This window comes from Scyliorhinus torazame, chromosome 15 (genome assembly GCF_047496885.1).
Source record: "Scyliorhinus torazame isolate Kashiwa2021f chromosome 15, sScyTor2.1, whole genome shotgun sequence".
Classification (NCBI taxonomy): domain Eukaryota; kingdom Metazoa; phylum Chordata; class Chondrichthyes; order Carcharhiniformes; family Scyliorhinidae; genus Scyliorhinus; species Scyliorhinus torazame.
Genome location: NC_092721.1, coordinates 27,258,636 through 27,330,724, shown reverse-complemented (window position 1 = coordinate 27,330,724; position 72,089 = coordinate 27,258,636). Strand labels below are relative to the sequence as shown.

The 72,089-nt window shown below is 47.0% G+C and overlaps 1 protein-coding gene and 1 long non-coding RNA gene across 2 annotated transcripts; one reads left to right on the top strand and one right to left on the bottom strand.

Annotated features, from left to right (window-relative positions):
• Window positions 1-55,987: 55,987 nt before the first annotated feature.
• Window positions 55,988-62,262, top strand: spry2 (sprouty RTK signaling antagonist 2). The gene is made up of 2 exons (XM_072476216.1): window positions 55,988-56,677; window positions 60,241-62,262. The coding sequence occupies exon 2, from the start codon at window positions 60,292-60,294 to the stop codon at window positions 61,255-61,257; it is 966 nt and encodes a 321-aa protein (XP_072332317.1). The 5' UTR covers window positions 55,988-56,677; window positions 60,241-60,291; the 3' UTR covers window positions 61,258-62,262.
• A 2,406-nt stretch (window positions 62,263-64,668) lies between these two features.
• Window positions 64,669-69,887, bottom strand: LOC140391572 (uncharacterized). The gene is made up of 2 exons (XR_011935111.1): window positions 69,678-69,887; window positions 64,669-64,789 (listed from the first exon to the last, which is right to left on the bottom strand). It is a non-coding gene; the product is annotated as an uncharacterized lncRNA (long non-coding RNA).
• Window positions 69,888-72,089: the final 2,202 nt, after the last annotated feature.

The following is a 72,089-nucleotide window of genomic DNA, read 5'->3' as shown; positions in this document are numbered from 1 at the left end:
AACCCCCTTTGCCGACTGGCGAGACGGAGAATCCCGCTGCCGGCGGAGAGGGGGCACCGCACCAGAAAACTGGAGAATCCCGCCCCATGATTCAACCCCTTGGTCAAATATGTCTCGTTTCCCAGTGATAGACATTCCATTTAAATAATTCCGACTCCTGCTGGAGCGTCTCTACTTTCTCAACTATTCCTTCTCCCTTCAATTTATGGTGACTGTCAAAAACTTTTACCTTATCGCCAATGTGGTTGCCTCATGGACAGGGTTCACCACTGCACGACGCTGGTAGCGGAGTTCCCGGTGCGGGAGAGAATCCAGCATCAGGGGGGAAAACGAGATTGGCGCCGGGCACCAATCTGTTGCCAATGCTCTGGTCCCCTGTTGGCGGCAACTTCCAGGTTCACACTCCACACAAGCGGGAGAATGCAAATAGGTCAAAATGACCCATTTGCATCCGATTAAAGGGTTGGGCACTGGATGCTCCACACTTTCATGATTCTCCGGCCCTCTGGGCCAGGATTCATGTATGTGTGGATTGGTATAAATATGTCCCAACGAGGCCCTGATGTGGTGGACCTCGGCGTGGACCAAGGTGGTAAGTATTTAAAGTAGGTTCCCCCAAATTCCATCAGGGCCCCCCCCCCAACACAGTGCAAATCCTGCCGACCCCAGCCCACTGAACAGACCCCCCCCCCACCAGCCTGCTCCACCAGATACCCCCACCAGATCCCCTCATCAGAGACCCCCACCAGCTACACCCATCAGACCCACCACCAGAGACCCCCAGCAGTCACCCACCCACACCAGAGACCACATCAGAACCCCACCAGAGACCGCATCAGACCCTGCCACCAGAGACCCCAATCAGACCCCCACACCAGAAACTCGTATTAGACCCCCCCCTCCCCCCTACCAGAGACGCCCACCAGAAATCTAGGAGTTAAATGCTTTGGCTTCTTCTTTTACACAGCATAAAACACTTCAATGCATTTGATGTGGTTATAAGCTGTCAATCATAGCTGGATGTTTATAAACAATTGTGGTTAGTTTCACAGCAGGCTACTTGAGATCCATTCAAGCATGAAGGAAAATGAAAATAACCAATCCAGACATCTGGCTCTCTGGAAGCTGTCAACTACAGGCTACTAAAAGCTATTTATCTTTGAAGTGAATAGAAGCCTTGCACGTCAAAGAATCTGAGTTGGTTTCATAGAATCATAGAATCCCAGCAGTGCAGAAGGACGCCTTTCAGCCCATCGAATCTGCACAGACACTCTGAAAGAGCACCCTACCTAGGCCCACTCCCCAGCCACGCTGCCCTATGTCCATAACCAGTAACCTAACCTGCATATCCCTAGACATTAAGGAGCAATTTAGCCTGGCAAATCCACTTAACCTATACATCTTTGGACTATGGAGGAAACTGGAGCACCTGGAGGAAACCCAAGCAAATGAGCATTGTGATGTAGTTTTGGCTTTCTATTAAATTCCATCTGCTGCTTTCTAGACATCTGTCTGAGCTAGCAGGTGTAAGGCACGGTTGGACGAAAAGCAGTTTTTCATTGTTTCAGCCTGGATCGCTCTTTAGCTTCCAGACAGGGGTAACTAATGGGGGATTTCTCTGCTATTGGGGGTTCCCTGTTATTGGGGGGTTCCCAGTTATAGGGGATTATCTGATATGGGGGAGGTCCCTGCTATGGGGGGATTCTCTGATATAGGGGGTTCTCTGATATGGGGGGGTGGTTATGGGTGATTCCCTGTAATTCAGGGGATCTCTGGTTGGAGGTGTCTGGTGATCGTCTGTGGTGGGGGTCTCTGGTGGGCATATCTGATGGGGTCTCTGGTGGGGTCCCTGGTGGAAGTGTCTTATGGGGATCTCTGATGAGGGTCTCTGATGGGGGTCTCTGATGGGGATGTCCGATGGGGTCTCAGGTTAGGCTGTCTGATGGGGGTCTCTAATGCGGATGTCTGATGGGAGTCTCGGTGGGGATCTCTGTTAGGGGGGTCTGATGGGGATCTCTGGTGGAGTGTCTGAATCGGGTCTCTGGTGGCAGATATCTGAAAGGGTCTCTGGTGGTGGGTCTGATGGGGGTCGCTGGTGGGTGAATCTGATGAGGGTCTCTGATTGGGGTCTCTGATGGGGGTCTCTGATGGAAGTCTCTAGTGGGGATCTCTGATAGGAGTCTCTGGTGGGGGTCCCTGGTCGAGGTCTCTGATGGGGGTCTCTGATGAGGGTCTATGATGGGGGTGTCCGATGGGGTCCCTGGTTACGGTGTCTGATGGGGGTCTCTAGTGGGGATCTCTGATGGGTGTCTCTGGTGGAGATCTCTGTTAGGGGGGTCTGATGGGGGTCTCTGCTGGAGGATCTGATTGGGGTCTCTGGTGGGGGTCTCTGGTGGGTGAGCTTGATGGGGGTCTCTGCTGGGTGAGCTTGATGGGAGTCTCTGGTGGATGAGTTTTTGGGGGTCTCTGGTGGGTGAGTCTGATTAGGGTCTCTGGTGGGGGTGGCTGTTGCAGGTGTCTGAAAGGGTCTCTGGTGGGTGAGTCTGATGGAGGTCACTGGTGTCACCGGTGGGGGCCACTAGTGAGGGGTCGGTGGGGGGTGGTCGAGTCACCCTCATGCTGTGAGGAGGGTGGTGACCCAGCAATTTCTGTGTGGAAGGAGGTGTGTGGAGGATGCCTCTACCTGTCGGGCAGGATTTGCATTGCGGGGTGGAGGGAGGCTAGCTGTCACCATTTTAAGTGGGCAGCCCGATAGGGAGATTAACACAGAATCCCATGCGATCCCCGCCCTGGATAAATTTGCATGGCAGGAGACAATGAATACCTTCTGCGCACCATTCCCAGCACCAGTGCGAAACAGAAGCGATTCAGCTTCACCGGGAGAACATAGACTCCTGAGCGGAGAATCCAGACCCAGGGCATAGACGAGGGACTTCCAGTAGTTAATAAAGGGGTTTATTGATGAAAAGCAAAGGCAGTTAAGTAACAGACTCAGAACACTATACAACAGGTCTTAACACTTTGGCTCCCTGGTTCACACTGACCGGAGTTCTGCTCCCAGGGAACTCCCCACTGGCTCGGTTCATGCGATCCCATGCGATTGGGTCAGAGCTGGTTATGTGGTCTGTGGAGCTCACCCCCTTAAAACGGCACTACCGCATGCCTGAAGAGCAACAAGATACACACAGTCAAAGGAATATAATTATCTATTGGTGAAATCGATAAATGTGTCTCTCTTAGGTCCATTATCATTTCCACATTCCAATAACATCGCAGCAGCACTCCGTTAATGGGTTCATTAAACATGTAATGGAAGTTGAAATCCAGGAAGCGAGGAGCAGATTTTAGTTACAAATTCGAATGGCTGCTGTAAATATAACATTCCATGTAAAAGGAAAAAGTGGGATTAATCGTTTTGCATGATTCAGACAAATTGAAACCTTTGCATGTTGTGAAAACACCTGGAGGCGTGTGATTAGACGTAGACTCACCATGTGCTCCTGGCCTAGAAAATGTATTACAACTCTCATCAGAGCAATATCACTTTCACTTTAGTCATTCAAGTTTTCAGTGTGGCAATGAGGATTTAATGGCACTGGTACCATCTTCATGAAGATGCACTTGGCATTTTATTTTTGTGGTTTATTTCAGAAGGTGCGATTTGATGACTTGCCTGCAGCTGGACAACATCCCTGTTGAAGCTGTTAAGTAACATTCACATCATACATTTGCCAGGCAGGCAGCAAGGTGGCACAGTGGTTAACATTGCTGCCTCTCGGCCCCGAGGACCCAGGTTCGATCTCAGCTCCAGGTCACTGTCCGTGTGAAGTTTACACATTCTCCCCGTGCCTGCATGAGTCTCACCCCCACAACCAAAAAAGATGTGCAGGGTACGTGGATTGGCTATGCTAAATTGCCCCTCAATTGGAAAAAACGAATTGGGTACTCTAAATTTATTTTTTAAAATACATGGGGCAGGCAATGACAACTTCCAAGCGAGAAACTAACCACTTCCTTTTGATTCAAAGGCATTAGCACTGCCAAATCCCCCATGTCATGAAAGTCAGCATGATCCAAAAACTCAATTGGACCAGCCATATAAATGACATGGCTACTGCAGCAGGTTACAGGCTGGGTATTCTACAAGGAATGACTCATCTTGTGACTTGCCTAAAGCTTCTCCATCACCTGTAAGGCACAATTGGTGTGTGTTAGTCTACTTTCCATTTGATTGGATGAGTGCAGTTGCAACAAAACTCCAGAAGCTCAACACCATCCAAGACAGATGGGTAGCCCAATCAGCAATTCAGACGTCCATTCCCTCCACCATTGTGAGCCTCCATCATCCTCCAGGAATTGCTCACTGTGCCTGTAGTGTGTACTATCCCCTGCAGCAACTCACCAAATAGCTTCCAAACCTGTTATCTCCACTACCTAAAAGATTAAGACAGCAGGTCGACAGGCAAATCATCACCTTCAAGTCTCCCACCCACCGCCCAACCCCCCTCAAGTCACACACAATCCTAACTTAGACATCTATCGCTATTTCTTTATCATCAACGCTACAGCAGCACGGTGGCACAGCGGTTAGCACTGCTGCCTCACGCCTCACAGCGTCAAGGACCCGGGTTTGACTCCGGCCCTGAGTGACTGTAGGTGTGGAGTTTGCACATTCTCCCCATGTCTGCGTAGGTTTCCTCCGGGTGCTCTAGTTTCCGCCCACATCCTAAAAATGCGCAGGCCAGGTAGATTAGCCATGAACAATACGCGGGGTTATGGGGAAAGGATGGGTGAGTGGTCCAAGGTAGGGTGCTCTTTCGGAGGGTTTGTGCAGACCCGATGGGCCGAATGGCCTCCTTCTGCACTGTAGCAATTCTATGAACTCCCTACCTAACAAGATTGTGGGAATACCTTCATCTCATGAACCATAGCAGATAAAGCAGAAAGCTCATCACCATCTTTCCAAGGGCAATCGTGAATGCCCACATCCTATGAATGAAAGAAAAAACAGATATAAATAGATAGGACCATTTTCATCTTCATTTTCATCTGATGTTGGTTGAGCGACAGCACTGCCAAGTGTCTGGAACTCCAAAGCATGTTCAGGTGAATCTGAATATTGTCGGAGAGCTTCTGGCTTCAGCACCATTTGTAGGAAGGTTGGACCAGTTGCAGTTTGATGGGTTCAGAGGGGCAGTGTACATCAGTGAGCTGTATATGTTTATGGTGCCAGAAAGGAAGACTCTAGATCCAGGTGACTCCACATAGTGACTCTTTTTTTTGTAAATTTAGAGTACCCAATTAATTTTTTTCCAATTAAGGGGCAATTTAGCGTGGCCAATCCACCTACTCTGCATAACTTTGGGTTGTGGGGGCGAAACCCACGCAAACACAGGGAGAATGTGCAAACTCCACACGGACAGTGACCCAGAGTCGGGATCGAACCCGGGACCTTGGCGCCGTGAGGCAGAAATGCTAACCACTGCGCCACCATGCTGCCCCACAAAGTGACTCTTTGGTGGAATGACCTCCTTGGGTTCCTTTAAGGTCAGTTGGTTCAGCTACTCATTGCCTGGTATAAAAAGGCAGAGTGTGCATGATGTAGCAGTATTGGGTTTCAATAACTCCGTACCAAAGATAACAACAGTAAAGGTTAATTGATAATATTGAACAGCTCTTCATAGAATCCCTACAGTGCAGAAGATTGGCCCATCAAAGCACCGACTCTTCGAAAGACCACCCTACCTAGGCCCAATCCCCCACCCTATTCTTACAAACCCACCCTAAGGGGCAATATATCATGGCCAATCCACCTAACCTGCCTAGCTTTGGACTGTGGGAGGAAGCCGGAGCACCCGGAGGAAACCCAGGCAGACACAGAGAGAACGTGCAAACTCCACATGGCCACCCAAGGTCGGAATCGAACCCGGGTCCCTGGTGCTGTGGGGCAGCAGTGCTAACCAGCTTACATGCTGTGTGTCTGCCCGGCCCAGCGGAGAGCTCCTACGCTCCTCAATGGTGAGCCTTTTTGTAGCCCAAGTCCAGGTGACCACCCGGTCTTCCCCTGGTTCACACTTTGCTCACTTATTCTTCTAAAATTCCAATCAGGGTCTCACATCATTGTGAAGTCCATATTTACAAAACAGACAAGTATGTTGGGTGCTGACTTAAAAGTTAGTCTGAAAATTGCAGCCTGCAAACTTTGGGCTTCCAAGGGCCCCTTTCCCCTGATTTTCAAATGTTGGCTGTTTATAATTCAGGCAGGCAGCAATTGAAAACTCGCCACATTACGGTCCAACCTGTCTGTGATGTTATTGTGACATTTTGGTGCTGTTCTATTGCAGTTGCTCCATATCCTTTCACCCTTGGAAGAAAACAGCCTCTTTAACTGCAATTCATTGGGAAGCCATTTCCTCCTTTACATCCCAACTAAAATTTTGATGCATTGGAAACTAAAGTGTGCTGGAACTAGACGCAAATGGAAAATTTATATTGGTTTGGCACCACAAAGCAACATTTCCAGTAACCAAATAAAATTGGCAAAACAATGCCTCGAGACACGACTAGCATTTATGTGAATGTCAATGCACAATTAAATAGTTACATTTCGTGGTGCAGTTATGACATAAGTTCGGATGTTTTTTTCCCGCTGCTTTCATTGAAACCACAAAACCTGGTTACTTCAGTCTGACAGATTTATTATATGACAGGGATAAAAGGCCAAAGGTCACGCGTGCCTGGTTTGATTTTGAGAAGCCCTTCCAATAAGATGATCTTCACCGAAATATTTTTCATTTAATGATTTTAGTATTTAGAAAGGTAAATAGGACTTCATGGCCGGGATTCTCCGACCCCCTGCCAGGTCTGACCCCCTGCGAATCCGCCCCGCTACCCCGATGCCGGCTGCCCTATTCTCCGGTGCCGTTTTACAGGTGGCGGCGGCATCCCCCGGCGGTTCTCCGGGCCCCAATGGGCTGAGCGGCCGTGCCAGTTTTGGTCAGTCCCTCCGGCGTGAATTACTCACCTCCCGCACGGCGGGACCTGGCAGGTGAGTGTGTGGGGGCGGTCCTCGGGGGGGGGGGGGGGGGGGGGGGATACGACCCCGGGAGGACCCCCACGGTGGCCTGGCCCACGATCGGGGCCTACCGATCTGTGGGTGGGCTTGTTGCATGGGGGGACTTCTTTCCTCCGCGCCTGGTCCCTGTGGGGCTCCGCCATATTGCCCGGGGGCCGGAGCGGAGAGAACCCCCACGCATGCCCGGAAATACACCGGCCGGTCTGCGCATTGGCGAGATCAAGCTTGCCGCTCCGCACATGCGCAAACTCGCGCCGGCCCTTTGGCGCCGGCTGGAGCAGCGGGAACGACCCGGTGGCAATCTAGCCCCCCTAGAAAGGTGGGAATTCCTCACCTTGGGGGGCCGTTGATGCCGGAGTCATTGGCATCCGTTTTCCTGCCGGCTTGGGGACATAGCCCCATTTTCAGAGAATTCCGCTCCATGTTATTTGGTCCCAGTGCCATGAACTTCCAATCATTTCTAAACCTGAGAAACTTAGAACAGAACAATTAATAACGTCAACTTGGAGTTATATTGAACCTTGTACAAAGCAAAATGTCCCCAGAAGTTTTGTCAAACTGAATTTGACATCAAGGTAAATGCTTGGCCCGAGATTTTGATTTTAAGGAGAGCCATATTGCAGGAAAGCAAGGTGGAATGGTAGAGTGATGGAATGGTTTAGGGAGGGAATTAGAGAGCTTAGAGCCTCGTAAACGGAACACATAGCCATCAAAGGTACAGCAATTAGAAATGGGGCTGCTCAATACTCTAGATTTTTAAAAATAAATTTAATGTACCTAATTAATTTTTTGCCAATTAAGAGGCAATTAATTTAGCGTGTTCAATCCACCTATCTTGCACATCTTTGGGTTGGGGGAGCGAAACCCACGCAAACACGGGGAGAATGTGCAAACTCCACGCAGACAGTGACCCAGAGCCTGGATCGAACCTGGGACCTCGGCGCCGTGAGGCAGCAATGCTAACCCACTGCGCCACCGTGCACAATACTCTAGTTTTGAAGGAGCACGTGTATATTGAAGAAATCAAGGCCAGCACTCAGGAAAGTGCTGACATTTGCATGAGGCATAAAATAAGGACTATGTCTGCCTTCTTGAGCAGACGGAAAAGAACCCATGGCTGTATTTCGAAGAACAGGGTAATTAATCCGGTGCCCTACATTCGGCATCACAGAAAAAAGATTATCTGCTCATTATCCCTCCGCTGTCTGTGGGAGCTTGCAGTGCTCAATTTGGCTGCTGCGTTTCCCGCATTACAAAAGTGTCCACACTTTCAAAAAGTACTTTCTTGGTTGTCAAGCAACCAGTGGTCATGATGGTCACTAAATACGTGGAAGTTTTTCTTTGCTTTTTCACGTAGGCCTGAGGACGTTAAAGAGACAAGGTGAGCCAAGGCTGCGGAGCGCTTTGAAAACATGCAGGAGAACTTTAAGTCGAGGTATTGCTCAATCAGGAAGTAATGTAGGAAAGTGAGCCCAGGGGCAACGGGACTTGTTTCAAGTTAGGATAAGGGTGGCAGAGGGGACACTACATTTACGGGCGGGTGAAGGATTGGAGGCTGGCTGTAATAGATTGATTATCAGACTCACTGAGATGAATGCAAGTGCCAAACCCTATTTCACCAGAACATGGGAACTGCGCTCAAAGGAAATTCGAGCCTTGACACCAGAAAGTCCCCTTTGAAAAACCTGCAGTTAGGACGGAGCTGGGATGACTTGCAACGTGTTCACTCCCACCTGAGTCCGTTTCGAGCAGTTCCTGTCCATTCTCCCGGTATCATTCACACTCCCTGCTTCCTGTCTAACACCCCTTCAAAGACCTTGTTGGCAGCAGGAGTTTTTCGCTTGAAGCAACAAATTCCTGTTGACAAATGCTGCTGCACACAAGGTTCCTGGCTAATAACACACCCCATATAAAAAGAGGTGACAGGCCAAGATCAAGCGCAGCCCTCAGTTTACAGAAAACATGGTACACAGCTAGCAATAAAATCTTCACAACCTATGTTTAAAATGAACGCGGTGTTAGGTGACATATTATTCTCCATTCAAAATGTTTATTTCGAATGTAAGTGAGTAAAAAGGGGTGTGATATCATTAGGAACTGAGAACAAATGATTTATCAATGTTTAGCATTAATCTGAGGACCCCAACTCTCTCAAGTATTAACAAGAACAATCTGTGAGTTGAAAACAATTATTGTTCACATTTTTGAAGGACATCAATGATAAATTCATGCAGTTAGGGTACCCCGTAAAACGTTCTTTCAGTGGAAGTGAGGGGGAAAGTAGATGTGTGTGTAATCTGTGGTTTCTACAGCTCGTGGGTGTCTAGCATCCCATTGCCACAGATGTCTATGACTGGGGATTTGGCGCCTACCCCTGTGAAGGTTAGCAAGGCGTGCTGGACTGACACCAGGATGGTCACCCCTGTGGGTTTTCAGCCCCTTTTGCCATTGAGGTTATGGATGGTGAAGCATCGACACCTCAAGTTATGGGCAGCATGGCGGCACAGGGGTTAGCACTGCTGCCTCACAGCGGGTTCACTTCCGACCTTGGGTGACTGTGTGGAGTCTGCACGTTCTCCCCGTGTGTGCGTGGATTTCCTCCGGGTGCTCCAGTTTCGTCCCACAATCCAAAGATGTGCAGGTTAGGTGGATTAGGCCGTGCTAAATAGCCCCTTTGTGTCTAAAGATTGGGTGGGTTCACGGAGATGGGGGATGTGAGCTGTGGGGTGGTCTTTCGAAGTGTTGTGCAGATTTGATGGGTTGAATGGCCTCCTTCTGCTCCTTCATGAATTGTAAGGATTCTAAGATTGGCATTCTCATTTGCTTACGTTCAGCTTCGCCAACAGCATGAGATGAATATTCTCTCTGGTTACATCCCCACCGAACAGCCTGGATAGAATAGTTGCACAAGCTTTCCCATGCAACACCAGGCCGAAATGGTTACCTTATTCTGATGTGCTTGTATGAACTTGAAATTCAAGGAAAATACATATCTTTTTAAATATCCAAGGAAAATGAAAATCTACTTGTACATGAACAATGAAATAGTTCATGCATAAACCTCACCAGTAAAAGGGCCAGCCTTATAAATTTGGGATGGGGAGGAGGCTGTGGTGTGGTTGTCAAGTCACTGGACTAATCCAAAGGCCCAGATAAATGTTCTGGGGACACAGGTTCAAATCCCACCAAGGCAACTGATGGAATTTAATTCAATGAATAAATCTGGAAATTGAAAACTAATCTCAGAAATTAAAACCATGTCAATTGTCATAAAAGCCCCCTTCAGGGGAGGAAATCTGTCATCTTTACCTGGGGTCTGCCCCGCATGTGGCCACAGCAATATGACCAATCAAACTGCTACAAAGCCTCGAAGAAATTCAACAGGATGGACCAACCAACATCGGCCAAGGTACCGGAAATGACATTGGCAGACCCAGCTCTGTCGACCCTGCAAAGTCCTCCTCACCAACATCTGGGAGCGTGTGCAAAAGTTGGGAGAGCTGTCTGACACACTAGACAATCAGTGACTTAACATAGCCATTACACATGGAAAAATGCCTTACAGATAGTGGCCCAGACACCACCATTACCATCCCTGGGTTTGTCCTTTCTGTCCGGCAGAATAATGGCATACAGTCGGGAGGGAAATTCCCTGGGAGTCCTCAAAATTGACTCCAGACTCCAGGAAGTCTCATCCCATCACATCAAAGATGAATAAGGAATCCTCCTGCTGATTAGCACCAACCGTCCGCCCTCAGCTGAACCATCAGTTGGGCACTAAGTGGAAGAAGGCCTAAGGGTGACAAGGGCACAGAATGTACACTGGGTGGGGAACTTCAAAGATCATCACCAAGACTAGCTCGAGGGCACCATTACTGATCAAACTGGCTGACACTTAAAGGACATAACTGATAGACTGGGTCTGCGGCAGGTGCAAGGGAAACAACAAGAGGGAAAAGCTTACTTGACCTCATCCTCACTGATCTAGATTAATCTGTGCATTGAATATATTGGTAGGAGTAACAACTTCACAATCGTTGTGGAGACAAAATGCCGCCTTCACATTGATGATGCCCTACATCGTGTTGTGTCGCACCATGATAGATGGATTTTAACAGATCTAGTGACTCAAAACTGGGCATCCACGAGGTATTGTGGACAATCAACAGTAACTGAATTGTATTCATAACCAACATCTGCAAACTTATGACCAAGCATACCATTACTCTACCATTACCATCAAGCCAGGGGATCAACCCTGCTTCAATGAAGAGTGAAGGAGTCGCCCAGAATACCACTGCAAAAGATAAGGCTGAAGCAACAATCTTCAGTCAAAGTGCTGAGTAAATGATCCATCTCGGCCTCCTCCAGAGGCCCCCAGCATCAAAGAGGTCAGTTGTCAGCCAATTCCACGTGATAGCAAGAAATGTCAGAAGACATTGGATATTGCAAGGGCTAAAGGCCTTGATAACATTCCAGCAATAATACTGAAGACTTGCGCTCCAGAACTAGCCGTGCCCCTAGCCAAGCTTTTCCAGCACTGGCATCTATCTGACAATGTGGAGAGATGCCTACGTGAGTCCAGTACACAAGAAACAGGACAAATCCAACCCGTTCAATTACTGCCCCATCTGTCCACTCTTGATCATCAGCAAAGTGATGGAAGTTGTCAACAACAGTGCTGTCAAGTGGCACTTACTTAGCAATAACCTGCTCACTGTTGCTCAGTTTGGATTCAACCAGGATTACTCAGCTCCTGATCTTGAGGGCGGCATGCGACGCAGTGGTTAGCACTGGGGCTGAGGACCCGGGTTCGAATCCCGGCTCTGGGTCACTGTTCGTGTGGAGTTTGCACATTCTCCCCATGTCTGCGTGGGTCTCACCCTCCCTACAACCCAAAGATGTGCAGGCTCGGTGGATTGGCCACACTAAATTGCTCTTTAATTAGAAAAAATTAATTACATTTTAAAAAGGAAGCTCCTGACCTTGGTCCAAGAGTGGACAAAAGGGCTGATTTCCAGAGGTGAGGTGCGAGTGACTGCCTTTGACATCAAGACAGCGTTTGACCAAGTGTGACATCAAGGTGCTCTCGCAAAACTGAAGTCAATGGGCATTAGGGGTAAAAATCTCTTCTGGTTCTAGCACAAAGGAAGGTTGTCATGGTTGTTGAATGACCGTCATCTCAGCTCCAGGACATCGCTGAAGAGTTCATCAAGGTCCAGTCAGCGGCACATCCATCTTTAGCTGCTTGATCACTGACTTTCCTTCCATCATTTAAAAAATATATAAATTTAAGGTATCCAATTAATTTTGTTTCCTCTTAAGGGGCAATTTAGCATGGCCAATCCACCTATCCTGCACATCGTTTTGGATTGTGGGGGCGAAACCCACGCAAACACGGGGAGAATGTGCAAACTCCACACAGACAGTGACCCCCGGGATCGAACCTGGGACCTCGGGGCCACGAGGCAACCGAGCTAACCACTTGCGCCACCATGCTGCCCTCCTTTCCTTCTATCATAAGGTCAGAAGTGGGGATAATCACTGATCATTACACAATGTTCAACACCATTCGTGACTCATCAGTTACTAAGGCAGATTGTGTCCACATACAGCAATACCTGAACAATATTCACAATGGGCTGATATGCGTGGCATGGTGGCACAGTGGTTAGCACTGCTGCCTCACAGCACCAGGGATCCTGGTTCAATTCCGAGCTTGGGTGACAGTGTGGAGTTTGCACATTTTACCCGTGTCTGCGTGGGTTTCCTCCGGGTGTTCCGTTTTTCACCCACAGTTCAAAGATGAGCAGGTTAGGTGAATTGGCCGACCTAAATTGCCTCTTAGTGTCCAGGGATGTGCAGTTTAGATAGGGTTACGGAGTTAGGGCAGAGGAATGGGCCTCGGTAGGATGCTCTTTCAGAGGGTCAGTGTGGATTCGATGGGCTGAATGGCCTCCTTCTGCACTGTAGGGATTCTATGATTCTAAGTGGCACTTAATGTTCATCATACACAAGTCCAGGCAATGACCATCTCCAACAAGAGAAATTCTAACCATCTCCCCTTGACAGTTAATAACTTTACCATCGCTGAATCCACCACTATCAATTTTCTGGGATTATCATTGACCGGGAACTGAACTGGACCAGTCAAATAAATACTGAGGCTACATGTGCAGGTCAGAGGCTGAGAATTTTGCGGAGAGTCACTCACCTCCGCACTCCCCAAAGCCTGCCCATCACCTAAAAGGCACAAGTCAGGAGTGTGATGGAACATTCTCCACTTGCCTGGATGAGTGCAGATCCAACATCACTCTAAATGCTCCACAACATCCAGGACAAAGCAGCCCACTTGATTTGCACCCCATCCATCACCTTAAACATTCACTCTCCCCATCACTGATGCACAGTGGCCGCCGTGTGTAGCATCTGCAAGATGTATTGCAGCAACCCGAAGCTCCTTTGACAGCACCTTCCAAGCCCACAGCCTCTACCGCCTAGAAGGATAAGGGCAGCAGATGCATGGGCAAACAATTACTTGCAAGTTCCCTTCCAAGACACACGCCATGCTGACTTGGAAATATATCACCGTTCCTTCACTGTCCCTGGGCCAAGATCCTGCAACCTCCTTCCCTAACAGCACTGTGGGTGTACCTGCTCCAGCTGGAGTCCAGCGGTTCAAGAAGGCAGCTCAGCACCACTTTCGCAATGGCAAGTAAGAATGGGCAATAAATGCTGGCCTGGCCAAATATGCTCACACTCCATGAATGTATAGATAACAAAATTGAATACACCGAGTTTCTGCTTATAAACCTGATCTCTGCCATGTTCACATGGTTGGAAGGAAGGTGGGTTCTAAATTGTACATTCGTGGCTCATGAGGCCTGTATAAATCAATGGTCGCCTAACAATCATGTGTGATTTCGGAGAGGTAGGTGACTGAACCTCAATGCAAGTAGGTTAGACCTGCTAGGAGCAGATCTGAAACTTGTTCATTTGGTTGGATAGCCAGGATATCATTTTGGAAAGATAAGGCACCCCTTTGGTTATGGTCCGAGCACATCGGAGGGAGGATTAAAGTGCCTTGTGGGATAGGTAAGGCATCTTTTGAAGAGGTCGGTTACCCTTTTGGGATTTCCAAAAGTAGACGAGTGTGTGTAAAAATTTCATAAATTAATTGAAATCGTGAATGTTGTCAAAGAACTGTCAAATTCTCAAAGAACTGTCAGAATTAGTTGGAACTGGCAATGCAGTCAAAGGATTCATAGAATTATAGAATCATAGAATTTACAGTGCAGAAGGAGGCCATTCGGCCCATCGAGTCTGCACTGGCTCTTGGAAAGAGCACCCCACTTAAGCCCACATTTCCAACTTATCCCCGTAACCCAGTAACCCCAGCTAACCTTTTTTGGATGCGAAAGGCAATTTATCATGGCCAATCCACCTAACCTGCACATCTTTGGACTGTGGGAGGAAACCGGAGAACCTGGAGGAAACCCACGCAGCCACGGGGAGAACGTGCAGACTCCGCTGGGAATCGAACCTGGGACCCTGAAGATATGAAGCAACTGTGCTAACCACTGTGCTACCGTGCTGCCCCACGACAGCACAGATTGAACTCTGCTGAGGTTTTCTTTTAATGTGTTGAGTTAAAAAAAAATAGAATGAGCTATTTCACTCTGTCAATTATCATAAGCCTGAAGGCTACATCATAGGATTTGTGTTGCATGACAGATTTTACAACCTAACATTATCACAGTGGTGTACCAGCTCCAAGTGGTTATAGCGTAGAAATGTTTTTTTTCATGAGAGATTAGTTGAAAGAATTTCAATGTTTTTAATCACTCCCACGTTTTTAAAACAGTGATATCACTGATAGACACATAACTTTATTTTATATCAGCTTGGCTCCTGATATTTCCCTAGAGTGGAAACTACATGAGGTGGCACAGAAGGGCTAAGGGACAAGGTTGGAGGCATGGGTTGGCATAAGGCCAGAAGATGTAGGAACAGGAGTAGGCCACTCAGCCAATTGAGTCTGCTCCACCATTCAATGAGATCCTGGTTGATCTGCTATATTCCTCAAATACACGTACTCGCCTTATCCCCATAACCCTTGATTCTCTTACTGAGTAAAAATCTGTCTATTTCAGCCTTGAACATCATACTTAACAAAGCCTCCACAGCTCTATGCAGTAAAGAATTCCACAGATTCACTACCCTCTGAGAAAAAAAATCCTCCTCATCTCTGTCTTAATTGGTGACCCCTTACTCTTTCAATATGCCCTCCTACCCTAGCATTTCCCATAAGAGGAACCATCATCTCAGCATCTGCCCTGTCAAGCCACCTGAGAGTCCTATATGTCTCAATAAGGTCACCTCTCATTCATCTTGATTCCAATGAGTAAAGTCCTATTCTACTCAACCTCTCCTCATAAGAAAATCCCTTCAAACCCAGGATAAACCTAGTGGACCTTCGCTGGATTGCCTCCAATGCCAGTATGTCATTCTTGTCATGAGCCAAAACTGTTCACAGTATTCCAGGTGTAGTCGAACTCGTGCCTTGTATAGTTTTAGCAGGCTGCCCCTATCAAAAAGAGCAAAGTGCTTTCACTTCTTCTATTTCTCAGCTGAAAACAAAAAGCTCTTTTTGATGTGGTGAGAAGCTGCCAATCATAGCAAGAGTGTCTGTAAGCATTGTGGTTAACATCAAAGTAGGATAGTTGCAATGCATTCAAGCGTGAAGGGGAAGATAACCACAGAGCGTAGTTGAGGCCAAACCATTGTAATTTTTCAAAAAGGAGTCAGATATGACTCTTCGGGTGAAAGGCGTCAAAGGATATTGGGGGAGGCAGGAACAGGCTATTGAATTGGATGATCAACCATAATCATAATGAACGGCTCAACAGGCCGAATGACCTACTCCTGCTCCTACTTTCTATGTTTCCATGTTTTTGTGACAGAATAGGTGCTGAGATATTGTTTCCCCTTGTGAGACAGTCTTGGGACTAGAGGGCATAATTTCAGAGTGAGGGGTCACTGATTTTAGACGGAATGATGATGAATTTCTTCTCCCAGAGGGGACTGAATCTGTGGAGTTCTTTACTACAGAGGGCTGTAGCGGTTGGGTCGTTAAGTATGTTCAAGGCTGAGATATACAGATTTTTAATCAGTCAGGGAATCAAGGGTTATAAGGATAAGGCAGGAAAGCAAAGTTGAGGATTATCATATCAGATCAGTCATGATTGAATTGAATGTTGGAGCAGACTCATTGTGCCCAATGGCCTGGTCTTGCATCTATGTCTTATGGTCTTCCAAATGTTTCTGAAGATTCTCCTCCAAAAATGTTCTCTCTCTCTGTCCTGATCCTTCTCACAAATTTCTTTTCCTTTTCTTACACTGGTTAGTCGATGCCTTGTTATGCACCCCTGAGACACCTTTATTTTTTTTAAATATAAATTTAGAGTACCCAATTCATTTTTTTTTTCAATTAAGGGGCAATTTAGTGTTGCCAATCCACCTAGCCAGGACATCTTTGTGTTGTGGGGGCGAAACACACGCAAACACAGGGAAATGTGCAAACTCCACACCGACAGTGACCCAGAGCCGGGCTCGAACCTGGGACCTCGGCGCCGTGAGGCAGCAGGGCTAATGCACTGTGCCACCATGCCCCGGTAACTTAGACAAAAAGATCCTCCGAAGTCATGGAGGAATGGGGTAAACATATTGATGTTACAATGGACAACCCGGAACTGACTGAAGACCCCGTCCCGCCTTCTGGATATTCAACCCCGTATCATTTAAATGCAAGTCGAGTACAGACTGAAATAATCTCAGCAAGCGCGATCCAAAAAGGACTGACAGAAAAATTTATATTGATATGAAGTGAACAAAAAACCTCTACTGCAGAACGAAGGGCAAAGGGTTCATTGTAATAGCCATAAATAAGATAGGAGAAGGGAGGAGATAAGACAGAAGCAGGGAGGTTGTTTCACCTGGTGGGTGAAGCTAGAGCTAGGGGGCATAGCCTCAAAATAAGGGGGAGCAGATTTAGGACTGTGTTGAGGAGGAACTTCTTCACCCAAAGGGTTGTGAATCTATGGAATTCCCTTCCCATGTGAAGCAATTGAGGCTACCGCGTTGAATGTCTTTAAGGCAAAGATAGATAGATTTTTGAATGGTAAAGGAATTAAGGGTTGTGTTCAGCGGGTGGGTAAGTGGAGCTGAGTCCACAAAAAGATCAGCCATGATCTCATTGAATGGCGGAGCAGGCTTGAGGAGCCAGATGGCCTACTCCTGCTTCTACTTCTTATGTTCTTATATGTGGACCGGGCGATCACTGGGGTAAACTAAGACACTTATAAAAAGCAGAGCACCAGATGCTGAATATCGTAAAAAAAAGCTATCTCAGTTCGCGAAAGGTAAGAGGATAGAAGAGGAAAGATAATCATAGAATCCTTACCGTGCAGAAGGAGGCCATTCAGCCCATAATAAGTGCAAATGGAACCAAAGCTGAGGTGAAGCACAAGATAATCAAGATTCTAAAATATTACTCCCAGGCAGCACGGTGGCACAGTGATTAGCACTGCTGCCTCACAGCTCCGGGGACCCAGTTTTGATTCTGGTCTTGGGTGACTGTGCGGAGTTTGCACTTTCTTCTTGTTGGCTGCGTAGGTTTCTTCCGGGTGCTCCGGTTTCCCCCCCACAGTCCAAATATGTGCAGGTTAGGTGGATTGGCCATGCTAAATTCCCCCATAGTGTCTAAAACATTAAGTGGGGTTACTGGGTTACGGGGCTAGGGTGGAGGTGTGGGCTCAAGTAGAGTGCTCTTTCCAGGGCCGGTGCAGACTCGATGGGCTGAATGGCCTCCTTCTGCACGGTAAGGATTCCATGATTATTCTAAAAGATCCCATGACTCTGTCTGAAGAAGAGTAGCGCCGTTCTCCTGGTTTGAAAACCAATTTTTATCCCTCAACCATTCTCCCCGTGTTTGCATGGGTTTCGCCCACACAACCCAAAGATGTGCAGGGTAGGTGGATTGGCCACGCTAAATTGACCCTTAATTGGAAAAAATGAATTGGGTACTCTAAATTTTTTTTTTTAAAGATTACTCCCTCTAGAGGAAGACTTGAGCAGCATGACCTCTTCTCGCAGTGTTAACCAAAGTTGAATTAAACGATCTCAGTATAAATATGATGGAGGAACTAGACACACTAAAAGTGGTAGAGTTGTCGAGCACCCTGGTTAGGCCTCAACTTCAATCCTTCATTGGAGAAACTGGTTATCGGGAAATGATTACGATAATTGTAATGGGAAGATAAACATAGAATTATAGAAGCTCACAGCACCGAAAGAGACCATTCAGTCTATTGAAAGAGCTGTCTAATTTAGCCCCACACACCAGGGGCTGGATTCTCCATTTTTGGGACTATGTCCCCACCCAATCGTAAAGATTATGACCTTTCATGCCAGAATAACTGGTGTGAAAGGGCCACATATTCATAGCCCTGCAGGGGGCTAGCAGTGACCTGTTGGGAAGCTCGCAGCTTTTGCTGCTTGTGCGGGCCCCCGCAACTCAGGGTCAGAGGCCACGCATGCACATGGCGGTGGCATCCAGCGGCCGCGCCGTGCTCCATGGCGTACTCAGACCGCGGAACTGAACCTCCCAAATAGTGCCCCCGATCGGCCGCACGCCCGGCCTGGACCGCCCAGCCAAAATTAGCCCAGTGCCATATGAGGCCTCCCCTGCCCTCTGATCGGCCCGCACCCCCCCCCCCCCCCCCCCCCATCATGGAGGCCACGGACTGAGTCCGCAGCCGCTATGCTAGTATCCCGACTGGCAGGACCATGTTAGATCCACGCCGTCGGGAATTCGGCCGGTCGGAGGTGGAGCATGGTGGGGCGGGCCTCTAGCAATGGCTGCAGGTAGGGGATACGCGGCACGGCGTACTCGAGAGTATGGCATTTTTCGGGGCCCGGAGAATGGGGGCAGCACGGTAGCATGGTGGATAGCACAATTGCTTCACAGCTCCAGGGTCCCAGGTTCGATTCCAGCTTGGGTCACTGTCTGTGCGGAGTCTGCACATCCTCCCCGTGTGTGCGTGGGTTTCCTCCAGGTGTTCCGGTTTCCTCCCACAGTCCAAAGATGTGCAGGTTAGGTGGATTGGCCATGATAAATTGCCCTTAGTGTCCAAAATTGCCCTTAGTGTTGGGTGGGGTTACTGGGTTATGGGGATAGGGTGGAGGTGTTGACCTTGGGTAGGGTGCTCTTTCCAAGAGCCAGTGCAGACTCGATGGGCCAAATGGCCTCCTTCTGCACTGTAAATTCTATGATAATCTATGAATCGGGGAGCCGGCACCAGTCCCGATTCCATGCGGGAAACTGGATTCTCCGCCCCGGCGCCGGACGTCGGGATGCGGAGAATCCAGCCCCCAATTTTCCCCTTGAACCTGCAATTTAATCCTCTTCAAATACAATGGTTAAAATAAAATAAAATGGTTAGCACAGTTGCTTCACAGTGCCAAGGATCCGGGTTTGATTCCCGGCTTCGGTCACTGCCTGTGCGGAGTTCGCACGTTCTCCCCGTGTCTGTGTGGGTTTCCTCCGGGTATTCCGGTTTCCTCCCACAAGTCCTGAAAGACGTGATTGTTAGGTGAATTGGACATTCTGAATTCTCTCTCAGTGTACCCGAACAGGCGACGGAATGTGGCGACTAAGGGATTTTCACAGTAGCTTCATTGCAGTGTTAATATAAGCCTACTTGTGACACTAATAAAAATTATCATTATTATTATAAAGATTATTATAAACCCATGCAGACATGAGGAAGAAGTGCAGTCACCCAAGTTCAGAATTGATCCTAGGTTCCTGGCACTGTGAGACACCAGCGCTAACCACTGTGCCCCCGAGCCACCCATTCCTTTTACCCTAGGATTACTATGAAGGTATATACAACAGCAAATAGCATGGAAAAGGTGAAGCCGGAATATTACTTCAAGTAAGGTTGTGAAAGTAGAACAAGACAACATTGGGTAAAGCTGGAGAGTAAGCGACTGCTATCAAAAGGTTCTTCGGAGTGAAAGCTTATGGAATGGATTAATGGAAAGCAAGGTGGAAGTGAAATTCTTTTAAAGAGTTAACATTTTTCAACAAAGGATGGGAGGGGGCCTTTAGGGTCTCACCCACCCACACCATGCCAACAGGTCTAGGATGAACTGATATCGGCCGAATTCTATTTTTCCTTTGTCATTGTGGGATGGTCATGTAAAATATTATAACTGAATTTGTCATCGAGCTCAGATTATCGTTTCTCGCAAGAACTGTTTCTCTCACTCATGTGTTTACCTTCATTTCCAGGCATGTGATTCATCAGTGTTCCTTATCCTGGCACAGGCGATTGTCAGGGGCAGGTTGTGCTCCCTCCCATGGACAGATGTATAATAACAGCTGAATAACTCACAGTGAAAAGAAAGAGCTCGTCGCACAGCAATCAGTTCATTACATGTAACAATTCAAGAATTGACAGCAAGCACAGAGATGCATCCCAGCTGAAGTGAATCTGGCTTTTAAATTGTTCTGGTGATAAATCTTCTCACAAAGGTGACATGCTGTGACACTTCAGCATTTTGTAAACTTTTGGCCTGAACTACCTAAAGTGGATGCAGAATGAGAAAGAATAAAATCCAGGAAAAAAACGAATGAAAAACGTATTTTAAAGGAAGACTCCAATTTAGTTTTTAAAATGTTGCCAGTGACAACTTGCACAATGGTGTCCGCGAGACAATATGATGCATTCAACAATTGGCTTGAGGTTTTATTGGATAAAATGACAAGTGGGCTCCTTGTCAAGTACAAAGCTAGCCTCACGATGAATTATGTGCATATCCTTTTAAATCATTCTCTGTCACCTACAATCCAATCCCCATTTGTTATTTTAATACACATCAATTGGTGTTTTAATGCCGCACTGTCTCTCGAACAAGTCAAGTTGAAACTCCACTTTCCATGCAATGTTCTACATAATTCATTGTAAATGAAATCTCGATGACAGCGAGAACAAATTCCAGAACATGTGACCTTTGCGTGCTTTTTTTTTGTCCTGGGGCATGAAAAATTACTTTATTAAAAAACGTATTTTAAATACTGTTTGAAACTTGAAAGATTTATGTGCACAGGATGCAGGGTGCATTTCAGCTTTGGGGCCATGCTGGAAGGGATATTGCAGCTTTAAATTTTGTTTGAACCTTTTGTTCCTGCTGCATGGGTTTTCTTATCATTAAAAAAAAAGATCAGACACCTTGACGGCGCATAGAATCCAGTTGAGCAAGACTGGAGAATGCACTAGTTAAAAAGACCATATTTTGGTTCTCTGATGAACTGAGAGATCAAATGCTTTTAAGAGCAGCTAAAATGTACTTTACGTTGCTTCATTACTCCTGTCGATCAAAATATAAATATAAATACAAAAAAGCGAGGCTTGCTTTGCACTTGACAAGGAGCCCACTTGACAATTCAACCAATAAAACCTAGAGTCAATGTTGAATGACTAATTTGCGGAATCAATGTATCAAGCGAATTTTCTAAGATTAGGATGTTTTGGATCAGATTATTGTCAATCAAGATGGGTCTGGCATTGAGGATCGGTTCCTCATGTTCATGTAGATTACTGTTCATGTAGGTTGCTGGGAATTCACATTCGAGCAAGGGAATTGGGAATATTTCATTCCCAAGCTTGCTTCGGATTTAGAGGCTCAAACGGTGCACATCCCTCCCCCATCCACAACCCTACTCAGGATTTGATGGTAGCAGAATCACATCGTAAGGCCTGCATCGCCACGTCACAATGCGTGCGCACAAGTCGGATTTGGTCATTTTGAAGGCAATAAAACCGCAAATGCACCCTCAGAACCGAAAGGAGCATGATCTTACTGCACCTAAATATAAAATTTACATCTGAGCTCATGTTTTAATACAACAAACTTTGTAATAATTGTAGTAGCAGCTGATTTGTGAATGCTAAAGTTTCAAAGGAAATGGTTCCACCCATTATAATGCTTGGGTCCGATTCTATGGTTTAGCTTTTTTACTGTTGAAAACAATGGGACCCAGACTGCACATCTGGATGTCATCCTGCCTGAAGTGAGGTACATATATTTGCCTCTTGTACTTCATGATTTGCCAATAGAGATAAATGGTTTCTAGTAAAAACATAAAAAGACAGAAAAACCTTTAATAAATCAAATTAACGCAGCAGACACTACCTCCCTGGCCCTACATTCATTCCTGGAGCATCTCGACAACATTAACTGCTACACCAGACTCCTAATCATTGACTGCAACTCTGCCTTCAACACCATAATCCCTGCCAAGGTCGTATCCAAACTCCAAAACCTAGAACTAGGCTCTTCCCTCTACAAATGGATCCTGACTTTCTGACCCATAGACCGCAATCGGTGAGGATAAACAATGATACCTTCTCCACGATAGTCCTTAATACCGGGGCCCAGTAAGGTTGCCCGTAACCTAGCTATACTCCCTATACACACGAGTTGTGGCAAACTTTGGCTCTAACTCCATCTCCAAGTTTGTTGATGACATGACCGTAGTGGGTCGGATTTCAAAAAATATTGAGCCAGAGTACAGGAGCGAGATAAAGAACCTAGTGGAGTGGTGTAACTACAACAAACTCTCCCTGAACATCTGGAAATCTAAGGAGCTGGTAATCGATTTCAGGAAACAAAGTGTACACACCCCTGTCTGCATCACCGGGGCCAAGGTGGAGATGGTTGACAGCTTCAAATTCCTAGATGTACACATAATCAAAAATCTGTCCTGGTCCACCCACGTTGATGCTACAACCAAGAAAGCACAAAAACGCCCTCAGGAAATAAGGAAATTTGGCATGTCCCCAATGACTCTTGACAATGTTTACAGATGCACCATAGAAAGCATCCCATCTGGCTGCATCACAGCCTGGTATGGCAACTGCTCGGCCCAGGACCGCAAGAAACTACAGAGAGCCGCGAACACAGCCCAGTCGGTAACAGAAACCCGCCTCCCATCCATTGACAATATCTCCCTCTGCCTCGGGAAAACGGGCAGCATAATCAAAGACCCCTCGGAGTATTCTCTCTTCCAACCTCTTCCAGCAGGCAGAAGGTACAAATGTCTGTAAATACGCACTAGCAGATTCAAAAACAGCTTCTTCCCCACTGTTACCAGACTCCTGAATGGCCCTCTTATGGGCTGAACTGACCTCTCCACACATCTTCTCTACTGAGTAGTACTGTACTCCGTATGCTTCACCCGATGTCTGTGTCTATAACCACATTGTGGATCTATCGTATGTCCTATGTTTTTCACATATGGGACGATCTGCCTGGACTGTTCGCAGAACAATACTTTTCACTGTACCTCAGTACACGGAATACATCTAAATCTAAAATTTAAATCTAAATTACGCAGGGTGAAGTCTGCACAGACAACGTGTGCAAAATATTCAATATTTGAAAACGCTGCTGTCAAAGGAAGCTAACAAGGTTTTTCCCTCACTTCTAATTTAATTAACTATTTTATCATTACAGTAGAGATAGACAAAGTGATGGACAAAAGCATAGGTTGTAGAGAGCTTCACTGGGATTTGATTCCACACTCCTGTTTCTTCTGGCTCCACCATAAATTAAGTAAACGCTTTTCAAACTTACCTTGTGACGGGCACTTCCACTTTTCTCTTCAAGCACCACAGAGAGCCTGAAAAAAAACTGACTGCAGTCCTATCTGCATATCAATTTCACCAGGAAATCGAAGGAGGCTTAGGCCGCTGATTGACATTTGCAGAGACTAATGCCAATTACATGCAGGCACACTCGTCGTCCATTGCACAGCACATTCCAATATGACAGGCACAGAATGTCTTTGTGCACACCATCTACTACAGTGAACCCTTTGTAGTGATATGTACATATAGAGACATGTAAAGGGTTAATGATTACATCTTAGTGTAACCACAACCACGAGAGGGCAACACTAGATGCCACTATAAGTATGAGAACTCAAAGGATCTTGGGTATCTTCCAACCAGGAGTGACTAGACAGCAGAGTGTTAGAGAGATAGATCACAGCATAGTTAGCACATGTAGTTTAAATTAGTTGATACTTTATTATAGATTACTTGATTACTAGTTATATTTCTGTAGAGTGTGCAAACTCAATATTCTTTTTAATAGATTTAGAGTACCCAAATCGTTTTTTCCAATTAATGGGCAATTTAGCGCGGCCAATCCACCTAGCCTGCACATCTTTGGGTTGTGGGGGCGAAACCCACGCAGACACGGGGAGAATGTGCAAACTCCACACGGACAGTGACCCAGAGTCCGAATCGAACCTGGGACCTCAGCGCCGTGAGGCAGCAATGCTAACCACTGCGCTACCGTGTTGCCCCTTGATCTCAATATTAATCAATTTGTTATTCAATAAATCTGTTTGCTTTAAGTGGAAGATTGTTGGTTTCTTAAGAATCACACTATCAGACCATTCTGGATATATAAAGCAAAGAGGAACAATATATTACCAAAGAGTAATATAACACCCTTAGGTTTCCATTTCACGCTTGTTAAAAATGGGTGCATCGCCCTCCAATTTCTATTGCACATTGTTTGATTAACTTCTAATGATAACATAGAACATAGAATGATACAGCGCAGTACAGGCCCTTCGGCCCACGATGTTGCACCGAAACAAAAGCCATCTAACCTACACTATGCCATTATCATCCATATGTTTATCCAATAAACTTTTAAATGCCCTCAATGTTGGTGAGTTCACTACTGTAGCCGGTAGGGCATTCCACGGCCTCACCACTCTTTGCGTAAAGAACCTACCTCTGACCTCTGTCCTATATCTATTACCCCTCAGTTTAAAGCTATGTCCCCTCGTGCCAGCCATTTCCATCCGCGGGAGAAGGCTCTCACTGTCCACCCTATCTAACCCCCTGATCATTTTGTATGCCTCTATTAAGTCTCCTCTTAACCTTCTTCTCTCCAACGAAAACAACCTCAAGTCCATCAGCCTTTCCTCAAAAGATTTTCCCTCCATACCAGGCAACATCCTGGTAAATCTCCTCTGCACCCGCTCCAAAGCCTCCACGTCCTTCCTATAATGCGGTGACCAGAACTGTACGCAATACTCCAAATGCGGCCGTACCAGAGTTCTGTACAGCTGCAACATGACCTCCTGACTCCGGAACTCAATCCCTCTACCAATAAAGGCCAACACTCCATAGGCCTTCTTCACAACCCTATCAACCTGGGTGGCAACTTTCAGGGATCTATGTGCATGGACACCTAGATCCCTCTGCTCATCCACACTTCCAAGAACTTTACCATTAGCCAAATATTCCACATTCCTGTTATTCCTTCCAAAGTGAATCACCTCACACTTCTCTACATTAAACTCCATTTGCCACCTCTCAGCCCAGCTCTGCAGCTTATCTATATCCCTCTGTAACCTGCTACATCCTTCCACACTATCGACAACACCACCGACTTTAGTATCGTCTGCAAATTTACTCACCCACCCTTCTGCGCCTTCCTCTAGGTCATTATAAAAATGACAAACAGCAACGGCCCCAGAACAGATCCTTGTGGTACTCCACTTGTAACTGAACTCCATTCTGAACATTTCCCATCAACCACCACCCTCTGTCTTCTTTCAGCTAGCCAATTTCTGATCCACATCTCTAAATCACCCTCAATCCCCAGCCTCCGTATTTTCTGCAATAGCCTACCGTGGGGGCTTCTAGCTGTAAAAGGAGTAACCTTGGCAATGTTTGTGATGTTATTGATCACATGATCAACTATAATTCGAGAAACAGGGTTCCCTGAAAATCGCTGTAGTAATTGTGGATGGCTTAAACTTCTTCAGAACTGTTAATGTTGGGGAGGTGGTGGCGTAGTGGTATTGGTACTGGAATGGTGATCCAGAATCCCAGATTAATACTCTGGTGACCTGGGCAGCACGGTGGCACAGTGGGTTAGCACTGCTGCCTCATGGCACCGAGGTCCCAGGTTCGATCTCGGTTCTGGGTCACTGTCCATGTGGAGTTTGCACATTTTCCCCGTGTTTGCGTGGGTTTCGCCCCCACAACCCAAAGATGTGCAGGCGAGGTGGATTGGCCATGCTAAATTGCCCCTTAATTGGAAAAAATGAATTGGGTACTCTAAATTCATTTTTTTTTAAATACTCTGGGGACCTGGGTTTGAATCCTGTCACAGCAGATGGTGGAAATTGAATCCAATAAATATCGGAAATTAAAAATCTAGGATGACTATGAAAACATTGTCGATTGTTGTAAAAAATCCCAGCTGGTTCACTAATGCACTTTAGGGAAGGAAATCTGGTCTACATGCTACCAAAGCCATTACAAAGTCTCAAAGGAAAGAAACCGGATGGACCACCTTGCATCGACCTAGACACTGGAAACGACATTGGCAAATCTAGTCCTATTAACCCTGAAAGGACCTCCTTATTAACATCTTTGGGCATGTGTCAAAAATGGTAGAGCTGTCTCACAGACGAGTCAAACAACAGCCTGACATAGTCATGCTCACGGAATCATACCTTGCAGATAACATCCCAGACACCACGATCACCATCCCTGGGTATGTCCTGTCCCACCGGCAGGACAGTCCCAGCAGAGGTGATGGTACATTGTATATGGGAGGGAGGGAGTTGCACTGGGAGTCTGGGAGGGAGGGAGTTTCCCTGGGAGTCCACAATATTGAGGGGCGGCATGGTGGTGCAGTAGTTAGCACTGCTGCCTCACAGTGCCGAGGACCCGGGCTTGATCCCAGCCCCAGGTCACTGTCCGTGTGGAGTTTGCACATTCTCCCCGTGTCTGCGTGGGTCTCACCCCCACAACCCAAAGATGGGGAGGGTAGGTGGATTGGCCAGGCTACATTATCCCTTAATTAGAAAAAAAAGAATTGGGTACACTAAACTTATTTTAAAAAAAACATTGACTCTGGACCCCATGAAGTCTCATCGCTCCAGGTCACACCTGATTACCACCAGCTGATTACCACATACCGTTCACTGTCAGCTGATAAATCAGTACTCCACCATGTTGAACACCACTTGGAGGAAGCACTGAGAGTGGCAAGCACACGGAATGTACTCTGGGTGGGGGACTTTCCTGTTCATCACCAAGAGTGGCTCGGCGGCAACACTACTGACCGAGCTGGCAGAGTCCAAAAGGACATAACTGCTGGACTGGGTCTGCAATTCGTGGTGAGGGAACCAACAAGAGAGTAAAACATACTACACTTCATCCTCACAAACCTGCCTGCCACAGAATGCATCTGTCCATGACAGTATCGGTAGGCGTGGCCACCGCACAATCCTTGTGGAGACAAAGTCCTGTCTTCACGCTGAGGATACCCTCCATCTTGCAAAATGAGATAAATTCAGAACAGACCTAGCAACTCAAGAGTGGGCATCCATGAGACGCTGTGGGCCATCAGCAGCAGCAGAATTGTACTCACCCACAATCTGTAACCTCAGGACTGACATACTCCCCCACTCTACTATTACCAACATGCTAGGGGATCAACCCTAGTTCGGTGAAGAGTGCAGGAGGGCAGGCCAGGAGCAGCACCAGGCATATCAAAAAATTAGGTGTCAACCTGGTGAAGCTACAACACCTGCATGCCAAAAAACATAAGCAGCAAGTGATAGAACTTTTTTTAATATAAATTTAGAGTACCCAATTCTTTTTTTCCAATGAAGGGGTAATTTAGCCTGGCCAATCCACCTACACTGCACACCTTTGTGCTGTGGCGGTGAGATCCACGCAGACACGGGGAGAATGTGCAAACTCCACACGGACAATGACCTGGAACTGGGTGTGAACCCAGGCCCTCTGCTCCGTGAGCCAGCAGTGCTAACCACTGCACCATCGTGCTGCCCCCATGATAGACAGAGCTAAGCAATTCCACTACCAATGGATCAGATCTAAGCTCTTGCAGTCCTGTCACAGCCAGTCGTGAATGGTGGTGGACAATTAAGCAACTCACTGGAGGAGGAGGCACCACAAATATCCCCATCCTCAATGACGGAGGAGCGCAAAACATCTGTGCAAAAGACAAGTCTGAAGCATTCGCAATAATCTTCAGCCAAAAGTGCCGAGTGGATAATCCATCTCGGCCTCCTCCGGAGGTCCCCAGCATCACAGATGCCAGTCTTCAGACAATTTGATTCACCCCACGCGATATCAAGAAATGGTTGAAGGCACTGTATACTGCAAAGGCTACGGGCCCTGACAATATTCCAGCAATAGTACTGAAGACATCAGAAGAAAATAAATAGTACTGAAGACTTGTGCTCCAGAACTTGCTGCACCCCCGAGCCAAACTGTTCCAGTACAACTATAACACTGGCATCTACCCAATGTGGAAAATTTCCCAGATATGTCCTATACACAAAAAGCAGGACAAATCCAACCCAGCCAATTGCCGTCCTATCAGTCTACTCTCAATCATCAGCAAAATGATGGAAGGAGTCATCAACAGTGCTATGAGGTGGCACTTAGCAATAACCTGCTCACTGACGTTCAATTTGGGTTCCGCTAGGATCATTCAGCTACTGACCTCATTACAGCTTTGGTTCAAACATGGACAAAAGAGCTGAGCTCCATAGGTGAGGGGAGAGTGACTGCCCTTGACATCAAGGCAGCATTGGATCGAGTATGGCATCAAGATGCCCAGCAAAACTGGCAATCAAGGAGAAAACTCTCCACTGGTTGGAGTTATACCTATCATAAAGGAAGATGGTTATGGTTGTTGGAGGTCCGTCATCTAAGTCCTGGGACACCACAGCAGGTGTTCCTCAGGGTAGTGCCCTAGGCCCAGCCATCTTCAGCTGCTTCATCAATTACCTTCCTTCCAACAAAAGGTCAGATGCAGGGATGTTCGCTGCTGATACACAATGTTCAGCACCATTTGCGACTCCCCAGACACTGAAGCAGTCCATGTGCAAATGCAGCAAGACCTGGACAATATCCAGGAGCTTGGGCTGACAAATGACAAGTAATATTCATGCTGCACAAGTGCCAGGCATGACCACCTTCAATAAGAGAGAATCAAACCATTGCCCTTGGCATTCAATGGCATTATCATCACTGAATCCCCCACTATCAAGATCCTGGGGGTTACCAGCGACCAGAAACTGAACTGGTCTAGCCATATAAATACTGTGGTTACAAGAGCAGCTCAGAAACGAGGAATCTTGCAGTGAGTAACCCACCTCCGGACTCCCCAAAGCCTGTCCACCACAAGGCACAAATCAGGAGTGTGGTGGACTATTCTCCACTTGCCTGGATGAGTGCAGTTTCAACAACACTCGAGAGGTTTGACACCATTCAGGACAAAGCAGCCCACTTGATTGGCACCCCTTCCAGAAACATTCACTCCCACCACCACCAAGGCACAGTGGTAGCAGTGTGTACCATCTACAAGATGCACTGAAGGAACTCACCAAGGCTCCTTGGACAGCTCCTTCCAAACCCACGACCACTGCCATCTAAAGGACCAGGGCAAGCAGATACCTGGGAACAGCACCACCTGTAAGCTCCCCTCCTAGTCGCTCACCATCCTGACTTGGTAATATATCGCCGTTCCTTCACTGTCGCTTGGTCCAAATCGTGGAACTCCCTCCCGAATAGCGCAGTGGGTGTAACTATACCACATAGACTTTAGTGGTTCAAGAAGGGAGCTGTCTCAAGGGCAATTAGGGATGGGCAATAAATGTTGGCCTAGCCAATGATTTTTAAAAATATTCCCAAAGTTAGCATTCAAATGATGTGTGCTGAGAAATTCCCTTTGTAAATTAGTTTTCCACTGAAGCTACAGTGATAGAAAGGTAGGACGCTGATGAAATATTCCCACTTAAGTAACTACAGAAGAATCTGTTCAGTTGTGAATAAAGTTTGATTCTGAACAGGTAGGGTGGCGCGGTGGTGCAGTGGTTAGCACTACTTTCACACGGCGCCGAGGACCCAGGTTCGATCCTGGTCCGGGGTCACTGTCTGGGTGGAGATTGCACATTCTCCCCGTGTCTCACCCCAACAACCCAAAGATGTGCAGGTAGGTGATTGGCCACACTAAATTGCCCCTTAATTGGAAAAAAACATTTGAGTTAAAGATAAAAGCCTCTGCTCAGGTTGTCATCTACTGAGCGGCAAGGTGGCACAGTGGTTAGCACTGCTTCCTCACAACACCAGGAACCCGGGTTCAATTCCGACCTTGGGTCACTGTCTGTGCGGAGTCTGCACGTTCTCCCCGTGTCTGCGTGGGTTTTCTCCGGTGCTCCGGTTTCCTCCCACAGTCCAAAGATGTGCAGGTTAGGTTGGTTGACCACGCTAGAATTGTCCCCAGGTTAGGTGGGGTTACAGGAGAGTAAGTTTAGGTAGCGTGCTCTTTCAGAGGGTCGGTACAGACTCGATGGGCTGAATAGCTTCCTTCTGCACTGTAGAAATTCTATGATTCTACTCATCCACCACAAATTTCATGCAAGTTGTGCAGAAATTTTAGAAATTCGAAGTTGCTTCTTCCAAAAAACATATTGCAAAGAAGCAGGAAAACCTCAACAGAACCATCACCTCCCCCCCCCCTTCCACCACTCCACCCTACCTTAGGACTCATAAATTGCGAGGAAATCAGCAGGCATGTAAAAATGCATGAGTTAGTTAAGGTCTGGCAGCATGCATTTATTCAGGATAAGTTGCGTTTGCCAAATAGAACAATTTTTTGCAGAAGAAATTAATTGGATAGCTAAAGAAAACATAGGTATATGGATTAACAGATTCCGTAAGATATCCCACAAGAGGCCCACATTAGAAAACCTCAGGTACATGTTTTAAGAGGAAGTGGAGCAGCATGGATGGAAAGTTGGCTGACAGGCAGTAGACAAAGAGGTCATTTTAACTTTAGCTGCGAGTTTAAAAGGGTGATGTCAGGTTGTCTACTGCTTCTGACGTTTGTTTCTACAGAAGGTGAAATGGGCGAACTGACCAGATGTCACCTGTTCTGCACAGTTGCCCAAATTTAAATTCACTCCAAACTGTTTGGGTAAAATGGATGCTGCGGGCAATGAAAAAGAAGTAGGAAGTTTTGGAGCTCAAACATCATCCATTTTTGTTCTTGGTGTGTACACATGATTTAGAATTTAGGCTGCAGTATCAGAGGATATGATCTCAAAACTTGCTTGTGATACAAAAGAGTTTGGCAAACAACGAGAAAGACATTGACGGGATACCAGAATGGGCAGCCTGAGGCGGATACAGTTTAAAGTTGTCAATTATGATGCAATTCATTTTTGGAGGGTAAGCACACACTGGAGGATACTGAAAAGTGTAGATGAATAGCGAAACCAATGGGTTTAAGTCCATAATTCTCTGAAAGTGCAAGTGGACAAAGACATAAAGAATAGGACTTGGGTTTAAGATTCCGGCTATAGAATATAAAAGTGAGAAATTACGAATTTATTGTGACACGTCATTTCGACGGCATTTAAAGTATATTGCGTACAGTGTTCGGCACTCCATTATAGATCAAACCATAGGCAAACAACAGGACAACAGCAATTTTGGGTCCTGTATCTAAGGAAGGATGTGCTGGCCTTGGAAAGGGTCCAGAGGAGGTTCACAAGAATGATCCCTGGAAGGAAGAGCTTGTCGTATGAGGAACGGTTGAGGACTCTGGGTCTGTACTCAGTGGAGTTTAGAAAGATGAGGGGGGACCTTATTGAAACTTACAAAATACTGAGAGGCCTGGATAGAATGGATGTGGAGTGGATGTTTCCACGAGTAGGAAAAACTAGAACCAGCGGGCACAATCTCAGATTGAAGGGATGATTCTTTAAAACAGAGATGACGAAGAATTTCTTCAGCTAGAGGGCGGCGAATCTGTAGTACTCTTTGCTGCAGTAGGCTGTGGAGGTCAAATCACCGAGTGTGTTTCAGACAGAGATAGTTAGATTCTTCATTCATAAGGGGATCTGGCGTTGTGAGGAAAAGGCAGGAGAATGGGGATAAGAAAAATATCAGCCATGATTGAATGGCAGAGCGGGCCCGATGGGCCGAGTGGCCTAATTCTGCTCCTATGTCTTATGGTCTTATAGGACCATGCAAAGGAAAGAAAAGTGCTGTTATAAGGGGAGAACTGGGAGAGTAAGATTATTTCCATTTCCACAGAGAAGGCTAGGAGGAGATTTAATTGTGGTTTATTTTTAAATTGAGAAAGATATATTACATAGTGCCAAGCCTTCACAGTGCAAATTGTCACAAATTCAACTCACTTTCAGGCAGCTCGAAAAGCCTTACACATCGTTAGTGTCAGGACTAAAACTTGAGTCTGTTTATTGAGGTTTTTATTTAGTAATTCTATCCCACATTCATGGAATGTAATTTTTGCCTGTGTATGCACAGCATAAGCACATCAGGGAGGCATGTCAAGAGATGTCAGTTTTTGTAAGTTTTGTTTTATATTTTTGGAATAAGAGGAAAAGTTGTATCATTATGACCGGACAGATAATGTTCAAATTCATGTTTAACATTGAAATGATTTTCCTTGATGGACCCTACCGAGCCACATAAACATTGACTTAAATGAGGACTAATACTGTCCAACGTGGAGATTATAGTTCAGAATTTTCACTATTTGTTTCCTCTAAAGCAATTTTGTCTATTTCGATAAGCTGCTTGTGAAATCACTTGATAAAACTAACATACTTTTAGGGGGGAAAAAAGCATCTCTCGCATCAAAATGGATTACAACTTCACTGATGTATATTCTGGAACTTTTCATCCTGAGTGCCAGAATTCAGGCATATTAAAATTTGTATCACCTCTGTGTGGGTCACACCCCCATAACACAAAGATGTGCAGGGTAGGTGGAATGGCCACGCTAAATTGTCCCTTAATTGGAAAAATGTTTTTTAAAATTCATATCATTTTGGAAATGCAAATTAGAGCACAATTCTATCCAGTGAAGTACAAATATTTTTGATCTGCTGATTTCTTTATTGGAACAACCAATTGGTTTCTTCTTTTATTTCCCAAGTCTCTTTAAGTCAATGACTCCTGCTCATGTGTATATTCCTTCAAACGCCGCCATCTGAGTTGCCATATATTTTGCTATGTCGCATTGTCTGGTTATTTAGTCATCAGGAAGCACCTCAGCAAAGCTTGAAACATTCCTTACCTGACATTCTCACAGATATGGGGTGAAATCTAGCCAAATTGGAACAGAGTCCCATGTCGAGCGCATTTAACCGGGTGTTTCCTGCTTCCCCAACGCCAAGAAACACCGTGTTATCTATCGGAATTCTGTTTCAATTCGGGGCCTCAACGGGGAATTCCCCGCTGAGACCGCACTTAGTCCCATTTCCTGCACTGAGGAGCTCCGCTTGCCTCAATGCAGGAAGAGATTGGGACGCCTTTTTAAATGGTGTCCCGATCTCTCAACCTCCGCGCGACCCCCGAATGCCTCCAAACCCCAACTCACCCCACAAGTGCCGTTCCATCTGGTCTCCATTTGTGGGGACCAGCACTGAATGGCGCTCACCCAAGATCTCCAAGGCGAGGGGTTAGATCTCAGCTTCTCGGTAGATCAGACAGCGCATATTAAAGTGAGACTAGTTGTCTCACACTAATATGCAGATTTGCCAAATATTGATCCCACCCAAAATGGGTGGAATTCAGATTGCGATATCACACAAGATCGCATTATTTCTCGTGAGGTAAGGCGAGCCGGGTAGATCCCGGAAGAGGGATCTCCTGGCATCTACTGGTTGCACCCCGCCACCCTTCGGGTGCACCACAGCCGGTAGATCGCCTACATTCTTTCCATTGGTGTCACGGAATAGTAAGCATTTTGTCCATCACTTTACAGCAACACGCAAATCAGTTATATTATCCCCTCAGTAGCACCAAATGAAATCTATTGGGCAGGGTTCTCTGCCCCACCGCACCCGTTTTCTGGTGCGCCGCACCCCGTCGGCAGCGGGATTCTCCATTCCGGCAGTCGGCCGATGAGGATTCCCATTGTGGGCACCCCCACACCGTCAGGAAATCCGCGGGCCTGAGTGCGCTGCCGGCAAAACAGAAGATCCCGCCAACGGAGAATCCAGCCCATTGTCTCAGCTTAGGCCCAGGAGTGAGCTTGGTGTCTCCTAGCTCTGTCTTTCAGGTGATTTGTTAACTAACTCGGCGGCATGAGGCAGCAGTGCTAACCACTGCGCCACCGTGCCACCCAACTTCCACCTTCTTTACACTCTTTGGATAAAGATGTTCCTTCTGAATTAATTTCTTGGTGACTATCTTATATTAATGGCCTCTAGTCATGCTATTCCCCACATTCACTCTGAAGCCATTTTGTCAGAATCATTCATAATTTTCAGAATCGCTCCTAGTATTTTTGATCTTAATTGTGGACTACTGTATTCCCTGGTATGGTGTGAACTAGCTGAGAACGAATTGGTGACCTAACTTTCTAAATGCCATACTCTTCATTAATGTTTAATACATTTTTCTAATGCCTCTGACTTACATCTTACTTTTCCTATTCCTTGTTGCCCAGGAGTATTTTAAATTCTGCGTGTGTGTGCAAAGTCTAATGTACACACATCTGTAGCATACAAACAGAGATATATTATTTTTAATTTGCAAATATTTAACAGAACAGCTCATTGGAATAAATAACCAGCCCTACTAATTTAGTACACAGAGGTTCAGATCTCATCATAAATATGGAATTATCCAAATGCAGTGAATCTTATGGATATTAACTTCTGCCTTGATTAAAATGCATCATCTGATTTAATTGGGCAAATTCAAACAAACTAAGGGGAGGGGCTTGATTCAGCGGCCTCGCCAAGCCTGACATGGTTTCGGGGCAAGGCCTATGAATCTCGTTCGATTCGTCTTGCGGGATTCAGCGGAATCTTATGATTCACAGGATTCACCCAGTGTCCGGGACGCAAGAGCTGCACCTGGGATACCTCGCTAGGGTACCGTTTAGTATACAAACGTGGACCAGTCGTAGGCACCTTGGGTGTCTGCCAGGCATTTGGAGACCCCCAGGTGGTCAGGGATAGGGCAGGATGGCACCCTGGCTCACCCCCTGGCTCCCAGGGATGTTGACACTGCCAGCTTGGCACCCTGGCAGTGCTACCCAGGCACCTGGCAGCTGCCAAGCTGGCAGAAGCAATGCCAGTGTGCGAGATTTGAAGCACCAGGGTGCCCAGGTTGGCACTTCCAGGGATAGCGGCCCAGAGGGTCTTGTCGGTGGGGGGGAGGGGGGGGGGGGGGGTTCGGGGAGGACCTCAGGGCACCCTCAAAGTTGGGGGGACGTTCAAAAAAGGAGAGGTCCTGAAAGAGAGCGAGGAAAATCGGGGCAAAATTGCAAAATGGCACCCCCAGCAGGAAATGTAAGTGCGGCCTTGGCAGGGAGAAACTCCCCAAGACCAAAAGGAACGGCAAAGTGCTGTTGAATAGCAGATGTTTCTCAGCGGTTCTGATGCCGAGGAACAACACAATAAATGCGGCATTTAGTGGCCTTTAACTCAAGTCTGCTGGATCGTGCCCGAGACTGTGAAAAATAGGCAGATCCAAAAGCTGATTGACATAACCCAAGAATACATTGCATCAACTACCCATGGGACATCCAATAATATATATTGTGTAAATGGCATGACAAGAGAGCAAATTCATAGAATCCCTACAATGCAGAAGGAGTACATTCGGCCCATTGAATCTACACCGACCCTCTGAAAGAGCATCCTACCTCGATCCACTCCACCTCCCTGTCCCCACGAGCCTGCACATGGATCATGGTCAATCCACCTATACTGCACATCTTTAGACCCAAAGGGTTAACTTTGCCATGGCCAGTCCATCTAAACAGCACATTTTTGGACTGTGGGAGGAACCCAAAGCACTCGGAGGAAACCCACTTGTTGGGCAAATATTTTTTTAGTTTTTTAAATAAACATTTTATTGAGGTATTTTTTGGTATTATAACAACAACACAATAAACAATGTACATGCAACTATAAACATAGTGCAAAAGCCGTCTCCCTCCCTTACAGGTCCCACATTTATTAACCCCCTACTCTAAGCTAAACTAACCCCCTGTGGTGAAGGTATTGCTGCTACAATTCACCACTGTATTGTATTGTACTGTATTATGTTGATGCCCTTGTGGGCTCCGCCTATGGCTCCGCCCCCTCGGGGAGGTATATAGATCTGAAGCCTGTAGGCGGCACTCAGTACAGAGCAGTCGCAGGCAGGCACAGATCTAGCTTATTAAAACCACTGTTCATTTCTACTAATCGTCTTGTGTGAATTGATGGTCGCATCAATTTAATAAGCCACGATATCGCAATGGAAGCCGCCCTCAAACCTGATCGACTGGAACTCGACCCACAGGCAGCTGAAGCCAAAGGAATCTTTTCGCACTGGCTCCGCTGCTTTGAGGCCTACCTCGCCGCCTCCTCCTCGCCCGCCATCACCGAGCCACAGAAACTGAGTCTCCTCCACGCCCGGGTGAGCCACAGAATCTCTGTACTAATCGAAGACATGACCACGTACGCCGCCGCGGTCGCGATCCTGAAAAGACACTACGTGAGGCCGGTGAACGATGTGTTCGCGCGGCATCTCCTCACCACACATCATCAACGCCCTGGGGAATTGCTGGAGGAATATGTACGCGACCTGAGGGTACTCGCTTGAAACTGCAATTACAAGGACGTCACAGCCTCGCAGCACATGGAACTCGCCATCCAGGACATCTATGTGACTGGAGTCCGGTCCAACGATGTCAGACAGCGTCTGCTCTAAAAGGGCGCCCTCGACCTAGAAGAGACAGTAAAACTATCCACCTCATTAGAGGTAGCCTTCCAGAGTCTGCATGCTTTCCCCTACGACCACGCGACTTCCTCGTGGGCGCCGAAGGCGCAACCGTCACCCGACCCGAGGGTGTCCCAGGCCTGTGCCGTGCGGCTGACCGCCCAACCCGCCTTGTTATTTTTGCAGTCAGTACCAGCACCCCAGGCAGCGTTGCCAATCTCGGAACGTGACCTGCAGCGACTGCGGCAAGAAAGGACATTTTGCCAAAGTCTGCTTGGCCCGACCCAAAGTTGCAAAATCGCAGACCCGACTCACAGACTCACAGGCCTGCAGACCCCGCAGCATAGCTGCGTGCCTACCGGTACCGCACCCTTCTGACGGGTCATCCGCTTTGTGCTATCCATGGGGGCACCATCTTTAACCCTACCCGTCATGTGCGACTCATGGGGGCTGCCATCTTGGCCGCCATCTTCAACGTCACCCAACACATGCGACCGACGGGGGCCGCCATCTTGGCCACCATCTTCAACGCTGCCCAACACGTGCGACCGATGGGGGCCGCCATCTTGGGACCACCCCGCTACCACCGACCACGCCAATTACCCACAACTTGGCGCTGTCACCCTCGACCAGTCACGGCCCAAGCACCTCAAGAACTCCATGATGACCGTCCGGGTCAATGGGCACGAAACGCCCTGTCTGTTTGACTCTGGGAGCACGGAGAGCTTCATACATCCGGGCACGGTAAGGAACTGTTCCCTCCAGATTTCCCCCGCATCCCAAACAATCTCCCTTGCTTCCGGATCACATTCAGTGCAGATCCGGGGGTACTGTGTCACGAACCTCGCGATACAGGGCGCCGAGTACGCAGATTTTAAACTCTATGTCCTCTCCCATCTCTGTGCTCCTCTCTTGCTAGGACTGGATTTCCAGTGCAACCTCAGAAGCCTGACACCGAAGTTCAGCGGACCCCTACCCCCTCTCACCGTATGTAGCCTCGCGACCCTTAAGGTCACCCCTCCCTCGCTCTTCGCGAACCTCACCTCCAACTTCAGAAGTTCCTCCTAACCGCCCAAGCCCTCAATCTCACCTACAACAAGGAGAAATGCATTTTCCGCACAATCCGACTAGCCATCCTCGGCTATGTCGTGGAAAACGGAGTCCTAGGGCCCGACCCCGACCGCATGCGCCCCCTACTGAAACTCCCCCTTCCCCACTGCCCCAATGCCCTGAAGAGATGCCTGGGGTTCTTTTCATATTATGGCCAGTGGGTCCCCAGCTATGCGGACAAAGCCCGCCCACTTATCAAAGCCACCACCTTTCCCCCGACGACTGAGGCCCGCCTGGCCTTCAGCCGCATCAATGCAGATATTACCAAGGCCGCGATGCACGCGGTGGGCGAGTCCATCCCCTTCCAGGTGGAGAGCGATGCGTCGGATGTCACCCTGGCCTCTACCCTTAACCAGACAGGCAGGCCCGTGGCCTTCTTTTCCCGTACCCTCAACACCTCCGAGATTCGACACTCCTCTGTCGAAAAGGAAGCTCAAGCCATTGTGGAAGCTGTGTGGCTTTGGAGGCACTACCTGGTCGGTAGGAGGTTCACCCTTGTCACCGACCAACGGTCGGTAGCCTTCATGTTCAACAACACACAGCGGGGCAAGATCAAGAATGATAAAATCTTGAGGTGGAGAATCGAACTCTCCACCTACAATTACGATATCGTGTATCGTCCTGGGAAGCTCAATGAGCCCCCAGATGCCCTGTTCCACGGCACATGTGCCAGCGCGCAAGATGACCGACTTCGGGCCATCACAGTGACCTCTGTCACCCCGGGGTCACCCGGCTTTTCCACTTCATCAAGGCCCACAACCTGCCCTACTCCACCGAGGAGGTCAGGGCCATGACCAGGGACTGCCAAGTTTGCGAGGAGTGCAAGCCGCACTCCTATTGGCCAGACAAGGCCCACCTGGTGAAGGCATCCCGCCCCTTTGAGCGTCTCAGCATCGATTTCAAAGGGGCCCTCCCCTCCACTGACCGCAACGTGTATTTTCTCAACGTCGTTGACAAGTACTCCCGTTTCCTCTTTGCCATCCCATGGCCCGACATGACCGCGGCCACGATCATTAAGGCCCTGCACAGCATCTTCACCCTGTTCGGTTTCTCCACTTACATCCACAGTGATCAGGGCTCCTTGTTTATGAGTGATGAGCTGCGTCAGTACCTGCTCGGTAAGGACATTGCCTCGAACAGGACTACCAGCTACAACCCCCGGGAAATGGACAGGTGGAGAGGGAGAACGCGACAGTATGGAAGGCCGTCCTTCTGGCCCTACGGTCTAGGAGTCTCCCAGTTTCCCGCTGGCAGGAGGTCCTCCCCGACGCACTCCACTCTATTCGGTCGCTCCTCTGTACAGCCACGAACGAGACCCCTCACGACCGTCTGTTTGTCTTCCCCAGAGAATCCACCTCCGGGGTCTCGCTTCCGTCCTGGCTGATGACACCAGGGCCTGTCCTCCTCCGGAAGCACGTGAGGAGCCATAAGTCCGACCCCCTGGTCGAGAGGGTCCAGTTCCTACATGCCAACCCTCAGTATGCCTACGTGGCGCACCGTGGCGGCCGACAAGATATAGTCTCCCTCCGGGATCTGGCACCCGCCGGTGTCAGCGACCATCACCTACCGCCCCCACCCCCATACCGAACACCGCCCCCGCCCTGCCCCAACATCGCCTACACACTCCACCTCCCCCCATCATCGACCCACCATGATGAAGCTCCAGACGACACGCTCCGGGAGTCAACGAACCCAACGACGAGTTCAACACCCGTGCCCGCAGCGAAGCCGGAGCTGAGGCATTCACAGCGAACGATCAAGGCGCCGGACAGACTCGATCTGTGAGCCAGCTTCACCCCCGCTGGACTTCAATTTTTTAACAGGGGGTGAATGTGGTGAACGTATTGCTGCTATAATTCATCACTGTATTGCATTGTATTGTATTGTAGTGTGTTGATGCCCTTGTGGGCTCTGCCTATGGCTCCGCCTCCTTGGGGGAGGTATATAGATCTGCAGCCCGTAGGCGACACTCAGTACAGAGCAGTCGCAGGCAGGCACAGATCTAGCTTATTAAAACCACTGTTCACTTCCACTAATCGTCTCATTTGAATTGATGGTCACATCACCCCACCTCTTCTGCTGACGATTAATTTTCCGCGAAGAAGTCGACAAACTGTTGCCACCTCCGGGCGAACCCTAATAGTGACCCTCTCAAGGCGAACTTGATTTTCGCCAAACAGAGAAAGCTAGCCATGTCCAATAGCCAGGTCTCTGACTTCGGGGGCTTTGAATCCCTCCAAGCTAATAGTATCCGTCTCCGGGCTTCTAGGAAAGTAAAGACCAGAACGTCTGCCTCTTTCTCCTCCTGGATTCCCGGGTCTTCTGACACCCCAAAAATCGCCACCTCTGGATTCAGCACCACCCTTGTTTTTAACACCGTGGACATGACATCTGCAAACCCCTGCCAAAATCCCCGAAGCTTTGGACATGCCCAGAACATGTGGACATGGCTCGCTGGTCCTCCCGCACATTTTGCACACCTGTCTTCCATACTAAAGAATCTGCTCATCCGGGCCACTGTCATGTGAGCCCAGTGAACAACCTTAAATTGTATCTGGCTGAGCCTGGCACATGTTGAGGACTCGTTGACTCTACTCAATGCGTCCGCCCATAGACCATCCTCTATCTCTCCTCCCAGCTCCTCCTCCCACTTGCGCTTCAGCTCCACGGTCTGCGTCTCCTCTGACCCCATAAGTTCCTTGTAAATGTCCGAGATGCTCCCTTCTCCTGCCCACCCTCTGGAAACTACCCTTTCCTGAATCCCCCTTCGCGGTAGGAGCGGGAAGGTGACACCTGTTTACGTAGAAAGTCCCGCACCTGCAGATACCTGAATTTGTTTCCCCTCGCCAACCCAAACTTTTCCTCCAGCGCCCTCAAACTCGGAAAGCTCCCCTCTATAAACATATCCCCATCCTCTCAATCCCTACTGTCCGCTATATCCGGAAACCCCCATCCATACTTCCTGGTTCAAGCTGGTGATTATTGCAAATTGGGGACCAGACCGATGCTCCCTCTGCTCCCACATGTCTCCTCCATGGCCCCCAGACTCTCAGGGCCGCCACCACCACGGGGCTGGTGGAGTACCGTGCCGGCGGGAACGGCGGAGGCACCGTTATCAACGCCCCCAAACTGATGACCTTGCATGAAGCCGCCTCTATACGCTCCCATGCCGACCCCTCCCCCACTACCCACTTCCTGATCATGGCTATATTCGCCACCCAATAATAGGTACTAAAATTTGGCAGCGCCAGCCTGCCCTCTTCCTGACTCCGCTCAAGCATTACCTTCCTTACCCACAGGGTCTTGCCCGCCCAAACGAAGCCAGAGATCACTTTGTTGACCCGGTTAAAAAAGTACCGCGGAATAAAGATGGGGAGACATTGAAACACCAACAGGAATCTCGGGAGGACCGTCACCTTCACCGTCTGCACCCTCCCTGCTAACGACAACGGGAGCGTGTCCCATCTCCGAAAATCGTCCTTCATTTGGTCCACTAGCCGGGCCAGATTTAATTTATGCAGCCGGTCCCATTCATGCGCCACTTGAATGCCTAGGTACCTAAAGCTTCCCCCTACTAATCTATACGGCAGCTCCCCCAATCGCCTCTCCTGTCCCCTCACCTGGACCGTAAACATTTCACTTTTCCCCATGTTTAGCTTATACCCTGAAAAACGGCCAAAGTCCCCTTGAATCCTCATGATTTCTTCCATCCCTTCTAATGGGTCCAATACATACAGAAGCAGGTCGTCTGCATAGAGCGAGACTCTGTGCTCCACCCCCCCCCCCCCCCCCCCCCCGCCGGACCAGCTCCTTCCAGCCCCTTGAGGCTCTCAGAACAATTGCCAATGGCTCTATAGCTAGCGCGAACAACATAGAACATAGAAAATACAGCACAGAACAGGCCCTTCGGCCCACGATGTTGTGCCGAACATCTGTCCTACATTAATCATAGACTATCATCGAATCCACAGTGCAGAAGGAGGCCACTCGACCCCCCGAGTCCGCACCGGCTCTTGGAAAGAGCACCCCACCCAAACCCAACACCTCCACCCAACACCAAGGGCAATCCTGGACACCAAAGGCAATCCACCATGGCCAATCCACCCACCCTGCACATCCCCGGACCGCGGGAGGAAACCGGAGCACCCGGAGGAAACCCACGCAGACACGGGGAGGACGTGCAGACTCCGCACAGACAGCGACCCAAGCCGGAATCGAACCCGGGACCCTGGAGCTGCGAAGCAACTGCGCCATCCACAATGCCACCGTGCTGTCCTTAGGAACAAATAAATCTACACTATATCATTTTACCGTAATCCATGTACCTATCCAATAGCTGCTTGAAGGTCCCTAATGTTTCCCACTCAACTACTTCCACAGGCAGTGCATTCCATGCCCCCACGACTCTCTGGGTAAAGAACCTACCTCTGATATCCCTCCTATATCTTCCACCTTTCACCTTAAATGTATGTCCCCTTGTAATGGTTTGTTCCACCTGGGGAAAATGTCTCTGACTGTCTACTCTATCTATTCCCCTGATCATCTTATAAACCTCTATTAAGTCGCCCCTCATCCTTCTCCGTTCTAATGAGAAAAGGCCTAGCACCCTCAACCTTAGTGGGGAGAGGGGGTATCATTGTATCGTCCCCCGGTGCAGTTTAAAATAGTCCGATGTTGTCCTATTCATCCGTACACTTGCCACAGGAGCCTGATACAGCAACCTGACCCAGTCAATAAAGCCCCGCCCAAATCCGAACCGTCCCAGTACCTCCCACAGATATTCCCATTCTACCTGGTCAAAAGCCTTTTCTGCATCCATTGCGACCACTACCTCCACCTCCCCACCTTCCGGGGGCATCATGATCACATTTAATAACCTTCTTACATTGGCCACCAACTGCCTACCCTTAACAAACCCCGTCTGGTCCTCCCCAGTAACGTCCGGAACACAATCCTCAATCCTGGAGGACAACATTTTGGCCAGCAGTTTGGCGTCCACGTTCAACAGGGATATCGGCCTGTAGGACCCACACAGCTCCGGGTTCTTGTCCCGCTTCAGAATCAGCGAAATTGTGGTCTGTGACATCGTCGGGGCAGCACCCCACTTTCCCTTGCCTCATTGAACATCCTCATCAACACCGGCCCCAATATCCCAGAGAACATTTTATAAAACTCCACTGGGTACCCGTCTGGCCCCGGGGCTATACCCGCCTGCATGGCCTTCAGACCCTCCACTATCTCTTCCTTCAGCCCAATCGGGACCCTCAGTCCTTCTACCAGCTCCCCGTCCACCTTTGGGAAATTCAACCCCCCCATCCAAGAAGTGCCTCATCCCCCCCCCCCCTTCCACCCCGGCCTCGTAGGGGGTTCCGACCTGTACGGCCTACTGCAGAAATCCCTAAACGCCTTATTCACCCCTGCTGAATTTCCAACCAGGTTCCCATCTCCGTCATTTACTTTCCCTATCTCCCTGGCTGCCTCCCTCTTTCTAAGCTGCAGTGCAAGAATTCTGCTGGCCTTCTCTCCATACTCATAGATCGCCCCCCCCCCTCGCCTTTCTCAGCTGCTCCACTGCCCTCCCTGTGGTTAACAAGCTGAACTCTTGCTGTGCAAATATTAATGCATCAAAAATATTAGTGAACAAGACTTTTCAAATTATGAACAACCTGTGAGAATAAGCAACCAAGTGCAACCCTTCCTGCAACAATGAATGAAATGTTTCTCATTCCAATCATTTCCAATCTTTGAAATGTTTCTCATTCCAATCCACATACAGTACGTGTAACCAATGTGATGATGGACAGCTGAAGTGGCATTCTATCACAAAAAAATTCAATGTACAAACATTTTTTTAAATGCTCACAACCTATTGAGCAATACTTACAGCGTGTTCTACAGCAGAAGTAACAATCGTTATTTGATTTCAGCAACTACATCAGACAATCCTCAAACACTCGAAGAGGACAGCACTTCAGGGGATTAAGATAACTAACCAGTTACATTTAATACTGACGTAAATACATTTGTGATGGCCAACAGTGCAGTCCCCTGGTGAGGCTCACTCAGGATTGATGAAGTAATTAGTGGGCTGTGGTCAGCCTCTTATGTAGAAATGTCCATCACCTTTCTTTATCGGCTTTGAGTTGTTCAGTTTCTAACAAGTGACCTTGATTTAAGTTTTTTTTTTACATGATATATATATGGCTACATATTTTATTTTTTCTTCAATTATAATTAGCCATATATTTTAGGAATTCAGCTTTTTGAATTACTTCCTTAATTAAATTAATGTATAAGTTCATAATAATTTGATATTTGTTTCATATTAACACATATATGGGTATTACACCAATAACCTCAAGATTTATTATGTAATAATCAATATTAAGATTGTTGAGAACAAAATGCCAATGGGCATTCTGGTAATGCAACTTATTCTAGGATAAATAGTGCATGAACTATTAACATGTGGTGATCCATCCCATGCAGAGAACTGGCCTAACTGGTTTGCCATGTTAAGGATGTCCTGAATTGAGTATTGATAATCCTGGCTGAAGGAAGCACCATTTTGTTAAGTGCTTACGGCTAAATAGGGAAGTTCCTTGGCAAAACCTGAACAAATGGTTTACAGCCATATGTTTATTCCCTTAGCCAAAACAAAAGTGAAAGCAGCTCTCTTTTTTAATTAAGTGTGTCTACGGTTACGTATGTGATAATTAGCATCCAATGATTTATTAGTAATTCAGTTATGCATTTCTGCCGTGTGGAGTTTGCATACATTCTCCCCATGTCTGTGTGGGTTTCACCCCCACAACCAAAGATGTGCTGGTTAGGTGGATCAGTCATGCTAAATTGCCCCTTAATTGGAAAAGAAAAATAATTGCCTACTCTAAAAAAATTTTTTAAAGTTATGCATTTCTGATTACATAAGCTGTAAAATGGAAGCGTTGGTTTTTTTCACTCGTAAAATCACAAATGACATCCTACCTGACTGTGACAAAGCTAAACTATCCCTCTTGATCTTTCTCGTCAATAGCTTTTGCCATGGTTGACCACACCATCCTCCTTCAATGCTGCTCCAAGGTTACCCAGCTGGTTGGGACTGCACTCACCTGGTTTCATTCATATCTATCGAACTGTAGCCAGAAGAACACTTGTAATGGCTTCCCTCGCTGCTTCTGCTCTTTTCTCACTGGTGTCCCCAAAGAGCCATCGTTGGTTCCTTCCCATTTCTTATTTACATGCTGTCCCTTGGTGGCATCATTTTAAAACATAGAACAAAGAACAAAGAAAGGGACAGCACAAGAACAGGCCCTTCGACCCTCCAACCTGCACCGACCATGCTGCCTGTCTAAACTAAAATCTTCTACACTTCCAGGATTCGTATCCCTCTATTCCCATCCTATTCATGTATTTGTCAAGATGCCCCTTAAAAGTCACTATCGTGCCTGCTTCCACCACCTCCTCTGGCAGCGAGTTCCAGGCACCCAATACCCACTGTGTAAAAAACTTGCCTCGTACATCTCCTCTAAACCTTGCCCCTCGCACCTTAAACCTATGCCCCCTAGTAATTGACCCCTCTACCCTGGGGAAAAGCCTCTGACTATCCACTCTGTCTAGGTCGCCCCTCAATCTCCTTCGTTCCAGTGAGAACAAACCCAGTTAATTCAGCCTCGCCTCATAGCTAATGCCCTCCATACCAGGCAACATCCTGGTAAATCTCTTCTGCACCCTCTCAAAAGCCTCCACATCCTTCTGGTAGTGTGGTGACCAGAATTGAACACTATACTCCAAGTGTGTCCTAACTAAGGTTCTATACAGCTGAAACATGACTTGCCAATTTTTATGCTCAATGCCCCAGCCAATGAAGGCAAGCATGCCTTATGCCTTCTTGACTACCTTCTCCACCTGTGTTTCCCCTTTCAGTGACCTGTGGACCTGTTCACCTAAATCTCTCTGACTGTCAATACTCTTGAGGGTTCTACATTCACTGTACATTCCCTACCTGTATTAGACCTTCCAAAATGCAATACCTCACATTTGACCAGATTAAACTCCATCTGCCACCTCTCCGCCCAAGTCTCCAAACAATCTAAATCCTGCTGTATCCTCTGACAGTCCCCATCGCTATCCGCAATTCTACCAACCTTTGTGTCATCCACAAACTTACTAATCAGACCAGTTATATTTTCCTCCAAATCATTTATATATACTACGAACAGCAAAGGAACACCACTGGTCACATTCCTCCAATCAGAAAAGCACCCTTCCATTGCTACTCTCTGCCTTCTATGACCGAGCAAGTTCTGTATCCATCTTGCCAGCTCACCTCTGACCCCGTGTGACTTCACATTTTGTACCAGTCTGCTATGAAGGACCTTGTTAAAGGCCTTACTGAAGTCCATATAGACAACATCCACTGCCCTACCTGCATCAATCAACACCCTTGCCTTTGCCTCACTGATCGCCCGTCGTAGAATCCTACTCAGCTGACGGTCAGCAGGACCACCTAAAGCTGCAGACTGGCTGTCCGCCCGATTGGAATTTCTCCAAATGGAGAAAATCAAATTCGCCACCGGTGGGTCGGGGATAGCTTTAGTTTTCACATGTTCGTTGACAACATACAGCTGTCTCACCATAATAATAATCTAATAATCTTTATTAGTGTCACAAGTAGGCTTATATTAACATGACAGTGAAAGTACTGAGAAAATCCCCTAGTCGCCACACTCCGGCGCCTGTTCGGGTACACTGAGGGAGAATTAAGAATGTCCAATTCACCAAACAAGCATGTCTTTCGAGACTAGTGGGAGGAAACCGGAGCACTAACTCACTCCAACATTTCCTCCACTGTTGCTAAATTATCAGACTGCTTGTCCAACACCCAATACTACATGAGCAGACATTTATCTCAATAAAATATTGGGAAGGCCAAAGACATTGGGTGGAACTTTCCCAATTTGAAACTAATTGCCATGGCAAAGGCGGGAACGTGGAATGTTTCCCACTGCAGCGGCTGGCAAGAAAACGCACCAAGGCGTCCGCCCTTGACTTCACTAATTATGCAGCCGGGTATTTTACGGTGTGTTCAGTGGTGGGGCAGGCTTGGATGGCACATGGTCCACCGTTGTGTCTGCGTGCCATTGAGAAGAATAGCACCAACCCACTATTGATGAAAGAAGGTGGACCACCTGAAAATGAAGCTAGCTTGCTGGGAGCACTCTGAGACCGGAAGATGGACCTCCTGAGAACAAAGATAGATCTTGAGGAACATTCTGAGGCTGGAAGATGGACGGCCTTCAGGACAGCTGGTCTGGAAGGTCCGCCTGCAGATACTCCCCTGTGCCGTGGTGTTCCAGATACAAGGATCACGGGCAGCCTCCATCCCGAACTCCGGGGGCAGCCCCAGGCATTGTTACGGTGAGTCCCAATTTCTGGCATGCCACGTTGTATGAACATGTTTCACGCCAACGTGCTTTCACGGGGGTGTTGGGCCTTCATCTGAATCCCATTAACGGGATGCAAATTAGTCACATGACGGCCTCCGGTGGGTTTTCTGACCTGCTATGTTGGGAACTAATGGGATATATCCCTCTGTAAATTTCCAACAGCGTGAAACTGATTTCTGGCTCTGCTGCCCGCCATCGAACCCGCTGGTGGCGGCTTGGGAGAATTCCATCCTTTGCCTTTGCTTCCTGGCTCAAACTCTATTCCCTCTCCCTGGCTACTGCCTGAGGCAGACCAGACCGTTCACACCCTTCGTGTCATATTTGACCTCAGGATGAGCTTCCAGATATCTCTCATCACTAAAACCATCTGTTTTGACTTCCGGGTGCGGCGATGACCAGCTGAGTCGCACGTTTCGGCAGCTCCCTGTGAAACGGACTTTTGGGCTCTTGATAGGAGCCCCAACGGCAATTTTGACGGCTAAAAACACTGTGCGGTAAACCAGAAGGGAATCCCCCCTGGATACGGATGGAAAAAGGAGGAGAGAGTGGCCAGATTGCAGTGGATCCTTTAGAACAGCGGCAAGGAAGGCAAGCAAAAACCAAGATGGCGTCGGAAGGTGGCAGTTTAACATGGGGCCCTGAACAACAAGAGTTCTTGAAATGCTGTGTGGAAGAGATCAAAAAGGAAATGAAGAAAGAGCTGTTGGCCCCGATACTACAGGCGATCGAAGGGCTAAAGGAGGAACAAAAGACCCAGGAGCGGGAGCTTCGGGTCGTGAAGGCAAAGGCAGCCGAGAATGAGGACGATATACAGGGCCTGGTGGTGAAGACGGAGACGCAGGAGGCACATCAGAAACGATGTGTGGAAAGGTTGGAGGCACTGGAAAACAACGCAAGGAGGAACAACCTGAGGATTCTTGGTCTTCCTGAAGGTGTGGAGGGAGCGGACATCGGGGCATATGTGAGCACGATGCTGCACTCGTTAATGGGAGCGGAGGCCCCGGCGGGTCCGTTGGAGGTGGAGGGAGCATACCGAGTGATGGCGCAAGGACCGAGAGCAGGAGAAGTTCCCAGAGCCATAGTGGTGAGATTCCTCCGTTTTAAGGATAGAGAAATGGTCCTTAGATGGGCAAAGAAAACTCGGAGCAGTAAATGGGAGAACGCGGTGATCCGCGTTTATCAAGACTGGAGTGCGGAGGTGGCGAGAAGGAGGGCGAGCTTTAATCGGGCCAAGGCGGTGCTTCATAAAAAGAAGATAAAATTTGGAATGCTGCAACCGGCAAGACTGTGGGTCACATATCGAGGGAGGCACCACTACTTTGAGACGGCGGATGAAGCGTGGACTTTTATTGTGGAAGAAAAACTGGAATGAGCGGGTTATTAAAAAGAACGTTCGAACAAAGTGGTGGGGCGAATGTGGGGGGCAAAGAGGGGTTTTATGTACTAATCCTGCGATGTGGTAACTTTTCTCTCTCCCACAGGTGGTGATGGGGGGAGGAGGGGAGGTGGAGGAGATGGGGCGTTGGCCATTGGGGGCGGGGCCAAGGGAGAAGCGCGGGCTTGGTTCCCGCGCTATGATAATCATGGCAGGAATAGAGAAGCAGGAAGGAGGGGGCGTCGCACGGTGCGAGCCGAGGTCACGGGGGAAGCCGAGGTCAGCCAGAGTTTGCTGACTTCTGGGAGCAACATGGGGGGAGTAATTACGCTAGCGGGGGATCTAGCGGGGGGGGTGGGAGGGGGGAATTACTGGGTTGCTGCTGCTGGGGAGAGGGGGGAGCTGGTATGGGAGAGGATGGGCGGGGGGGCACCGCCTGGGGGAGATACAGCTGCGTGGGAACCGGGTGAGGAGCTGGAAAAAGGTGATGGCTAATCGACAAGGGGGGGGGTAGGAAGCCCCCCAACTCGGCTGATCACGTGGAACGTGAGAGGGCTGAACGGGCCGATAAAGAGGGCACGGGTACTCGCACACCTTAAGAAACTTAAGGCAGATGTGGTTATGTTACAGGAAACGCACCTGAAACTGATAGACCAGGTTAGGCTACGCAAAGGATGGGTGGGGCAGGTGTTCCATTCGGGGCCAGATGCGAAAAACAGGGGGGTGGCTATATTAGTGGGGAAGCGGGTAATGTTCGAGGCAAAGACTATAGTGGCGGATAACGGGGGAAGATACGTGATGGTGAGTGGCAAACTACAGGGGGAGACGGTGGTTTTGGTAAACGTATATGCCCCGAACTAAGATGATGCCAATTTTATGAGGCGGATGCTAGGACGCATTCCGGACCTAGAGATGGGAAAGCTGATAATGGGGGGGGATTTTAATACGGTGTTGGAACCAGGGCTGGATAGGTCGAAGTCCAGGACTGGAAGGAGGCCGGCAGCAGCCAAGGTACTTAAAGATTTTATGGAGCAGATGGGAGGTGTAGACCCGTGGAGATTTAGCAGACCTAGGAGTAAAGAGTTCTCGTTTTTCTCCTATGTCCATAAAGTCTACTCGCGAATAGACTTTTTTGTGCTGGGTAGGGCATTGATCCCGAAGGTGAGGGGAACGGAGTATACGGCTATAGCCATTTCGGATCACGCTCCACACTGGGTAGACTTGGAGATAGGGGAGGAAACAGGAGGGCGCCCACCCTGGAGAATGGACATGGGACTAATGGCAGATGAGGGGGTGTGTCTAAGGGTGAGGGGGTGCATTGAAAAGTACTTGGAACTCAATGATAATGGGGAGGTCCAGGTGGGAGTGGTCTGGGAGGCGCTGAAGGTGGTGGTTAGAGGGGAGCTGATATCAATAAGGGCACATAAAGGGAAGCAGGAGAGTAAGGAACGGGAGCGGTTGCTGCAAGAACTTTTGAGGGTGGACAGACAATATGCGGAAGCACCGGAGGAGGGACTGTACAGGGAAAGGCAAAGGCTACATGTAGAATTTGACTTGCTGACTACAGGCTCTGCAGAGGCACAATGGAGGAAGGCACAGGGTGTACAGTACGAATATGGGGAGAAGGCGAGCAGGTTGCTGGCACACCAATTGAGGAAAAGGGGAGCAGCGAGGGAAATAGGGGGAGTGAGGGATGAGGAAGGAGAGATGGAGCGGGGAGCGGAGAGAGTGAATGGAGTGTTCAAGACATTTTATAAAAAATTATATGAAGCTCAACCCCCGGATGGGAGGGAGAGAATGATGGGCTTCTTGGATCGGCTGGAATTTCCCAAGGTGGAAGAGCAGGAAAGGGTGGGACTGGGAGCACAGATCGAGGTAGAAGAAGTGGTGAAAGGAATTAGGAGCATGCAGGCGGGAAAGGCCCCGGGACCGGATGGATTCCCAGTCGAATTCTATAGAAAATATGTGGACTTGCTCGCCCCGGTACTGACGAGGACCTTTAATGAGGCAAAGGAAAGGGGACAACTGCCCCCGACTATGTCTGAAGCAACGATATCGCTTCTCTTAAAGAAGGAAAAGGACCCGCTACAATGCGGGTCCTATAGACCTATTTCCCTCCTAAATGTAGATGCCAAGATCCTGGCCAAGGTAATGGCAATGAGAATAGAGGAATGTGTCCCGGGGGTGGTCCACGAGGACCAAACTGGGTTTGTGAAGGGGAGACAGCTGAACACGAATATACGGAGGTTGTTAGGGGTAATGATGATGGCCCCACCAGAGGGAGAAACGGAGATAGTAGTGGCGATGGATGCCGAGAAAGCATTTGATAGAGTGGAGTGGGATTATTTGTGGGAGGTGTTGAGGAGATTTGGTTTTGGAGAGGGGTATGTTAGATGGGTGCAGCTGTTGTATAGGGCCCCAGTGGCGAGCGTGGTCACGAATGGACGGGGATCTGCATATTTTCGGCTCCATAGAGGGACAAGGCAGGGATGCCCTCTGTCCCCATTATTGTTTGCACTGGCGATTGAGCCCCTGGCGATAGCGTTGAGGGGTTCCAAGAAGTGGAGGGGAGTACTTAGGGGAGGAGAAGAGCACCGGGTATCTTTGTATGCGGACGATTTGCTACTATACGTGGCGGACCCGGCGGAGGGGATGCCAGAAATAATGCGGATACTTGGGGAGTTTGGGGATTTTTCAGGGTATAAATTGAACATGGGGAAAAGTGAGTTGTTTGTGGTGCATCCAGGGAGCAGAGTAGAGAAATAGAGGACCTACCGTTGAGGAAGGTAACAAGGGACTCTCGTTACCTGGGGATCCAGATAGCTAAGAATTGGGGCACATTGCATAGGTTAAATTTAACGCGGTTGGTGGAACAGATGGAGGAGGATTTCAAGAGATGGGATATGGTATCCCTGTCAATGGCAGGGAGGGTGCAGGCGGTTAAGATGGTGGTCCTCCCGAGATTCCTCTTTGTGTTTCAGTGCCTCCCGGTGGTGATCACGAAGGCTTTTTTTAAAAGGATTGAAAAGAGCATCATGGGTTTTGTGTGGGCCGGGAAGACCCCGAGAGTGAGGAAGGGATTCTTACAGCGTAGCAGGGATAGGGGGGGGGCTGGCACTACCGAGCCTAAGTGAGTATTATTGGGCCGCTAATATTTCAATGGTGAGTAAGTGGATGGGAGAGGAGGAGGGAGCGGCGTGGAAGAGATTAGAGAGGGCGTCCTGTAGGGGGACTAGCCTACAGGCTATGGTGACAGCCCCATTGTCGTTCTCACCGAGGAACTACACCACAAGCCCGGTGGTGGTGGCTACACTGAAGATTTGGGGACAGTGGAGACGGCATAGGGGAAAGACTGGAGCCTTGGGGGGGTCCCCGATAAGAAACAACCATAGGTTTGCCCCGGGGGGAATGGATGGGGGATATGGAATGTGGCAAAGAGCAGGAATAACGCAACTGAAAGATCTGTTTGTGGATGGGAAGTTCGCGAGTCTGGGAGCGCTGACCGAGAAATATGGGTTGCCCCAAGGGAATGCATTCAGGTATATGCAACTGAGGGCTTTTGCGAGGCAACAGGTGAGGGAATTCCCGCAGCTCCCGACACAAGAGGTGCAGGACAGAGTGATCTCAAAGACATGGGTGGGGGATGGTAAGGTGTCAGATATATATAGGGAAATGAGGGGCGAAGGGGAGACTATGGTAGATGAACTAAAAGGGAAATGGGAAGAAGAGCTGGGGGAGGAGATCGAGGAGGGGCTGTGGGCAGATGCCCTAAGCAGGGTAAACTCGTCGTCCTCGTGTGCCAGGCTAATCCTGATTCAGTTTAAGGTATTACACAGGGCACATATGACTGGAGCACGGCTCAGTAAATTTTTTGGGGTGGAGGATAGGTGTGCGAGGTGCTCGAGAAGCCCAGCGAATCATACCCATATGTTTTGGTCATGCCCGGCACTACAGGGGTTTTGGATGGGGGTGACAAAGGTGCTTTCAAAAGTAGTAGGAGTCCGGGTCGAACCAAGCTGGGGGTTGGCTATATTTGGGGTTGCACAAGAGCCGGGAGTGCAGGAGGCGAGAGAGGCCGATGTTTTGGCCTTTGCGTCCCTAGTAGCCCGGCGCAGGATATTGCTAATGTGGAAAGAAGCCAAGCCCCCGGGGGTGGAGACCTGGATAAATGACATGGCGGGGTTTATAAAGCTAGAGCGGATTAAGTTCGTCCTAAGGGGGTCGGCTCAAGGGTTCACCAGGCGGTGGCAACCGTTCGTCGAATACCTCGCAGAAAGATAGACGGAATGGGAAAAAGAAGGCAGCAGCAGCAGCCCAGGATCGGGGGGGGGGGGGGAGGAACCAGAAGGACTCTCAGGGTTGTTAATATATACTGTATAGTATGTATAGGTCGTTGCTACAGATAATTATATATTGGACTGTTAAATTATATTTTTGGAGAGTGTTACTTGTGACAAGGCAGCTGCCAATTAGGGCTAGTTTTCATTTTTGTTATTTATTATTTATTCATTTTTTTTTTTTGTTTATAAAATAGGTCATTGTTATTTGTGTTGTTCTAATATTGTGTAAAGGATGCACAATGTACTGTGTTGGTTGACCAAAAATTTTCAATACAATATTTAATTTTAAAAAAACCATCTGTTTTCAACTCGGATCAGCGCTCAACTTTTCCCCATCACTGTCTGCTGTTGAAATCTTCATCGATGGTTTTATTATTTCTAGACTTGACTATTCCAATGCACTCCTGGCAGGTCTACCACATTCTGACCTCTGTAAACTTAATATCTGCTAAAATTCTGTTACCCATGTTGTTACTTGCACCAAGTCCCATTCACCCATCATCCTTGTGTTCACTGGCCAAGACTAGATCCTGGTCAAGCCATGCCTTGTTTTTAAAATCCTCGTCTTTGTTTTCAAATCTCCTCCATGGTTTTGCCCCTCACCATCTCTGTAATCTCTCAGAGCCCCTCAACCCTGACAGCTCTCGTAAGCATCCCTGATTTTAATTTCTCCCCCATTAGTGGCCGACTTTCAGCTGACAGGGTATTATCCCATGAAAACTCTCCCTAAATCTCTCTGGCTCTCTACTCCTCGTTCGTCCTTTGAGACACTCCTTAAAACTTAATTTTTTGACCAAGCTTTTGACGGTTTATCTCATATCACTTTATGTGGCTCGGTATCACATTTTGCTTCATAAAGGTCCAAAGAAACACCTTGCGATGTTTTATTATGTTAAAAGATGGCTATATAAGATGTTCCAGTTGCTGTCTTTGTTGAACACGGGATAAGGTTAAGGATGCCAGGTGGATGTTGAATTGAAGATGAAAATCTTACTATAATATGAGAATTTCGAGTCAATTTCACTGGAAATCAATGCCTGAAAATCCTTTTCAGCTACTGAAAGCCTCTGGTCCCACCCACGCCAATCTTCTCATTCGCGCTTTTCGACTGAATCTGCAAGTTTCTTTTATTTGTTCATGGGATGTGGGCGTCGCTGGCTAGGCCAGCATTTATTGCCCATCCCTAATTGCCCTTCTTCAACTCAATTTTGTGTTTGAGTCTGAGATGGCCATACCATGCATTTAGTTTAATGCCTGCTTATGCCATGAGATCTCCTCCATACATTCATCTTCCTATGCACTGGCTTGTCCGACATTGTGATTTTTTTGTCACCCGACATAAACTTCATCTTATTTAAAACTCTATGACCAAAAGTCATTATCTATTTCCTTGCTGGATTGCACTGGTTCCTGAGCCCGAGTGAATCCACATCAAGTACTTCACCTTCACCAATGACCTCTGACCTCGCTCCACCTTATCTGCTTGATGTTTTTCAAACATATATCAATTTATGTAACCTTTTAGAATCCAGACTTGTGACTCCAGGTTGCTGTTTATCCTCCATGTGTGCTGTCTTTTAGTCACTGTGCACCTGTCCTTCGGAATTCCCTCACAAAACTATTTTCCTGGTGCAGTCCACCCTCCTTTCAACTACCAACCCCTCCAACACATCTTCCCTTTGACCATCTCTTTGGTCCCCCCAACCCTGACATGCCTTTTGTTGAATCAGCCCTTTTCTCTATTTAGAACATACAGTGCAGAAGGAGGCCATTCAGCCCATCGAATCTGCACCGACCCACTTAAGCCCTCACTTCCACCCTATCCCCGTAACCCAATAACCCTTCCTAACCTTTTTGGACACCTAGGGCAATTTATCCTGGCCAATCCACCTAACCTGCAGATCTTTGGACTGTGGGAGGAAACCAGAGCACTCGGAGGAAACCCACGCAGACACGGGGAGAACGTGCAGACCCCGCACAGACAATGACCCAGCGGGGAATCGAACCTGGGACCCTGGCGCTGTGAAGCCACAGTGCTAATCACGGTGCTACCCTGCTGCCCTTCTTCTGAGTCAAGCAAATTAATGCACGTGGTTGTTTTTTTTTAACCAAAGCGAACACTCATGGGTTCCACACAAAAGTGGTTTAAAACAAGGGTGTCAAATCTGAGTTTAGAAATCTGGGCTTGAAAACGGATTGATGTCAATTGACCTCCACAAGAGTTTGCCCAGTTCATCGCCATGTGTGTGATGAGTGTGTGGGCATGGACTGGCAGAGCTGTTGCGTGGAATTGCATCCAGGCTAAAAGGTTAAACCCGTTGCAAGAAAGGGCACCAAAGAACAATTTATGGTCGGTGACTGGAAAATTCTACCCCTGCACGTATAAAATTCAGATCTGGTCTAGATTCCAGAGCAAGTTAGTGACATTCAGGCACAGTGAGCCTTTTAAACAAAAAAAAATCGAAAGCTCCACATAACCAGAGTGGTGGGTTTTTTAAAAAAAACTGGAGTCTGATGTGCAGATTGCAGTTTTAAAGAGGTCTGTTCTGTGCCTGCATGTTGAAGCAGTGCCGGGCTCTGGGATTCCTGGCACATATTGAATATTCTCTCCTCCCCTCCTCCCGCCCCATTTCTCACTACACTCACTCTAATGAATTTGAGCCCAGGACCAATCAGCACAGACCGGATGCAATATATCCTCTGGGACAACAAATGCTCTATTCGATCCCATGCAGATGACGCCATTTACCCATCAGCTACCTCTGGAAAACTTTTTAATAGCAGCTCGGGCAAATCTGGCTTCTTTTAAAAAGCACTCTGCAAACTTCACATGTGTGTGCGTGCGTGTGTGTGTGGGGTGGGGGAAGGATCGGAGGAGCCAGGACGCTGTTAAACCTTGTGCAAGGGGAAAAAGGAGCCACTTGTGAATGAAGAGCAAAGCGGGCGAACTGGCTGCTCCTGCTGCAAACAAAAAGTTGCAACCTTGACAATTTTCTCCCCCCGTTGCTGAGCGGAGTGGAGAGGGAGGGAGAGAGTGAGCGTCCGCCCTCGTGTCTTTTCCTAGCTGCCTTTTCATTCAAGAAAAAAAAAGGATTTTTCTACCCTCCCTCCCTCCCTTTTTAACAGAACAACCGGTGATCGATCGGCTGCTGCTGGGACCAGGCGATCGGACAGATCCTGTTGCTTCTCTCCCCCCCCCCCCCCCCCTCTCTTTCCCTTCCCCAAACCCACCCCCTCGACCCCCGCCTCTTGTTGGATGCTTTTACAGATAGTCGGAGCAGATCTTCGCTGGAATTTGGATCGGTGGCTCTTTCTTTCCCTCCCTCTCTCTCTCCCTCTCTCTCTCTCACACTCACTCACTCTCTGGTGCAGCTCTTCGCAGACATAAACCGAGCTCGAGGAGTTGGGGGAGCGCCGCGACCACGGTAAGTTCTTACAGAGGAACTTTTCACTGGTAAGAAGCAAAGGCATGTTTGGGGTAGACTGGAATTGGGGGCACTCTCTTTATTAGAGAGGCAGCCTTTTTCTTTTGAAAAGGCATTTCTAGATTGTGTTTAAATGTATTGGGATTTGTTTTTAAATGTATTGGAGCAATCTTTTCAAAGGCATTGGGGGACTTTAGATGCATACATTGTGTATATAATATCAGGCAAATGCACATTTGTGACACTATTGGTGATCGGGCGCGTTAACTTGTTTTATTCTGAGGGCTGATATAAAATGATCAACACAATCTTGACTCGAGCTCTGTGGTGCTGGTGAATGGGGGCAGCAGTGGGAATATGGTCAGAAGGGGGTTTTCTTTTCAATATTTTCCCCTCCGAGGCAAACATTGTTGTACTTTTCTTCACTCTTATTTTTGCTTTGCAATATGACTGAACTGGGAGGCAGATTGCTGGAGGAAATGCACCGGGGATCTCGACAAGATGGCATATTGAGATTTTGATCCAGATTTGTTTCTCTCAATAACATTTTGAAAGGTCTGTGTGTGTAGATATATATATATAGAGAGAGAGAGAGGGGGGGGGGGTCGGGAGGGGGGCGTTAAGGAAGGCACTGAGAGTTAAAAGTCAGGAGTGATACTGCTGCATTGTAACAGGATTTGGTTATGATGGAAAAGGATGGAAAATATCCGAGTTTGTGTTCTGTTCTAACAAGGGGGGGGGGGGGGGGGGCGTTATGGAGCGGTTTGGAACTTGCGATGGATGCTCCGCCCGATGGTGATGATATTTGGGGGGTTGGATTTTGCACCGACCCCTCAATCCTGTCACTGTCTCCACCCGTCCCTTTGGCCCTCCCTTCTGCCTTGCACTGTGCCCCCCTTGCCCTTTCTGCCTCCCCCTTGCGCTTACCCATGCCCCTTCTGCCCTTCCTTGTGGCCCCTTCTACCCTTCCTTGTGCCTCCCCCTTGCCCTCGTTGCCTTCCCCTTGCCCTCTTTGCTCCCTGTGCCCCCCCTTGCCCTCTTTGCTCCCTCTGCCTCCCCCTTGCCCTCTTTGCTCCCTGTGCCCCCACCTTGCCCCATCTGCCTGCCCCTGTGCTTTCCCTTCGCCTCCTGTGCCCCCTCGTGCCTGTCCCTGTGCTTTCCCTTTGCCTCCTTGTGCCCCCTGTGCCCACTCCTTGCCCCCCTCCCCCTCCCACCAGCCGATGGCGATGAGGGGGCAGGGGCTCCTTCCAGCAGTTCCGCCCGGATTGGAGCTAGACTCCCGCTTCCCCGCCACAGCCTTTCCCTCCCCCTCGAGCCAGACCCTTATCCGGTTGCTTGTTTGCGAAAGGAGCGGGTCCTGCTCCAACTTTCCACGTGTTTGATGTTATTTATTATGAAGAGCGGGCAAGTCGGGCAGAAGCAAAACAAAAATTCGTGTTTCAAGAGATTTTTTTTGCATCGTTCACCTCAAGTCAAAGGAAGTGAATGAGTTGGCGCAAGTGGCGGATTGCAATCCCATTTGCAGCCTCCTCTCTGCAGTAGTTGCATATGGAAGTTGTCACGTTTTCTTTTCACGGTGAATGATCCGTGCATAAAACCTCACCCACAATATACATATTGTTCCCAGTTTGATGTTGCTGACAGATTTTGATGAAGATGAGTGATAAGAATGCATTGCTTGTGGATGCACTCGCAGGTTAAACCTGGAGACATTAAACTTTCTCTCCCTCTCTCTTCCCCACTGCAAATCTTTAAAATGAGGGTATTAAGTAAGACAGCACTGGGATATTTTCACCAAACGCGCCGCCTTTAGAAAATATCCCACTTCTGAATGTAATCATTTTGGAATCTTAACTTCCTGCAAAGGTCAGGCCAGTGTGATTTCCACCCATTGCAGTCCAGCTTTTATAGTCAGTGGCCAAATACTTGAACCCCAAACCCCCCTGCCCAGATTTATGACAATCCCCATTATAATTTGCAGTTCTGGCTTACTAGGCTGTTTCACCCCTTTCAGTTCATGTTCTCTCCCAACTCTCACTGAATTTTGTTTGTCCCTCTTAGCACGTCTTATTCCCTCCCCCAAGTTTCAGGGCTCCTACTTCAAGCTACTCACTTGTGGAGAAGACAAAACCAAACATGTAGTTTTAATGGATCTTTGGCTGCAAACTTTTGCAAGAACCTCACCAGTGAGAAAATGCAGCACTTTCCATGAAAATAACTGTTGTGGCAACAGTGACTGGAGCAGCAGAATTTTGGGCAGTCATACTTAGCTTGCAAGTTGTACTTGACCCCCCCCTCCCGCCCTTGGTTTAACTTGATGGCTGTGTGTGAAGGAACAGGAAACATTGTTTCCTCTTTTTGGCATTTTCCTGTGTCTGTTATGGGGACAAATCCTTCACCTCTTCGTTTCCCTCTATTATCATGAACTGGAAGCTGTACCTGAACTAAAGTGCATCATCCAAATGACACTTTCTCAATGGATGGAAATGACTTCTCACAGTCGAGGCCTGTAGGGAAATTTTTGAAATCAGCAGTGGGGCAAAGGGACAGTAAGGCCACAACTGAGGTTAGAACCCCAGCTGCTTGAGGCAACTATTTTGGCAGTTCACAGGAGGAGGCGCTAGAGAGAAAATTGATATCTATTTTTTTTAATATTACTAAAATTTACAAAGTAAAATCCCAGTGTCTCCTGTCAATGATCTATGATTTCCAAGGAAAAAAAACTTTGTGTACTTGCCTCAGCTTAACTGTGCATTGTAGGCTAGATTGTATCGTCTTGACTTTTTACTTTCTAAAAAATTCCACAAACTATTAAACAGATATATGTTGTGCTGGGTCTTGTGCTTGCTGTGGGTCCTTTTCTACGGGAGTTGTGTTTTTAATTAGCTCTGGTAGTGTTCCAAATTCTGCACACTGGCATTGCATTAAGCATGAACAATCATTGTGGTCAATTCCTTTCTAAGTGGAAGAGCCAAACTGCTATCTCATTGCAAAACGTCAGACTGAGAATAACGCGTTATCCCATTTATTACTGCCTCTGATGTCCCAACTATCAAAATTTTAAAAAGGCGCAAGGCACCTGAAGTTTGGTGGTCTTCATAGAAGCACTTCATTCTTGATCCCAAAATACATGCCTCAAAAAACAACCAGTTCACATTTCTGCAGATTGAAAAGTATGTAATAACCTTTTGAGTTTGAAGTCCGTTCATTTTTTTGCCATTCGTTGCCTGGGCTAGTTTTGGCTTTTTCTTGCTCTCATACTGAGTGTCAATGATTTTAAGAAACAAAAATCTAGCAAATCAATAGCGCTTGTTATTCAGGGGAGGAGGGGTGGGGGGGAATCATGAAATTGCTGAAGGGTAAATGTATATAGATGTCAGAACATGCCCAGCCTTATTCATTAAACTGTGCTGCATGCAAAGGATGAAAATGCCTATTGCTTATTGTTAACCTTGCTGTGCTAATAATAAGGAAATTATTTCATGATTTTTATTTAACTTTTTACATAAAATGCTGAATATGCATAACATGCTGATTACCTTTCTCCCTTTTTTTAATGACAGGACTTCAGATGTGTTCTAAGCCTGGTGGGGTGATCACTTTTCAGTGTACAAATGGATACGCGAACTCAAAATGGCAGTGGTTCTCCAGCCCTGCTGCAGTTGCTGCGTGACAGCGGAAGGCAACACGTGGAACCTGACCCCAGGGATGTACAGCCACAGCAGGTTCAAGTGTTGTCGCTCGATCAGATCCGAATTATAAGAGCCACTAATGAGTACACAGAGGGACCTACTGTTGCTCCAAGGCCTGGGAGCAAGTCTGTGCACCGACCGCCCTCGCAACACAAAAATGAGAGAATGTCTGGATTAAATAATGACCAAGAGCATCAGCGGTTGAACAGCCGTAGTCAGCATCATCACGTGCATTCTTCATCGAGGGCACCTTTAACCCGGTCAACTAGCACTGTGAGTAGCGGTTCTCGGAATAGCACAAGGACAAGTACCAGCAGTACATCTTCTGACCAGAGACTTCTGGGACATTCGTCCTCTCCAGACCATCATGTCTTTGAGCAGATCGTCAGGGTACAGCCCAAATCGGAATTTAAATCTGATGAACTGAAGCCTCTGGGGAAAGAAGAATTGGGCAAGCACATCTACCGATGTGAAGACTGTGGGAAGTGCAAGTGTGAGGAATGCACTTATCCAAGGACTCTACCTTCCTATTGGCTCTGCGATAAGCGGTGCGTTTGCTCTGCCCAGAACGCAGTGGAGTATGGGACTTGCGTCTGCTTTGTGAAGGGTGTCTTTTACCACTGCTCAAACTATGATGACGAAGACAGCTGCGCGGATAATCCGTGCTCCTGCAGCCAGTCGCATTGCTGTGTCCGGTGGTCAGCCATGGGCCTTATGTCCCTCTTTATGCCCTGCCTGTGGTGTTACCTGCCTGCCAAGGGCTGCCTTAAGTTGTGCCAGGGGTGCTACGATAGGATTAACCGTCCTGGGTGCCGTTGCAAAAATTCAAACACCGTTTGCTGCAAGGCTCCCAGTTTACCTCCTCGGAACCTTGAAAAGCCCTCCTAGCTGAAAAGGAAAGAGCGAATACTACTTTCAGTGTTAGTTCTCAACGCTTTCATTCTGTACATTTGTAATATGGGAGGAGAAATGCATTTGCAATACTAGCACTGAGCACAATGCTGGATACTTTTTAGCTGGCTGCCTTAATAGATATAAACCACACAATCTACAGCCATTTAAGATGGCCTATCAAAAGAAAATACAGGGGAAAGGTATCTCCCATTGTGCTTGGGGCTGTCCTCTAGTTGACCAGCATGGCGTACCCACCTAGTTTTGTGTGTGATAAGGGCACTGCCAACCCGCTGGAGTTTGGGAGGACAGTTGAGGTTTGCAGTGGTTATGCTGTTGGCCCTGTTTTCTCCAGCTCTCTCAACTGACACACGAGAGGATAGAAACCATCCAACCAGTGCGTTCACATAGGATGCTCAATAACCATTGTTCTTGAATCAACATAAGCTAGACCTACAGGTAACACGACGACACTCCCTGGCCTTTCCATATTGTATGTGAATACTCCTTGCTGAATATGTAAATTAGCAAATTGCTCATTTTTTTGCTGCCAGAGTTAATTTGTTATATTTTTGTACATACAATAATATTAAGACTGTGAAAATGGTGCCATATAAATGGCAGATTTACAAATATTATACTAATATGTTGTACATTCAGACAAATGTGAATCAGTCAATCAATATGTTTAGGCTATATTCCATCTTACAACGCTCATCATCATGTCACTCCTGATACCCCCTGACATCATGTATATTGTACAGTTACCATAAATTCAGTCTTTATTTTCTAATTTTTCAACATATTGTTTAGTGTAAAGAATATTTATTTGAAGTTTTATTATTTTATAAAATATTTATTTTAAAAGGCATCTTACAAATTCACCCTTTTTAAAAAAAATAAAATAAATGGGAACATCATAGTTACTGAAAATGAGGGTGATACAAATCGGATGCATATGTCACTATAAAATAGAAAATATATTAACGTTTTGAAATCAAACTGCGTTTTTCTGCTCTTTCTTTATTCCCACTTCCCAGAGGAAGCTGTCGCTAAATGCATTTGGATCCTCTGTGCCGCAGTCAGTAAATTGAGCTGTACCTCCTTCAGGTTTTCAAATATTTTTTCACTTGTGTGTTATGACGGGTGGAAAGGCTTTTCAGGTATTTCCTTTTATACATCTGTACATTGCTGCATTAAGGAAGAGCCACTCTGATGATGGGACAATTTGTTCTTAGTGCTCCAACCTCTGTGCTACAGAAAGTATCATGTTGTATGTGGAATATTCTGCACACCCGTGTCTTTGGCTAGACGAGATATATGAAGCCTTAACACCCTTACAGTGGTGTGGCAGGAATCACATGGTATTGAAACTGTAAACTCAGCACACAAAAAAACCCCAAATGGAATAAATAAAAATGCACTCTTCTTTCAGAATCTTTCCTCCTTCCTGCCCACCCCTCTTATTTTAGTTTTTCATGCATATTTTCCTCCTCTCGCTTCTTACCTGAAGGGGGCGACTTGTGCTAAATACTGTTCCACACAACAGCATCCTGGTATTTTGCCCAAGTGACTAATCTTAGTGAACAGTAAATGCCAGTGACTATGGGGGTACATCACAGTTCAGCCAAAACCTGCTTTCGCTTAATGAGGTGCATTCTCTAATAGGGGTCCATGAACAATGTAAAGGGGTGGGAAGACAAATCTGTTACTTGCATGATCCATGGCACAGAGACACTGGAATCTCAATGCTGCCTCAGCTGAGATCAGGCATCAGACTGAATCTGTATGGATCAGCACCACTTTGAGTCATCAGAGGAAAACACCATTCAGAGAATTCTGGTACATCTAAGTGGAACAGTTGCTGCCTGACTTTTTAAAAGAGATGTTTTGATTTATACATAAACATTTAATTAATGACTTTGGATATTTCTTAATGCCACATATGATCTGGAAATTGATAACATGTTTCACAGTTCCACACTTATCACATTCAAAATCTGTCAATAGTGAAGACCAGGTTTAAAAAAACCACTTGAAATGAACCTCAAACACTTCTTATTCATTATTTTTTTTTATAATTTAGAGGCAGCATGGTGGCACAGTTGGTTAGCCCTGTTGCCTCACAGGTTCGATCCTGGCTCTGGGTCACTGTCCGTGTGGAGTTTGCACATTCTCCCCGTGTTTGTGTGGGTTTCGCCCCCACAACCCAAAGATGTGCAGGATAGGTGGATTGACCATGCTAAATTGCCCCTTAATTGGAGAAAATTAATTCAGTACGTTAAATTTATTTTTAAAAATTAATTAATTAATTTTGAGTACTCAATTCTTTCTTTTCCAATTAAGGGACAGTTTAGAGTGGCCAACCCACCTACCCTGCGTGTTTTTAATTTGTGGAAGTGAGACCGACGTAGTCACAGGGAGAATGTGCAAACTCCACACAGACAGTGACCCGGGGCTGCTATCGAACCATGGGGCACCAAGGCTGACCACTGTGCCACCGTGCTGCCTCTCTTACTTGTTACTTGTGACATCTAATTAGACTGGCTTGTGTTGATAATTGTTATACCTCACCACCAGCCATGATATATTTTCTACAGAAAATCATGAGTTTTATATTTTCATGGTTAAAGTAAACCCAGCTGTTGGCTCCACTTCAACTTGTGAAGCTTTCCTATGGTTAGTACATTTCCTAAAATATCAGCACACCCCTATAACAAAGAATGTCTTTGTTAATGTGAAAGCTATTAGTGAAGTAGAAATACCAAAAATATCAAGTATCAAAAATTAATAGCCTCCATTGTAACTTTTAATTTTAATCTCCATGGTTGAACTAAAGTGATTTTCATGTGTTTGGCTGTGTAGCATCAATGGAAGATTAGGCATAATCTTGTGTATAAGTTCTGGCAGTGGTCTTCATCTGTACTGAAAGCATTTCTGAAACATTTCAGACCTATTCCTGAAGGCACTGTTGCCACAGTTCCAACACAGAAAAGTGAATAATCAGACCGTGGTACTGGAATCACAGTAGTCATTGTCCATTTTGCTAATTATCAAGCAGTGGGGGCACATGGTCTGTGTGACCGTATGATGGTGGAAAATTATTTAAAATATATAGATTGGCTAGTCATTAAATCGATTGAAGTAAATAGTAAATAAACATGCTTTGGACAAAATTGTTCCAAAAGTCTCAAATGACTGTTAACACCATTAAAATAATGCATGCATCAATGCTGCACAGGTCAAATATTTGGTTACAAGGAATATTTGTGCCCCCTTAACATTTTTAGTTTACTTGAACATATGTGTGTACATATATGGAGATATATATACTATTGGAGTAGTCAGACTGTTTTCAATGTGAAATCTTGCAGTTTTTTCCGTCAGTAAGAAGCAAGTCTCAATGAGTTACAATTTAGAATAAATGTTGCTTTATTAATTTGGTCGGATTGGATATTATGCTGAAACAGCTGACAGTCTGGAGAGCAGAAATCGAAAACGCTGAAGTACACAATTGGTCAGTCGGCATCTGTAAAGAGAAAATACAGGTTAATGTTTTGAGTAATACTTTCCATCCTCCCTCCCACCCCCAAGCTGCTAAAGTACTGCACAAAACATCAACCTCCCTTGAGCCTCGACAGGTGGTCACTTGAGTGCTTCTGCATTTGCAGCATATTCTGCTGTTGATTCAGACTTCCAGCTTTTGAAGTTTATTTGCAATACTGATACCTAACTGGGGAAATGGGCTTAAGGAGTTCCTAATATCCAATGATGATGGAACTGAATTAACATCAGGGATAAATGCAAATGTTAAAATACGCTGTCTGAGAGTTAACATTTGGCTGCTTCACATTTTTAGACTCCGAGTTTCATAAGTTAGCAGGCTGACAATATTATTTGCCCTCCTCCTTCTGAACTGTTTTTATTAGTGCACAAGGATCCTGTTGCTGAGACTCCTTGTTTAATCAAGCATCTTATTCTGCAATTCGACCAGCAGTTTTTCACGGCAGTCTGGTCAAGCACAGCTGTACTTGTAACTTCTTTCAGAAAGAATGTCCTGCATTAATGTGACTGGGAGTATTTATTTTAATTACAGCACAGCCAACTATTTGACAACATGCTCCAGGGATCTAGTGAGTTGGATAATAAAGTGTTATAAAAGAATGTGGATGTTCAAGACTTCTGAAGTAGTTTGAACCTTACGATGGTTGCTCGATCAGCTTTTTTTTATTTTGGCACGTCGCAATTGTAAAGTCTCTTTATGCATTTCTCATCTGCAGAACCAAAGTCCACTTTCTCCCTCCCTTCCTCCTGCGCTCCAGCTAATTGTAGAAGGTCTGAACACAAAAATTCCACCCTCTCATCTGGAAGTTGTACAATACTGAATGATTTTGCAGGCTTGCATGGAATAGATTTGAACGCAGGGGCACCATATGTTTCAGTTGGATTGTGTGCCATGACTGAACTCGCAATACTGTATACCAGATGTTCACTGTGCATACAGGCAAACCCAACCAGTTCACTCTGGAATGCTGCACCACCACAAATCTTTATTGTCTGAAAATCCTAGCATGTAATGGTAGTTTTTCATTTTCAGAGTTATTTTTCAAATTATGAGACCAAAAGATAATCTGAAAGTGTATGGTATGTCAAGCAGCATAGCTTATCCCAGCAGTGTGAGCTGAACCAGATATATGTCACTGAAGTTGGCATGTTTTATGTTAATGCAATCTGGCTGTCATTCTCTGATATACTTCATATCATCTGTCACACTGTATCTCGTGTGAGTTTTGACAATTATTGCAGTTCTTTATCATTAATATCTATTAAATCATCCTTGAGTACTTTTACTTATAGTAGGCGGTCTACGTCTCCCTGATTTTTAATTTGAGCAATATTTCCACATGGCTGCTTGCTAAGGAACAGGGTTAGAGGCAATCCCTTTGGGAAATTACAAGTGCTACTGTAACTGCTGCTTTTTTGCTTTCATAATTGATTGTGAGTACATGTATTTACATTTAGATTTTTTCATAGGAAATTCACTTCTCCACCATCCTTCCATTTGGTTGTCTTACTTTTCTGGCCATGCTTTTGTGTCAACACCAATGTAAATTGATCTGTTAATATTTCCTATGCAATTTGGCTATGTCAATCGCTACAAGGCAATTGCAGGCTCTGATTACTAAGTGGCTCTTTGGAGTGAGTTCCTGAAGTCTCTTATGTTTTTTTTCCCCCCACATCTAAAACAAAGTTAAGTCACGCACTTCCAGGAGTTCTTCTTTGTTGTTGGATATATGATTGGGAGGAACCTCTGCTTGCTTGTCCGCCTTTGCCATGATCAAGCCAAATCCAAGGACCGTATTATTTATATAATGGGTTGGGACTCGGTCTGTTTACCTGGGCCCTATAAAGGCACTGGAATCGTGAGTGACACCTTAAACTCATCAAGTGAGGAAGTTGATGGGGTAACTGGGGCCTACAAAATTCGGAGGGAACGTGATTAGGTATACACCGATTGATTCCGCCGGTCGGGGAATCCAAATGGAGGGGGTTGGGGCAGGCAAAGTGACAGGATAAGGTGGCACGGTAGCATACTGGTTAACACTGTTGTTTCAGAGCGACCAGGTTCGATTCATGGCTTGGGTCACTGTGCAGAGTTTGCACATTCTCCCCATGTCTGCGGGGGTTTCCTCCGGGTGCTCCGGTTTCCTCCCAGTCCAAACATGTGCAGGTTTGGTGGATTGGTCACGCTAAATTGCTCTGTAGTGTCCAAAAGTTAGTTTGGGTTGTTGGGTTACAGGGATAGGATGGAGGTGTGGGCTTAGGTGCTCTTTCAGGGGCCGGTGTAGACTCGATGGGCCGAATGGCCTCTTTGTGCACTGTAAATTCCAGAATAGGGTCAAGCATTTAGCACTAAGATGAGAATTTACTTCACTTTAAAAGGGATATGAATCTTTGGAATTCTCTACCCTAGGGGGTTGTGGATGTTCCACCATTGGATATCTTTAAGACTGAGATAATTTTTTGGTCTCAGGGAATTAAGTGACATGGGGAGTGGGTGGAATTTAAGGCCAAAAATCAGCAATATTGAATGGCTTGATGGGCCGTTTTACTCCCATTCCTGTTTGTGTGTTTTTGACATCCCAGCGTTCTCAAGTATTGGAAAGTTTTAAACATTTTTAAGTATTCCTAGTTGCTCCTGTGGTGCTGTGCCTTTTAATGTTTGGTGATGGTTATTTGTATGCGTTATTGTGGGACCCACTCAACACCAAAGTGTGCTAGCTTTGCGCAGGTGTACTTTTCAGTAAGTTATGCATTCACTTGTCAAAACTGGTGGGCATTCTAGTGGAACCTGACATGCTGCCTGTCTTACCTCTAAATATGACAGCAAGGCATAGGAGCCAGGAAGGTGCAAACATGTTTGACCCCAAATTGCTGTCTCCCAACACAGAACAGGCTGGAATTTCTGGGCTTCCATATTTGTCCAGCAGCAACTTTTGAGTGTGTGTGTATATATTTAAAAAGAGAATGTATTAAAAGTTAGAATTATTAAAATAATCTACTTGTGACTCTATATAGCTGGGGGAAATGTACACCATTTCAGAACAAAATCGTTTTTGCAGTTAGAGCACAAAAGCAATTCATCATTGAATTTGACTTAAAAAGCTTGACACGTCTCCTTAATTCCTGCCCGCTCTCTCCCTTCATTGGAAATAGTCCTTTGAAAATGGTTATTGTGTCAGTGTGACACAATGTATTTAAATGAATCTTGTACCGTATGGAAATCCTCTTTCATCATGGTCTCTTGACGGGGTGCAATGAAAAATGGATCGAGAGATTCAGTGATCGAATTCCCCCAGCTGGTGGAAATCTCAGGCCATCTCCTCGGACAATCGTGTCTTGAGTGTTAATGCGCGTGTTACTTGCCAGTTAGTCGTCTGTTTCAAACTGAGCTGCGAATCTCACATTTTAATTTGTCTCCACAGATAAGCGATGTTTGTTTTTAAACCTTCCGCACTTCAGAATTCAATATATTAAAAAAAGTAAGGGGCTAGCCGTCAAACTTTGTGTGTGTGTGAAGGAGAAGGCTGAAGTCCTCTATTGTAACAGTAAGTCAATGATAGTGAGCTGAATGGAGGTAGCTGCTTCGAAACTTCAAACAATAGCAACAATCTGATCCTTTCTGAGGTTTGCTCGAAATGATGCGGACGCTTGAGTGAAGGTGGGTTGTCAAATGTAAATGTGGATTGGGAGGGTGGAAGCCAGCATGTACACTTATTAGCTTGCAGTTTGTATCACTAACTGGGAAATGCAATTCGCAAGAACCACCACAGTTTAGTTCATGCAAAGCACAAGCAGGACATTTGAGCCTCCAACCTCCAGCTAATCCTCCATTCAGGAAATTGGAGCGACACATTTCCCATATAAACCACATTGCAGGTCCGAACTATATATTTGGATAGGCAAAACTTGATGCCCAGGTTTGCAGTTGCCATGGCAACTGCTGATAAAATGGGGCACTTGTTCACCGCAGGAACTTTACGACTTCCTGGAAACCTCTCCCGTTTTTTTTTTGTTTTAGCACAAAACATCCCCCCCTCGCTTTGGGCTTGTCTGCTTCTATTGGGCTCCCCTCGAGCTACATGTCTCTAATTAGTATTCCCGAGGAGTTTGCATGTTTCGCAGTTGAGTGTTAATGGGGGCTGAAGAGAACAGGAAGAACTCAATGGGGCAGGAAGTCGCGCTGAATTGCAATAAGCCCCCTCCTGATTATCGGGGGCGGGTGACACCTTCGTGAATGGCTGCCTGTTTATACACACCTTTGGAGCAAACAGAAAGAGCAAATGTGTGAAAGCTTGCTTTGCAGGATTATGTCAGTAACTGTGAAAGAGGTGGGAGGTGTTGCAGCTCCCACAGAGGGAGTAGAGCTCGCAGATTCACGGTGAGCTCGCGGTGTTCACTTTTTTTTGGCCTCTCTCTTTGCCACAGCCGAAGTCCAGATGATATTTACACTCCTGGGGAGTGAGCAGAGGTTCGGTGCAGTTAGACCAATTAAGGGTGCAATTGCACTAGTGCTTTAGAAACGTTGTGCTGCAGACCCCTACCCTGCTTCAATAAGTAACCGCAACAGCACCCATTTTTAAACAACCCGTTGAGAGTGTTCACAACTGGCGTTTTACATAAAACTAAAGTTTATTTTTAAACAGTGTCTATCGCTCCGGGCCGTTTTGTTTCTCTTAACTATTTAATTTCGACTGCAAACAATTGGGCTACTGCCATTTGGGTGAAATTCCTTGACAATTCTGCCTGGTTTAATCTATCCTTTCTCCCTCCACACACCTGTTCGGAATGTCTCCGACCCACAGGCTGTGTTGTTTCTGTCCCTTCCCCGCGTTGGAACCGCTTCAATGGTTTACCTGGTGGTGCAGTTGGGAAATGCCCTAGAATGCCTCTTTTGTTGATCTTAGCCGTGGTGGAGCCCGGTGTTGCCTTGGAGCAAGAAATGGTATTGAATCTGCTCACTGAGGCAGAACATTGAACAGGAAGGAAGCAGCCATTCTTTCTGTTCCTATTGTCTGACCAGCAGGCTTAAGCACTCCAACAACTAGTGTAGACTGGGGCTGCAGCGGTTTCAGACCAGCCTCTTGGAGGGAGGGGGGAGGGGAGAGAATCTGTTTCAGCTTTTTAACTTCGTTTAACATGTTTCGACATCCTTTCCGGACCATAATCAGCTCCTCTGTACAGTGGACACCATTGTTTTTAGTTATAATTTTTTTAAAGTCCTTTTTTCTTTGGGACCCAGTGTCATTTAATCTGCTAAATATAGTTTATTTTTAAATTCCATTTTCAATCACGTTAGGAAAAGAACCGGGTCAGTCTGTCCTGTGAGTTTTTAATTGTCATGTAGCAGTTTGGGTGTGCCTTACCGAAAAGACTCAAATGTATGTGGACTTTCTGTGTATTCTTTATCCTCTGAAAATGTACACCTAATCCTGTTTCTTGTTTAACAGACCTCTACCTTGTTCATTTTTTTAAAAATCAAAACTGTTCAGGAGAGCATTGACAGAGCGGATAAAAGGGGATGATTGCCAGTGTCCTGTTTCTGGTCCATTTGCCATTTCAGAAAGGGAGTTTTTTTTTAATTTTAAACAACAACAAAAAATACTCTATTATACACCCCACTGCAAATGCTTTCTGCGATTCAACCTCTTCACTTGTCTACCCTTTAGTCTGCTCCAGACTAATGAGTTTCTATTTTAAGCCCATCTCCAACCTTGATATGGTACACTAACTTTTTTGTATGTCCAGGAGGTAATGAAAAAGCCTGGTGACTTCCTGTGCTTAGCGTTCTGTTGTATGCCACAAATACAGGAGATGAAAAACTAGAACAGATGGGCTCCTGCTTGATGATTGCTTGATGAGATTTTGATTGTAACCAGCAGTAAATGAAGGCAGGGGAACTAGAATCGTTCACAGTAAATTATGTTTTGTTCTGTTCCTGCAAGTTTCCTTAGAATCATTAAATCTCTACAGTGCCGAAAGAGACCATTTGGCCCATCGAGTCTATACTGACTCCTCGAACATACTGACTCCTCCTCCTATACTGACTCCCATAACAGCCTCCCCGAACAGGCGCCGGAATGTGGCGTCTAGGGGCTTTTCACAGCAACTTCTTTTGAAGCCTACTTGCGACAAGCGATTTTCATTATGGGGCTGGTTTAGCACACTGGGCTAAATCGCTGGCTTTTAAAGCAGACCAAGGCAGGCCAGCAGCCCGGTTCGATTCCCGTACCAGCCTCCCCAAACAGGCGCCGGAATGTGGCGACGAGGGGCTTTTCACAGTAACTTCATTTGAAGCCTACTTGTCACAAGCGATTTTCAATTCATTTTGAAAGAGCACTCCACCAATGTCCACTTCCTGTCTGACCCCCTATTCCCATAACCTAATCTGCACATGCCTGGACACTTAAGGGGCAATTTATCTTCCATGCCCGGTGGGCACCGCAGGGGTTGGGGTGCTTTATTGATCCCTTTAATTGCACTCTTATTTGATGTTTTTATGTTTCCGTTGATCTTTTATGTTCGGGCAGTGCCCCTAGCAGGAGCAGCCCTTTTTTTGCTTTGTTTCCTTCTTCTTTTTGTTGGTGGACCTCAAAAGAGTGGCCTATCCACCTAACCCGCACATCTTTGGACTGTGGGAGGAAACCAGAGCACTCAGAGGAAACCCATGCAGACACGGGGAGAACATGCAGGCAGTGACCTAAGGATGGAATTGAACTCTTGTGCTGTGAAGCAGCAGTGCTAACCACTCTGCCACCTTGTCTCCCAGTTCAGTTCAACTTTATATTTTTACCCTTAGTTCAGTTTAGCTTTATATTTTTAGGTGGTGTTTTATATAAAGACATAGACTGGTATCGGATATATGTTTACTCATTCGTGGGTTGTGGATGCTGCTGGCTGGGCCCATCCCTAATTGCCATCGAATTTGAATGGCTTGCTCGGCCTTTTAGAGGGCATTTAAGAGTCAACCACATATAGATGAATAATGGGAGGTGCTCTTTAGCCGAACGCAGTGGCAAACTTTTGTCTTGGGTGATGGTCCATGCCATGATGGTCATCCCTGTGTTGAGCCTATCTCATGCATTGTGGTAACGCTGCAGTGAAACTGGAGTGTCCTCTTCAGGGTACATGTCTGGACAAAATTTATGTTATGTTTTAATACAGGAGCAGAATATATGACAAAAGCGCAAGAGCTCTACTTGTTGAATAAAACATCCATGGCTGATGAAAGAAGCAAATTAACAAAGCTGAAGGGAAAAGCATACAAA

What these genes read in the sequence shown, in the direction of transcription:
- spry2 (XM_072476216.1), top strand. Translation starts at nt 60,292, where the DNA reads ATGGATACGCGAACTCAAAATGGCAGTGGTTCTCCAGCCCTGCTGCAG.